The following is a 67,227-nucleotide window of genomic DNA, read 5'->3' as shown; positions in this document are numbered from 1 at the left end:
GAACGGAGGTAGAGACCCTCCGGGGGTGGAATCGTGATCAGACAGAGGACTCTCCATCCTCTGCTTCCCCTTTTCGGGAAATACAGGGCGACTAGCCCAAGTGGGCCGTCCGATCGTCGGATTCTGGAACTCCGACGATACTCTTTTCTGCCGCACAGATGCCTGCGGCTGCTGCTGCTGCTACTACATGACCTACACCACTTCGGTGAGGCCCCTGACCTGCTGAACCAGTAGGTCGAACTGCTCCATGCCGACTGTCGTTGTCGGAGGAGGAGGAGCCTGAGAAACTGGAGACGAGGTCGGAGCTTGCGGATCTCGCTGAGATCTGGCCACGAAAATCATAGATCGCTTGGTGGATGCCTTTCGGGGAGGCATCAGGTGGGGATCTAGTCGGAGAAGAAGAAGAAGATGTCGAAGAAAATGATCGGAGACAGTCCCGTTGAGTACTCCTTTAAGAACAAGGGTCCTGCGAAGACACAGGCCCTTCTTCTAGCGCCAATTCTGTTGGTGCAGAATTCCACCGATGCCGGAGAAGCTGGAGTCGAGGGGATCGCGGCCGCCGTCGGGACCTGCAAGGGAAGTCTAAACCAGAGTTAGGGGTGCTCCGACAAGACCCTCCGACGCTCAAGTCAGTACTCTGCTTCAACAGAAATGGAGCACTCGAATGAGATTTTTTAGCAGAGTTTCGAGATGGAGTTTAGAGCTTAGAAAAGAATGTATCTGGGGAGTCTCTTTTATAGACTGGAGAGCGTAACCGATTGACAGCGATGTCCGTAACTGCCTGGTAGTGGGCCGTTCAGGATCACGTGGAGTTTGTTATGGAGAGTAGTAGTGTCCATTATCGCGACTTGGCAGAGAGTGGTGGGGCCACGTGGAGTCTGTTACAGAGAGTGGAGTGGTGTCCGTTGTCGCGACTTGTCGGAGAGTTCGGGCCGGACAGCTGAAGCTCGGTTGGAACGTCTGGAGGAGCGGAATAGCTCTCTGTCTCAGCAATCTAAGAGAAGGTCGGATGTCTCCAAGGTTGCAGACGGATTAACTGTGGTTGGGTGCTGGTGGTGCTGCAGACAGAAGTCATCTGCTGTAGAAGCCCAGATAGAAATTTTCTGTTGGAAAAATTCGGCTGGAGTCCGATTGCTAAAGAAGTCCGTCTGAAATTTGTCAGATATAGAAGCTCGTCTGAAAACTGCCCGCTGGAGAGGTCTGGTTGCATGAGGAATCTGGCAGAAGGTCGATCGATAGCCGAATTCGAAAGGCACTGTGGAAGTTCGTCCACTGGAGGATTCCGTTGGACACTTGTGGAAGGTCGACCGCTAGAGGGGTTTGGTTGGCACTGTTGAAGGTTGATGGCAGGGGAGGTATGGAAGATACCAGAGACAGTCGGTCACTGCAGAAATCCGGCTGCTAGAGCCCGTCTGTTGCAGAAGTTCGTCTGGAATTCACTCGCTGTAGAAGCTCGGATGGAGACCGATTGCCATGGGAGCCCGGATGGAGACCGCTTATTGTAGAAGCTCGGATGAAGTCTGCTTGCAATAGGAGTTCGGAGTAGAAATCCGACTGCTGGAGCCCATCCGTTGTAGAAGTTCGTCCGGAATCCAACCGCTGCAGAAGTTCGGACGGAGTCCGATTCTTGTAGGAGCTCGGATGAAATTCGAAAAGCGGTCGACCGTCGTAGAAACTTGGATGGAGTCCGGTTATTGTAGAAGTCCTGCTGGTGGAGAAGCTCGGACATTGACGAAGTCCGAAAGAGATTCGAAGAGTAGTCGATCACTATAGAAAATCGGCTGACAGTAAAACCAAGGGAACATTTGAAGCAGTCCGATAGATGAATGAAGGAGCTCATTATTGGAGAAGTCCGGATGGCACGATAGGAGTTCGTCCGTTGGAGGAATCTGGAGAACACTGTGGAAGGCCGACTGCTGGAGGAGTCCGGATGGTACTGCGGAAGCTCGGACGGTCGGAGAAGTTCAAAAAGATGCCGCACAAGGTCGGAAGCTGGAAGAGCCCTGGGAGAGTTGGCCTCTTACGAACTTCGGCTGGAGTTATTTTATACCCAACAGGTACATTACTAGACAGTGATAATCTAGATTACCTGCAATCTGAATAGATTGTCAGTAATATTGGTTACTATATTTGATATACAGATAATATTGCAAAAAATTACTAAGAATCTTGATTGATATGCTTGATATGACAATCAAATTACTAATAATGTAACATCAAATTTCTAAAATACTCTTAAATCAAATTATTAGTTTAGTATTATTAAATTATTTATTTAATTTTTTAATGATAAAAATTATTATATAAAAATTTATTATTTTTTAATATTTATTATCATTATTTTTATAAATATTATTATTTTTAAACTATTTTTTTTATTTTTTTTCCTTCTCCTTCCCCTGCACACAACGCCCCAACCTCCCCCCCGCCCATTGTACCTCTGGCACCGCACCCTAACCCCTCGACTCTCATGCTGCCCTGGCCACCGCACCCTGGCCCCATAGCTGCCCGTCACACTGCCACCCCTCTCCGACCCTCTGGCTGCCTACGCTGCCCTAGCCACCGCACCTCGACCCCTCGATCGCCCGTCGTGTTGCCACCTCTCCCTAGCCTTTCGACCGCCAGCGCTGTCCTGGCCACCGCCCCCTGCCTCCTGGCCGCCCATCGTGTTGCTTTCGATGAGGGCCACGAAGGCAGCATAGGAGGCGACAGGAGCCGTCGGAGGAGGAGTTGGGGGGGTTGAGGGGGAGGCATGAGTTGGGGGGAGGCATGGGTGGTGCCACATAGGGAGGGGGAAGGGAAGGAGGGCAATTTCATCAAAAAAATTTATTATAAGATTACCTCGTAGAAGGTAATCTAAATAGCCACTCCTCTCCTTGATAATTTAAATTACCTCATAGAAGGTAATCTGGATTACCTGGTAATCTAGATTATCAACCCAAAAAACATACCAAACATGGTAATCTAGTAGGGCTCTTTTAAATTACTAGTAATCTGAATAGATTGTCAGCTACCAAATGCAACCTAAGAATGTTGGCTTTCTTGCCACCAAATAATGGGCCAATAGAGTCATCTTCCACTACCGTGTGCTCGAGCCATAGGGGTGACTCTTGCTTGAGCCAATGGAGTAATTCTTTGTCCATCACATTCGATGGAGAAAAAATACACCGCTTTATCAAATTAGACTATCTAACATAATTAATAAAAAGATAGACATTTAATATAATTTAATTTTTTTTTAAAAATTTGTTTAAAATATTTTTTCATATTGAATGCTACAACATCTCGGATAATATTTATGGCGTTCTATTACATTTTTATAAGATGCAACATAATATCTTATAGAATGTCATATTATTATTATAATTTTATATTATTTTTTATAATATTTTGTTAAAATAATTATTATAATATTTATTAAATATATTTTATTAAAAGATAGGATACATCCGACTCATTGATTAGATAGGGTTATTAAAATAAATTTATTTTCCAGCCGGTTACCGAATCGGTCAATCCATAATCATTTTTTTCCCTTTTTTTTTTTTTTGTTTTTCTGGAAAAGCTCTTCCGTCGCCTTTCCTTTTCATCAGTGCGTCCAATCGTGCGCCGCCACCGTCCAGTTGCCCGCTGTATCCCCATGCCGGCGGCCTCTCCTCCCCTTGCTCGCGCTGGCGGCCTCGCCATCGCCTCACCCGCTACCTCCAGGTGGCCCTGTTCGCTTGCCCACTGCATCCTTGTCGCCAGCAGGCTCCCTCCCCTCGCCCGCGCCGACAGAAGGTGTGTGCACAATCGAGGACGGATGGTCCAAAAAATGGAGTAAGTCCTGTCCGAGTTGAGGCTCATTGTGCACGTGAGAACTGATAGGTTTAGGGGATTTTTGTAGATCCTTTTAACCTTCAAGAGATGTGGGTTGGATTCAGTTTGCATCGCTTGGAAATTTCTCTCTCGCTCTCGCTCATGGTGTGTGAGGATGACAACAGCAAGTTCAACTTGAGACTAAAATAATGGATATTGGACTCCTACTATGACCTCCTACGCCCGAGCCCACCATCTTTTCTCTCTAACTCTCTGAAAATCTCTTCTTCTCTCTCTCACTCTCACTCTTTGGCATGGTTCCTTTTTCCATGACCCAAACCCCACTCCCGTGTTAGCAGTAACAGGTAAAAGAGTCGGGCCCCTTGCCCCTTTTTCCGTCCATCTCTTTCTGGCGTCTATCTATTATTCCACACCCCCTTCTTCCTTCGCTGCGATGGTTCATGTCAGCGCCACAACCTCAGCTTTTTTGAAAGCAAGAAAGGAAGACTGAAGAGAGAAGACGGGACGGCAGGAGAGTGCTAATTTGCCCTTGGAGGTTGAAACAATTACCTGCACCAGCCACGATCGTGACGGGCTATAGAAAACAGCCGGTGCCCCATCTGTAACAGTTCTTTCTTAACCGATCAAATTTTTTTATAAAGAAAATGGCGATACTGTCCTTTGAAGCACCGGCGCATTTCCTTCCCGATAATTATATATAAAATATAATAATATATAATATAATTATTATAATATTTTATTTTTTTTATAACATATCAATAATTATTTATAGAATGTAATAAAATATGAGATACAATATAATATCATAATATTATTATAATATTATATATTTTTTATAATTTTTTGATAATTATTTATAGCATGTAATGTAATAACATATTATTATTATTATTATGATATCATGTTATTTTTTATGATATTTTTATAATTATTTATATATATAACAGGATGTCATAAGATGTAACAAAATATCGTATCATTATAATATTATATTATTTTTTATAATATTTTGATATTATTTATAAAATACAATGAAATATTATATTATTATTATGATATTTTATTATTATTTAGGATAGATTAAATATAAATAAAATAAAATAAAAAAATATTTTGATAAAAAATTAATAAAAAATTTAAATTATATTAAATATATATTCTTTATTAATTATACCATATGGCTCATTCCAGTGAAATGATATATTTTTTCTCCATCAAACGTGATGGGATTTCTCAATACCTATTTTTAGGGGCCTTTTCCTTTTGTCTTTTTTGCTACCCCCAACACATCGATCATGGCCATGTAGCTATCCTCCATTACATCCATATCCTCAAACAATGAATCTCTATCATCTTTCTCCACCGACTACATTGGAAAACCCTAATTCCACCATGATTACATTCTTTTCGGCTCCCACCGACCTCTTGCCACCTATCCTTCTCCATTGTAGCCTGATGAAACCATCAGTGACTCCGCTAGTTTGTCCACTGGATATGAACCCTATTTAGCTTTTGAATCGAACTTCTGGTTCTAGTCCATTTTGCTAAGCATAGCTTGGTTCCTCCCTTGTTTCACCTCTCCAACATTCATTGGAACTCTAGAAATCACCATCCGAGCCCCAAAAGCTTCTTCTCCGCCTTCTACACCAGCTCTGTTTCCTTATCGGTGATGCAACTTCATTCCACTTTGATGTGCCCGACACTACCAGAGAGGAAATAGAGGATCGAAATATTCTTGTATTTAAAGGGTTTCCATCTCCTATGACCCTTCACCATAATATCGATACTTAGCCGAAGTGGCTTGGTGAGGTTAACCTGAAGACAAGCCTTAGCACAGTCTTCCTTCATTGCTTCCCCTTTGCTATCAGCTGTCATAATCTGAAGGAGCATGTTGCATACATGAAGCTCGATCGGAAGATCTGGAAAACAAACTCATACAGAGCACTATGAATAGAATCACCCCCAACCCTAAAATTGGGATGCTGATGTTCTAATGCTAAAACGTGTATTGGGATGATTCAAGGGTTAGTGGCATAATGCAATCTTAATCCTCTTTATCTAATCGAAAAAGTAAGTGCCTGACAGAGAAAGGGATTGTTCTAAGCTCTCAAGGGCACAAACATCTCAACTTTAGCTCTTTTGAAAGGAATTCAAGGGGAGGAACCTTACCTAATTGTTTGCTGATGATAAAATTTACCCAATATCGCCGGTTCCATCAATCTGAGCATCGGAGGAAACAATTAACCGGTGAACTTCTCCTAAAGTTGAAAAATCTCTATCCATGGCTCAGGCATTGGACTCCACTTCTAAATATTCCAAATTATTTATCTTTCATCTCGGAAGAATCAAGAGAGACATTTCTTTCTATGATGTTGTGCAGGGCATGCTACAATTCCAATTTATAAATTAATTTAAATATTAAAGTTTTTGTCTATTTTATTTATTTACTGGCTTTGAGAGGAAAGAACAGAAAATCCATCCAAGGCAAATTATATAGGTCCAAATATCAGGCGTGACTGTTGGCACATTGCCTGCTTCACTAATAACATAATTAACCACCATATTAGGCATTAATTTTAATATTTAGTGATTAAAACACCACACGATATAAGTTAGCACCAGAAATATTAAAATTGGTATTATATCAACTGATACCTTGGAATACTCAACAATGCTACATTTCTTACTTCTCTATCCTTCATCTACATTGTTGGGTTCTTCATGGTTCATATTGCTTTATTCTTCATGTCTCACATAACATGACTGGATTTTTATTGCCATGTTCTTCATCTACATTGCTGGGATAATCTATATCAAAATGCCATACTCCGGCTGTGTAGTATTTGGTTCTTCAGGATCCACTGCTTTATTTGATTCCGGTTGCAATGCCAGGACCGTACATTCCTATTTATTCTGCCACTTCTTCTCTACAACTCTGGGTTACTGCTCTTCTAAGTTTAATGGTTTGCTGCTCTTTACCAAGTGCTTGTAGTTATCATGTGTCTTCTTACGTTGTTGTATCAACAATGTCTTAAAACAGTTGTTGCTGTGACTATAATATCATCTCAGCTGCCCCTGACTTAAAACAGTTGCTGTTTTGGTACTTCGGCTTCCTTTTTCATCGTGGACTTGTACGCAGCCTTCTACTTTTTTATTCTTTAACTACTTCTTTATATATTTATGTTCCATTGTTTCAGGCTCGTACTTTTTTTTTTCCCTTTACTTTGGCCTTATACGCCTTTTTGTGAGTTGCAGACTTTGTATAATTGTTTCAGTGTAGCTTAATGTGGCTTTCTTTATCTTAAAAAAAAAAAAAAAAAAAAAGCTGATCCCTTGGAATATAACGGTTTATTTTAGCCAACACGATACGACCGATACACCTCTCAACGCTTCCACTGGCCGATCCCGATACACGGTTACACAACTAGTCGTCCGTCTAAAAACCAAGTTTGGATAGGGAGTCGGGGCCCTGCAAAGCAAACCGGAGGTCTTGTTTGCGTCCCGGGCTCCCGGTTTTGGCCTTGGAAGTCGATGGAGGACTGCGAGCAAAGCTCTCCTCGAGCGAGAGAGGAGGAGGAAGAAAAAGCGAAAAGTGGCGGCGGAAGAGGAGGAGAAGAAGATGAGAAAATTCTTCAATTTCTGGACTCGCTGGACGGCTACCTCACGCTAATGGATTCTTTGTCCTCCAACCTTCGCCAGGTAATAAGGCCATCTCCATGCTGATTACGAGTCAGCGATCCTTTTTTTTTTTTTTTTGTTGATGTGTTTGGATTATCGGATTTTTTCTTCTTTGCTTATTTCGACTCATTAATTGGACTTTGTGTTGGGTTCAGGAAATCGAATTGGTTTGCATTGGATACGACCTTCCTCTTTTAAAAATGGTTTTAAAAAAAAATGATTTTGAGGGAAAGAAGAGGGAGAACCCTTGAGGCGATAAATCGCTGGGAATTGTAAATTGGTAGAAATAGATCGATTTCGAAATGTGATTTGGAACCATTCAACAGGCAAACTAAGAATTCCAAATACTTTTTTTTGAAAAATTAAATTACATGTGCTATCTCTTCTCAATTCTCATCATTCTCTTGCTGAAATTGTCTTAAAAATTTATGTCTTGGATGGATCAACCTATGCCAGTGATTTACATAAACTTGGATGTAGAAATTTATTGGAATTTTTTCTTAAACAATATGTATTAGAAATTTGCAATATCAATGTTCTCACAATACTCCAAACGAAACGAATTCCTAACCTAAACCAAAAGAATGGGCAGAAAAGCTGACTGTGGGGCAGATTTTGTTTTCTCATTTAATTTGAGACTGTTAATCCTTTCTCTTGATTTCACAGGGTGCCAGTACACTATCTCTACCCAATTCAAAAGCTAGTTTGATAACGCCCTGTTTGGATGGTTGAGCACACTATCTCTGGATAAACAATACGCTGGGCTTGGGGTGAGAAGGAAGTGCGGATGGAACAAACCAGATTGTGGTTGTTGGAGTAAATCGACTGACCTCCATAAATCGATCGATTTTCAGCACACACCGACCGACGTCCGACTCTGACCCACCAAACGAACAGACGATCTTGAAAGCGATTACCGACTATATGTCGGCTGAGCAGACCGATGCTACTCTCGACCGACCAACCGAACATGCCTCATCGAATCAAGATCGACAGACGGTCGATATTCGGACTCTACAGACAATAAACTACTTCGACCGTCGGTATTTCAGAGTTACTAACCGACAACCGACTCCCGACAAATAGTCGACCGACTCATTCAAATATATTATAACTATCACGAACAGTTACTCCACTGATATCGCGATGTAATCTATGAGGATTAATAACCCACTACGAGATTACCGCCTCGTGATTTTATGCCGCTAAATGCGGAACCATATCCAGCAATTATGACGATCTACTCTATAAAAAAGGGGTAAGGCAACAAATTTCAGTAAGTTAATCTTGATACGCTGAGCTCTGTCTCCGTTCTCATTCGACTATTGCCCAGTCTCTTTCCCTGACTTAAGCATCGGAGGGTCTCCGTCGGAGACAACTCCGATCAGTGCGGACTTCATTTTGCAGGTGTTCGTTTCCGGCGAACAGGCGATGAGGGGATAGCAGCAATAGATTGGCGCACCAGGAAGGGGAAAAATAGTGGCAAAAAGGAAACCCGCAATGATGAGAACCAGAGCTCAACGATCAACGGCGACCGGCTCGGCGAGACACTCTTCCTGCCGGGAAGAGGCCCCTCCCCTGCCTCTGGTAGCAGAACTCAGTTCTCCACGCCTCGTGTTACCACAGATGCTCAGATTGCTGCGATCGTGCAACAAATGAATGTCCTCACGGAGGCAATCAAAAGCCTCCAACAACAATAAACCCAACCACCACAACCGCCGGCGGAGCAACCGGCGGCATATTCAGCGCCTTCCAAGCATAACCGCCATCATTCGCGACGATCTCCGTCTCCTCCACCAGAGCGGCGATCTCGGCTCTCTCAACTGGATAAGCAGTGGCACTCGCGGCATTCTCGACGCTCCACCCACCATTCACGGCACCTCTCTCCTTCCCAGTTAGATTGAATAAGGGGAAGCGACCGCGAACACCGTCTACCTCTAATTCATCGGGAGGATCAACTCCTCGGAGTTTCCCACCACCGGCGGCTTGAAGACTACAAACGTAAATTCGAAAAAATCGATCGTCGACTCGCCCAGCTCCAGACAGACAGTCAGAAATCGTCAAACGATTTCGATTTCCATACCGTCCAGTCTCTCTCCCGACTTATTTTGAACGAACCGATCCCGACTCGGTTCAAGATGCTGCATGTAGAGCCCTATGACGGTTCCACCAACCCAATCGATCATCTCGAGAGCTACAAGGCTCTCATGACAATCTAGGGAGCAACTGACGCCCTCCTGTGCATCGACTTCCCGGCCACACTTTGGAACGCTGCTCGGGCCTGGTACTCTGGGCTTCAGTCGGAAAATATCCACTTCTTTGAGTAGTTGGAACATTCATTTGTGGTCCATTTCAGCACCAGTCGGAGGCCACTACGAACCTCGGATAGTCTCTTTTCGATCAAACAAGGAGAGATCGAAACACTCCGAGATTTCGTGGTCTGATTCAATGCGGCCATGTTTGAGGTCAGGGACCTCAACGAAGACATGGCCATATCGGCCATGAAAAAAGGTCTGAGGGGGTCTCGATTCACGAACTCACTAGATAAAATCCTCCCTCGAACGTATGCTGAACTCTTAAAACGCGCGTACAAATACATGCGTGTGGACGAAGGAGCTTCTGACCGGCGTCAAGCAGAAAACAAAGGTCAGAAGAAAAAGCAAAAGAAGAGTGGGGCTCCGGCCAAAACAAGTAGGCCCCCATCCAACAAGCAAGCCTTACCCCGACGACGGAATCCGAGGCCGACACATAACAGGTATAATTTCTATACTCCTCTCTCTCTGCTCCCCGTGCACAGATCCTCATGGAGATCGAAGGGGCAGAATATCTACGACACCCTCCGTCGATGAAAGCGAGGAACCATGACCGAAAAAAGTATTGTCGGTTCCACTGAGACCACGGCCACGACACCGAACAATGCATCTAGCTCAAGGATGAAATAGAAGTCCTGATACGACGTGGCTACTTTGAAAAATATAGGAGGGAGCCGCCGACTCAACCCCCTTTCGATCGACGACCCCAAATGACTGAGGAAGCTATGAATAACCAACCGACTGTGGGAGTAATCAACATAATCACCCGACGGTTGGATCGGGGGGCAACTCCCGACGAGGAGTCGACGAAGCGCCCAAGACTCCATGATGTAATAACCTTCTCGAAAAAAGATGCTTGAGGAATTCAAATTCTCCACGATGACGCTGTTGTTGTTTCAGCAACAATAACGAATTATGATGTAAAAAAGATACTTATTGATAATGGAAGCTCAACTGACGTTCTGTTTTACTTGATCTTCTCCCGAATGAAATTGCCGATTGACCGACTCAGAAAAATCTCGACACCATTAGTCGGCTTCACTGGAGATGCGGTCACAGTGGAAGGAGAAATCATTCTCCTCCTAACCGCTGGGATTGAACTATAACAAAGCACCATCTTCGTAAGCTTTACGGTCGTTCGAGTACCCTCGGCTTACAACGCCATACTCAAAAGAATCGGACTAAATGCCTTGAGAGCGATGTCTCGACATACCACTTATTGGTTCGATTCCCGACCAAAAATGACGTCGGAGAAATGCACGGAGATCAACAACTTGTCCGACGTTGTTTCACGATCTCCGTCCAGAACAATAAATCTGAGGACTCCCTGCCGATCGATAAATTAGACCAAAGGGAGAACCAAAAAAGGGGTGAGCCAGCCGAACAATTGACTTCCATCCCGATAACAGAAAATCTCGAGCAAACGATCCAAATCGGATCACAATTATCCGACTCGGAGTGACAACAACTAATCAAATTACTTAAAGTCAACGCCGACATCTTTGCTTGGTCGACCATGGACATGTCCAGCATTTCTTCGAAAATAATGACCCATCGGCTCAACATCAGTCCAAACGTCAAGCCGGTGAGACAGAAAAAGTGGTCCTTTGTCCTGAAAAGACAGAAAGCCATCGACGAGGAAGTCGACAACTACTCGCAGCAGGATTCATCAGAGAAGCCACATCTAGACTGGCTTGCCAACGTAGTCATGGTGAAAAAGATCAATGGAAAATGGAAGATCTGCGTCGACTACACTGACCTGAATCGAGCCTGTTCGAAAGACAGCTTTCCACTGTTAAAGATCGACCAGCTGGTAGACGCAACATCGGATCATCGACTACTGAGCTTTATGGATACCTTTGCTGGATATAATCAAATCTGCATGGCACCAGAGGACGAGGAACACATGGCTTTCATGATCGACAAAGGCTTATACTGCTACAAAGTAATACCTTTCGGTCTGAAAAGTACTGGAGCCACTTATCAATGACTCGTCAACAAAATCTTCAAAGCACAGATCGGACGAAACATGGAAGTGTACGTGGATGACATGCTAGTGAAAAGTATCCAGATTTCGAACCATATTCGAGATTTGAAAGAAGCTTTCAACACGCTCCGACGACACCAAATGAGGTTAAATCTGACCAAATGTGTGTTTGGAGTGACCTCGGAGAAATTTCTTGGATTTCTTGTTTCGTAATGAGGGATCGAAGCCAATTTCGAGAAAATAAAAGCTATCATCGACATGAAGCATCCAAATATGAAGGAGGTACAACAACTGAATGGTAGAATCGCCGCACTCAGCCGATTTATCTCTAGGTCGGTTAAAAGGTGTCTATCATTTTTCAAGACTTTGAGGCAAACGAAGGACTTCTCCTAGTCAGATGAATGCCGACAAGCCTTTGAAGACCTGAAGTACCTGACTTCTCCATCTTTACTCATAAAACTAAAGATTGAAGAAATACTATATCTCTACTTGGCGACATCGACCGAGGCGGTTAGTTCGATACTTGTTCGAAAAGATGAAAACCGAATTCACCGATCCGTCTACTACACCAGCAAAGTGCTCCACAACACCGAAGTCCGATATTCAAGAGCAGAGAAAATGATCTACATCCTGATCATATCGGCGCAATAGCTTCGCCTTTACTTCTAGGCACACTCCATTGCGGTCCTTACTGATCAACCATTAAAAGCGATCTTGCACCATCCTGATACATCGGAACGAATGGCGAAGTGGGCGGTGAAGCTAAGCGAATTTGACATGCAATACCGACCACGGCCGTCCATGAAGGCACAAGTTTTAGCCGACTTCATCGCAGAATGCACAATAGCTGATAACAAGTCGGAAGATGCAACCATGAAGGAGGCTGCAACCCCCGAGCCCGACCTGAGGTCGACCTGGGTGCTGCATATCGATGGGGCATCGAATGCTCAAGGCAGCGGAGCTGGCCTTATTCTCACCAACTCAGAAGGGGTAGTCACGAAGTACGTCCTTCGGTTCGACTTCAAAGTTTCAAATAACTAAGCCGAATACGAAGCTCTCTTAGCCGGTTTGAAAATGACTAAGGAGCTCGAGATTGACAGTCTGAAAGTCTTCACCGACTCTCAACTGATCGTGGCACAAGTCAAAGATGAATTCGAAGCTCGGGACCCGATCATGAAATATATCTTCAAAAGCTAAAAGATCTCGTGACGAATTTAAGATACTTCGAGATCTTCCACATACCCAGGATCGAGAATGCTCGAGCCGACGCAATTTTCAGATTGGCAACAACAGCTTACAGTTCGCTGGGCCGAACATTCGTGGAGTGTCTTGAACAACCGAGCATCAATAAAAATGAAAAAGTGTTGCAGCTAACAGTCGAACCTAGTTGGATGGATCCGATCATTCGGTATCTGTCCGACGGAGCCCTCCCTGAGGACCTTACAGAAGCAAAACGAATCCGATGGGCAGCTTCCCAGTATGTGATGATGGATAGTCGTCTCTACAAAAGATCATTCTCTTTACTCTTACGGAAATGCCTAGGACCAATCGATGTCGATTATGTACTTAGAGAAGTACATGAAGGAATTTATGGAAGCCACTTAGGGGTAAGTCCCTAGCCTACAAGATTTTGCGACAAAGTTACTATTGACCCACCATGAAAAAGGATGCGGCTGACTTGGTCCGGAGGTGCGAACCATGCCAGAAGTATGCCAACGTACAGCATCAACCCGCCAGTCGGCTAACGTCCATTGTCGCATCCTGGCCTTTCACTTAGTGGGGAGTCGACATACTCGATCTTTTTCCTCCGACGTCTGGCCAAAAAAAATTCATAGTGATCGCAATCGACTATTTCATCAAGTGGATAGAAGCTGAACCCCTAGCCCAAATCACTGAAAGAAAATGGAAGACTTCATCCAGAAATTCATCATCTACAGATTCGGACTGCTGCATACCATCATCACCGATAACGGACGACAATTCGACAATCAGGACTTTAAAAAATTCTGTACGAAGTTTCATATTACACAAGCTTACATCAGTTGGGCACTCGTAATCAAACGGAGAGGTTGAGGTGACCAACCGAACAATCTTGCACGAGTTAAAGACCTGACTGAATGAGGCTAAGGATCTTTGGGTCGAAGAGCTATATCCAGTTTTATGGGCGTATCGGACAACTCCCCGTATACCGACTGGAGAGTCTCCTTTCAACTTAGCCTACGGGACGGAGGCGATGATCCCACTCGAGATCGGATTACTATCGACAAGAGTTGAGCAATACAATGAACCGGACAACTCTGAGTGTCGGAGAGCCGACTTGGATCTCCTACCAGAACTTCGACGTGAAGCTTAACTTCGCATGGCCACGTACCGGCAAAAGATAGATCGGTACTATAACACCAAAGTCAAGCCAAAAGTTTTCCTACCAGGAGACTTAGTTCTGAGAAAAGCAGAAATTTCAAAATCTCTAGATCAAAGAAAGCTATCTCCAAACTGGGAAGGACCTTACAGGATATCAGGGACAAACAGACCGGGTGCCTATTGGCTCGAAACTTTGAAAGGTTCGGCTATTCTCCGAACATGGAACGCCAACAATCTAAAGTTGTACTATCAGTGATCCTTGTACGCACTTGAAAATATAGTTCTGTTCTAGAATCATAAACCAGACTTTTAATGAAATGTCGGTCCTCTTTGTGGAGGTCAGATCATCGATGTCACGGCTTGGGGTCTAATTTTTCAAAGAAGTCAGAAATCTTCAGCCTGTCCATCGACTGCATCCCGATTCTCCTACAGAACCGACCTATCTACTTCAACGGGAGGCTAGCGCCGGCCACGCAGATTTTCTCCACAAAAGCCACACCGCCCCCATAGTCAGCTTTTCGTTCAAATGGCTGGCTAATTTACCGACTTGGTATCAACTAAGAAAGGCTAAATACCAAAATGATTAAGGTCGGATTGAAATTATACCGACATGGCCACGGTCAGTCGAGAGATATTTGGCTTGCCACCGTTTATCAGATAATACGATGTATGAACCCGATCAAGGTCCGGGTAATAGATATACGACTTACTATCGTTATCCTAACTAAATACGTTGAAAACTACACGACTAACAGACCTTACAATCTACGGAATGGTCGGATCTACGATCTACGTTCGGAGATTACTCCACGGATGGATATCACAGACATTTCAGCAAACAAAAATTCTATATCTTGAAAGAAAATATTTTCATTCATTATCAAAAAAAAAGTACAAAATTGGATCGAAATTCGATTACAACTTTCTTTACAAAAAAAAAGATACACCGACTAATCTTCGTTGCCGCCTTTCGTCGAAGAATCGGTGGATCCACTTTGAATCAGTTTCTCCAACAAACTTTACCTTCCAGCTCGAAAACGGTACGAATCGGATCATACTGCGAAGATGGTTGGCCGATCATATTGTCCGACCTACCACGCCAACAGCCTGATCCACTTCTATATGAAAAATGCGATCAACGACCGCACCCTCCTTGCTGAAGCCGACCGGCAACCGGAGCTAGAGGTGGACTTTAGATTTTTGTCCACCGATGAAAATGACTTTGATCATGCAGCTGACACGGGGATGTGGGATACACAGAAATGGATCGTCGATCCCACCATCGGCATCAGGAGTAAAAAGCTGATATCAGTCTGAAGCACGATGCCACTTCCAAAACCGACCAACGGTCGGACCTCACAACGGAAAAGCCTCCGAGTCCGACAGGGAGTCGTCGGTCGGAATCCACGACCGACCACCCCCTGTAATAACCTCACTCATCGAAAATACTCAAGGAATCTGGACTGAGGAAAACGACAAGAGGCGATTTTTGCTCAAAAACTACTCTAACAGAGCCCTCTTTTCAGAAAAGATAAAATGAGGGATGAGTACCTGGCTGACAGAGCCCCTTTATATAGGAATGCCCGATGGCTCAAATAAAAGCGGTTAGATTGAAAACATGCTGGATGACGACATGTGGTAACATTTGGACCCATCACCGGACGACGGTTCGATGCACCTGCCCTAGATTGAACCATGTCATCCCTATCCGCATGAACGTCTCCGACCCAATAGCACCCCGACGCGTGGCGAAAATCTACATGTCAGAATTAAATCCCGCGACGTCGATTTGCCTTCCTAATGTAACAACTAGCGCCGACTCACCTTCTCGATACGACGCCTGACACCAAATTCTCCTGCCGATACGACGGCTCGAAAGTAACAAAATGACTGTTCGATCGTACTCTAACGAAGGTGGTGTCCGAGCCGAAATTCAATATGATAGACAACAACTCCTTTCGTCCAAAGTAATTAACCACATGACGACGCACGCGATGATCCACCATTGGACTCGGGAGTGGGGGGCAACTGTTGGAGTAAACCGACCGACCTCCATAAACCGACCAATCTCCGGCACACACCGACCGACGTCCAACTCTAACCCACCAAATGAATAGACGATCCTGGAAGCGATTACCGACTATATGTCGGCTGAGCAGACTGACGCTACTCTCGACCGACCAACCAAACATCCCTCACCGAATCAAGATCGATAGACGGCGATGTTCGAACTCTACAGATAATAAGCTACTTTGGCCGTCGGTATTTCAGAGTTACTAACCGACAACCGACAATCGACTCCCGACGAACAGTCGGCCGACTCATTCAAATATATCATAACCGTCACGAACGGTTACTCCACTGATATCGCGGCGTAATCCATGAAAATTAATAACCCACTACGAGATTACCGCCCCGTGATTTCATGCCGCTAAATGCGGGATCATATCCGGCAGTTACGACGATCTACTCTATAAAAAGGGGGTAAGGCAATAAATTTTGGTAAGCTAATCTTGATACGCTGAGCTCTATCTCCATTCTTATTCGATTGTTGTTCAGTCCCCTTCTCTAACTTAAGCATCGGAGGGTCCCCGTCGGAAACAACTTCGGTCAGTGCGGATTTCATTTTGCAGGTGCCCATTTCTAGCGAACAGGCAATGAGGGGATTAGCAGTAACAGTGGTTATTGGGGAATTCATTGGAGGACACAATCTTGAAAAGATCAGGATTTCCTAGGTCACCTTTTAGATGGAACGTTATCTTAATCTTTCAGGTATTGCATGCTCCAAAGGGGTTTAGATGTCAGCACTTCTTTCTCCCTTGTGTGTATTCCTGTCTCATCCTGATGTTGCTTAATCTGGCGGATAATGTCTGCAACCATCCAAACAGGCCCTAAAAAATTTGATTCTTCTCTGTAATACATACATTAACAGAAAGCCATCATTCCAAATTTATAGTTCTATCCACAAAATCAGTTAATCAATTGCTTATTTGTTGAACTGTGCTTTTTGGGAAGATCTAGCATGTTGTTAGGTTTCCTTCAGTGATTGTAGTTTTGGGTTTATCCCCTTAACACCTTCAAGATTAATTCTTACAAAGATTTTGGTGGAGTTGTTGACCCATTCTTTTTTGGACCTTACTAAGTCACAATCATAAGGGTGCAAGTACAATGCATACTCTCAAACAATGGAGTAGCATGACGGGGATCGTTGAAAGAGAACATTGAGGAGGAGGTTATTGAAGCATATAGAATTGACAACTTGAGAAAATCCTCTTTAGCCTGGAGAAGTTGATATGGCCAGGTTATATAACCCAGAGTCATGAAGTCAGCAATTTGCTCTAAAAGAAGTATATAATCAATTTTCAGTTAAATGTTTAGAATCTATTATGAAACAAAATTTGCAGTATGTAGATAATTTTTTCTGCCATTTTAGATTTTTTTTTCCTATTTACGCCTGTTCATACTGTATCTAATCGAGATTCCCTGACCATTTATATTTCTGTGATAGCCAATAGCCAGCATATCCCTTATGTTCTACAGGTTAAGGGAGTTGTAAGAGTCATTAGGATTATGACTTGAGGTGGTTCGGTAATCTTTGTGTATGAGACTCTGCAGAGATCATCCATATAGATTGATAATGTAAATCCAGGTCGTGGTTTCCTCCCCACCGCCAAGCCACCGTCAAGAAACCACTCTCCCCCAACCCCAAACTGTTGCATTGTTTCTGCAAGTTCATATCTTTGACAGTATCTGTTTGTTTGTTAGATCCAAGTCATTAGAATATTTATTTGGAGAAATGGGAGAGGATTTTCTCATGCACATACTTGGACCCTCACAGGATCTTAACAGAGTGAACTAACATAGAAGCAGATCTTGTTAAGAGTCTTACAGAAGCAAACTCTGTAGTGTTTAAAGAAGGCACTAAATTGATGGTGGCCTCGAGCTTGGAATCATGCTCCGGAAGGACAAGAAATTTGGAATTTTTAAAGAAGATATTTGTATGAATTGTATTGACCATAACTGATAATCAACAAATTACTGATCAACCATGTCAATCATTCTTCACTGATCACTATCTATTGTAAGTTTGTAACTAATGGCTATATCCTCTTTTTGATCGGCACTTCTGAAATATTTTCTCACCAATTTTATCAGTGTTTTCTTATGTCTCTTTGTCTTTTTAATTGACATTTAAATGCAAATTTCAGATATTTCTCACACATGTCATAACCAACATATTCAATTCTCTACCTTCTCATCTTCATTCTTGGTGCTTGCTTTGGTTTATTCATTTTTGACCCTGTCCTTCGTTTCCCAACAATATGAAACTGGCAAATAGACTGACAGGCAATAGATTGATAATTAGGTGCATCATTGAGGTGGTGGGAACCACTAGATGCTGTATTGGAATTATACTTTTCATATTTAGACTTTGGAGTACTTCATGAAAATTGACTGACAAAATATCAAACCGGTCAGGTTTATAAATGATATGAATAATTAATGATAGGCTTAAAGCAAGGTTGGCACAAATTTGGTCATGCCATTACATTTTGGCCCGTACTGTAACCTATTGCTCCAATAATCTGCAATCTGAGCTGAGATGATAAAAATTAGCTGATTCTACAGAGCACAGCTGAATTGAGCCTGTTTCTTAATTAACACAGTACATAGCATGATACAGAATATGTTAAACTAATAGTTTTATCCTTTGATCATATTCTGTATGAGAATCATTTGTTTCTGGAACTTGACTAGGGAGCATATTTAGCTTTATTTTTAGTAACATTTTTAGTATAAGAATATGCATCTTACTAAACCCAGGTTGGTTTGTTAGTTTACTGTGTAGAATCCAAATGTCAAATGTATAATTTTCTCATCTGGTGGGTATGAGTCCATAGCCTCAGCTCTTTTGCTAACAATCGAAGGTTGAATCAAATATGGGAGTTTATTTTACATCCCACATTGCCTTTGAGATCTATTTCATGCAATTGTGTACATTTGCTACTCTTCCAGACTAAAATGTATGACCTTTTTTTCATTGGCTGCAACTGGGGCCAATTGCTTATGTGGAAACAAGATTAATGGTAGGAAAATTTTTATAGAGAGAATGACAGTGAGCACCCGATGCACTTGAGTTGTGCTTGATCTGTTTGATCCTTCTTAATAGGATTAGGGTGTTTGCTTGCAAAGTTTGAAGGTCCTCTAGTTTGTGTGAAAGATCTGTCTAGATTAGCATCCTAGATTTAGGTTTGGTGCTAAAAGAGAGTCTTATTCTATTATGTAATAGACCAGTTTCCACTGAAGTTTGTGTTTTTTTGCTAGAGACACTTTTTGTTTTAAAGCCAATACTGTGTTCCTCATGGTGTGATACAATTTTGAACTCATGCCGTGTTTGATAAACTGCTTATTTCCATTCATGCCTGATATGCGCTCATCATTATCTTTCTCTTTGTTATTTGCTTTATAGTAGTATTATTTTGCTGAATTTGATTCTAAGGGGGGAAAAACTCAGAATTACGGGGTAAGTTATTGTTCAAATTATTTATAGATTTTTAAGTTTATGTTAGGAAAATCAGAAATGAAACTTTATATGCTGATCTCTTTAATGAAATAAAAGTTTATTTAGATATTTGCATTATGTGGTTTCTATAAGTAAAGATCTAGTGCTTAATAGGTTCTATGCTTGCTATTCTGTCAGTTGTGGAATGATAGGCCTGTGACATAGATGATTAAGCTGTTGATAGGAACAAATGACAAAAAGGTGTTTATAAACTCATCAGCTAAGTCATAGGTTTTCTTCCTTGGGAAATGTTGGAAATTTATACGAGTGCATTTCAATAATCTGTTTCATAGAGTTTGTCAGACCTCAATGAGTCAACTTACCTGTTATATGTCTTGAAACAAAAAATCCACTTCGTAAGTTGCCATATCGATAAAATTATCTGCATGCCTCACCTATATCTACGTGTAAAACAGCCATATTACCATTAATTGTGTACAGGATGTGTTAGCTGCAAAACTAGACATTCAGGATAGGGTGGTTGAAAGTGTCCGTGCAGGCCTTTTCGCTGTTCTCAGTTTCTCAACCTCTAACAATTGAGACATCACCTCTCCTTTCTTTTTATGATACAAGGAGAATATAAAATATGGAATTTAATTTGCATGGTTTTTCTGGTTTGTGAACCCTATTTCAGGCATTGAACAAACTTGTGTTCCAAGTAAGGCTTTATTAGTGAAATTGGTGCCATCTCCAAGCATTTACTCTGTTTTGTTGTTTATGAATTTGTTGATATGTATGGCCAACAGAAATAGGGAGTCATATAAATGCAATCCAATGGCCTAAAACATATCACATGGATCAAAATGCCATAGCATTTTGGAAAGCAATAAATGGATGCAAAACTAATCCTGTTGCTCAGATAGTTGATTCCAGAATTTTAGGACAGACGTATGTCATGCTTTTATTAAAGATTTGTGTCTGATACTCTGATTTGGATCAGAGAAGTATAATCACCCTCTGAAACTAATTTTTGGAGTTGCGCTCAGTTCCTCAGCCATTGATCTTCACAAACCATTGCACCATCACCTGCTCTTTCCCCAGAAAAAGTTTCCCCTCAGTTGCCTTAGAGAAAATGCTCATCATGTCTTAAATTTGTCTACACCCCAATAGAAATGTTACAGAGATTGAATTACAGTATCTTTTCATGTACAATGTTTGCATTATCAATAAATATCCTCCGGAATAGAGAAGAAACCTAATTAGATGTAGGCAATTTATATATGTCTGTCACATGATATCTTATCCTAATATTTTTATCTTCATACTGGTGCCTTTAGTATTTTCAAGAACACAGTTAACCTAGGTCAACTTTTTTCTCCGTTCTCTTTTTTTCTTTTTCTTGGACAGAAGGTAACGTAGGTCCACATTGCTTCCAGGATGTATTAAATATCAAATGTCTAGTCAATATTCAATGTCAAAGTAATTCCTGTACTATTAGCAGTCTAGCACTCGAAGTAATTCCTGTATAGCTGTTGCATGTACCTTCTTTTCACCATTAAAAAAGTTGAAATTCTCTTCTTGGCAGGGATGGCTAGAGCTGGCCAGTGCTCGTCATTCTATGGGTTCCTCACGCATCTCAAGTGCACTATTAAGCCATAAAGTACAGTCTGCCGCTACCACAATGCAAGTAACTGAATCAAATGACAAATCAGTAACAGGTATCTTTTGAACATATGTTGATGAAATATAATAGTTGTGATATGAGCTATTTTAGATCACCCTGATACACCATATATTAGGTTGGCATCAACTTGATTTGTGTTATACCGAACCAAACTCTTCGGCTGTCATTTTATATCACTTTTCTTAAAAATGCTTTGTTAATTAGCGATAATCCTTTCTTATCTTAAGAAATGAAGCAGGCTATTGTTTACATGCTTTGACTCTATGTTTAAAAAGATCCTTTTTATGCTTCAGAGTCCCAAGCACATTTTACCATATCAAAATGGGCATATATGAGAGAGGGTAAATGTTTTGGGGAGGTAGAAGCTGGTGGATTTCAAAATAAATCTAGTGGTTCACAGCTAAGGCATCGAGTCCCTGACAATTTCGCTGGTAAGACAATGTATTATTCTTTTTTATCGTTATCCTTTCACCAATGCATTATATGTCAAGCTAATATTTCTTTCATGATTTCAGAGCAGTGTAAAGAATCCTATTCAGCAGTTGATGGATCTCCTATTGCTACTGATAGCAATGTAAGTTTTTTTGTTCTTCCTTGCTATAGACGTCTAACTCATGTAAGAAGAAATCTAAATAGAAATTCCACAGAAGCTGGAATAATTTGAAGCAAATTGTAGAACTGAAATTACTCATGGATGTTTTAAATCTAGTGTTGATCCCAGTAATACAATTCCTTATCACCGACAATTAATGTAGCACTTTTCTTGAAAATGTTTTAATTGTTTATCAATGTGAGACAATTTCTAGAACTGTGAAAGATTATTTCTTTTCCATTATATTCCTGTAATTTATCATGCTACGGTACCATAGATTCAGCGGGAGAGGTCTAAATCATTATCGGTCTTTGGGACCTTGGTTCCTCCAAAGCTGCGGGCCGCCCAAGTTTCATTTGAGACAGGTTAACATTTTTCTCTTTCATATCTTATATGAGATCCAGTTTAGATTTTAGTTGTTTTGTGCATTTACCCATTTAAGATCACTTGGAATCTTTTCTTTTCCTGCAGCTCTTGATAGCATTGTTGAACTAGCAAATATGCGGTCCAAGGTGCTATCTTCCTTCTCTCAGTTACAACAAGAAATGAAAAACTCAAGTTAATGTTTGCTTGTTTCCAGGGCTTGGTCTTGTATCCATTTTCTGCTGTAACCACTATTAATTGTGTTGTCATCTCTACTATTGCATGAACAGACACTCTAAGTTGAAATGCACAGGCTTAATATACAGACATGTTTTCATTTTTTTTTTTTTTTTTAAGTGCTTGGTTTGTTGCTATTCTGTTTGCAAGCTTCAAGGATGGGCATTTCTTGTTAATTAAGATCTAAACTTGATGTCATAATTTTTTTCCCAGTAAAATCACTTTTGGGGGGTATCTGTTTAAGAAATCTTTCAAAGATTGAACAGCACAAGCTGCTCAGAAATTGAGCCCGGCGTCAAACCATTCTCCAGAGGTGTTTGCTCCTTTTTCTCCCAAATATGTTGCATTCCCTACGGCTACTTCCTTTGAGCAGGGATCCTTGAAACCATCTGCCATCTATCAGTGTATACCCTCCCAAGAAGAGGTTTGGTACGTTGTGTTATATAACTTTGTTGTCGATGATTCTAGTGTTTTTTGGGCATCTGTGAGCACATGGTTTTCACATTTGTGGTAGAGCATTTACAGGTATATCCACATTGGTATAATGCAGTAACACCAGTTTCAACCTCCCCTGGTGGCATGTGTTTTAGTTTACGAAGTCCATGCCAAGGGTTGGAAAATTATTGTACCCCTTCAGCCATCAAAGTATGTTATGCAGTAGTATAATCCAAGAAAAGTATAAATCTGGGATATGACATGCTATGAAAACAACAGAACCACAGTATTTTATTTCACGAAACAAAAATCTACACAAACCGTGATACTTTGATAATAAAATCTTGAGGTGGCATGTATATGTAGAATGTTACATATTATACACGTAAAAAGCATTAGTTCTGTGCGGTTAGATTGGTTCACATGACATTTTTGACTTGAACCAAACCAATCCAATCATATTGTGAATAAAAACTGTTATGGATAGAACTTTAGTACCCTGTCTGAAGATATAGACGAACTTTGGTCGTAGCCGATCTATGCATCGGTCATCGATTCTCACATCAGCCACTGACCTTATACGGGTTTCCAACTTCTCACTAGAATTTTCGTCTATAAGCCATTGATCTGCACTTGAGCTGCCAATCCCAGCAATGGTTGCCGACCCCAGTATTGGTTGCTGAACCCGTCTTCAAGCACATCAGGTTGACGATATATATATCATCAATCAAAATGACACCCAGACATCGGACACTGATCCAAGAAAGGTCCCGACCCCAAAGTCATCTTTGACCAAAGAACCTACCACCGATTCTCATCTCCGATAGCGCATGTGATGAGACGTCGAGCCATGTTCCCTTTGATCCTGTTGATCGCCATATTTGGAAAGGTCGATGGAGAACCCTCATGCAGTCTCATTAGATCACCCCCATGCAGTCATACTACTCAACATCGAATCACACTACTCAACGTCAAATCACACGACTCTTGAGAACGATTAGCTACGCACCGAACAAGTTTCCATCAAATCATGCCACTCTTGAGAATGGCTAGCTGCGCACCAGATAAGATAACATCAATCGACAGAAGTTAGGCCGGATATCTTAGAATAGTGCGCTTAAAGAAGTCGGGATGGCCTCCTATAATTTTTTTTCCTTTATGATTCTGATATCAATATATAAATAGAGATAATCAGGAGACCTTCAAGATGCAAAAAAAACTCTCATGCGTGTTTCTTCCCATCTATTTTAGATTTCTAACTTAAGCATCGGAGAATCTCCACTGGAGCCAATATTGGTCAATGATTTGTTTTGTTGGTCCAGTCATCATCGTCTCAGTCGAACGCCACCGCACTGCACCAACTCCAGCCTGAGCTAGGAATCTACTGCTGCAAATTGATACTAGAGGAAGGATCGAGGCTCGATTTCTGGGAAGGAGTGCACGATCCATCACCATGCCATCGTGAAAAACATCCTCAAGGCATTCAAGCATCACGGCATGCCGATCGGCTGAAAATCTGATCGAGAATCATGCTCCAGCTCAATAGCCAGAGGCACCTTCACAGCCCCCTTCACTGGCTGTGGGGGTGAATCAAGATCACAAACTTTGGAAGAATTTTTTTTTTACTCTCTGGAGAAGAAGTATCTAAAGAACTTCATAGAGATGCTAGATCAAGTTAAGAAGTATGTTCGGACTGACGAAGCCTTCGACAAGCATGGCATCTCAGTTGATCCTACGATTGAGAAGAAAAAGAGAGATCTCAAGCTCTCTCTGATCTAAGAGGACCCCCAAAGGAATCAGCAGCAATCAAGAACTCCACCTCAACGCCGAAGATCTAGAACTCCTTGGGGCCAATGACCTAGAAGCTCCCAAAGACAACATCACCCATCACCGAGGCGCTAGTCCTCTCAGAGGAGATTTACCAACTATACTCCCTTAAATACCTCCAAAATCCAGATACTCATAGAGATCAGGGAACAACTGCCCATATCAGAAAAAATGAAGTCCCAATCAAAAAACCGCACGCGAAAAAAGTATTGCCTCTACCATAACGACTATGGCCATGATACCAAGGACTGCATCCAGCTCAAAAATGAGATTGAGGAACTTATCCGGTGGGGCCGACTAGACCATTTCATCCGTGAGATGAACCTAGGACCTTTCTCTTCTTCAAACCCAGCTTCTCATCGTCTTGATCTTCTCAGGCCTCATTTATGTGCCAAACCAATACAAGTTAGAAAGAAGGAAAAAGAGAGAAAAAAGAAGAAAAAGTGAAGATTGATCAATCCGATCCTTATCTTGGGGATCAACTGGGTTGAGGCCGATGTTAAAGAGAATCTACTTTGACAATATCTCCAACAGTTCTAAAATTTTGTGCTCGCACAGCATATTGAAGTGCTGTTAGTCTGTATCCCCTAACTTAGGAGCTCAAAGATCATGCTCCCTAGGCTAGCCCCAGCTGGTGAAGCCCCAATCTCCTATATCTAAATAGGAGATATAAAGGAAGCACCCCTTCCAATTATGAATGGATGAAGGGGCACCTTGGGTCAAAGCACGAACCTCCTTTTGAAAGGAAAGGTACCATCAGTCATCAAAATAAGAATATTTTTGAAAGTGTAGAAAGGTTGAAATAGGTTGATAGATGGCTCGACCTCTGCTAGAAAATAGGCCGTCAAAAAGTCAATAAGGAAATGCCATCAGTTCGGGGCTATCAAACCCAAAGCCATACCAAAGATAAGAAAAAGCTCAACAACAAAAGGAGAGAAGGGGAGTCTAAGATCAGCTCGAAATGACTCCTTATACAAAGTAAGCCAACCAGGAGGGGGATTGCACATCCTATCAGTTGGATCCGAAAGCTCTAAATCAAATGCGAGGCAGAATATATCGCGATATCCGATACTGCGAAAGAAGTTGTGTGGTTATGAAAATTTATCAACGAGCTCGGAGTGGTACCCTTTCTTGATGGCCCCATCTTGTTGTATTGTGACAGCACTGAGCCATTGCTCAAGCAAAAGAATCGAAGTCACATCAACGGACCAAGCACATTCTGCGTCGCTATCACCTAATCCGAAAAATCATGGATTAATGTGACATCGATCTTTAGAAGATCAATGGAAAGGAGAACCTAGCCACCCATTAACTAAAGCCCTTATGATAAAGGAGTTTGAAGATCATAAAATGAAGATGGTATACGATACTGTACCAATTGGCTTTAGTACAAGTGGGAGTTGTTGAAAAATATATCCTAAAATCAATCGTCAGCCTATTGACGGTTGTATTATTTGATGTAATTGTATATGAATTAATTAATAAAAATTTATTTGATAATTTTCATCATAAGCTTGTATATCTTCTATATCGAATGTCTGTGTTATGATAAAGTCCTTAGGACTATTTTAAATCGATAAAAGAGGATTTATCGTTTAGTCCTTAAATGAGTTCACGACCAAATGATATATTATTACTAGGATGATAGACATATCAAGTGTAGGTCGTTGTGTGCCATATATCATTGATCGTCCTCTTAACCAAAGAGCGTAGAGATGCTGGTATGGCATACAGGTAAAATGTAGGAGTACATTTCACGGAACGTGACCAACTCCAGAGCACTCTGCTGTCAAGAGTCATTTTGAAGGGATATGGATATAAGTGTCCCTCCGACCTGAGATCAGCATGATGACTTGTAAGCAACTCACTGTGCTTTGGTAACGGACTATCTAAATTTCTAATTCAGAATTAGAAGATTTCTGGACATAGTCAAGTACTTGTGAAGTCGGTGCGTGAGTCAAAATAGAATTGACCACTCCAAGAGATTGGAAAGAATGCTTTATGTTTCAATTTAGTAAGACCTTAGCTAGAATAATTCTTATGAGGAGTCACAGGATTTATTAGGTTGAGATACATAATGGATGTAGTATTAAGAGTTGATAGTTTAAACTCTAAGTCATCCTAACATCAAGGGTCAAAGAGATGAATTATATGGTAACTATATCCAAATAAATTCTTGAGTGTTGCTTTGCATATATTCGGCCTATCCGGGCATCAGACACCATTGCTAGATGGTTACTCCGATTGGTACAGGAATCAATTCCTGTACTACCGGCTTAGGTTCAATCCTATGAGGTCACACATATTAGAAGTTTCTCTTCGATTACATGGCTAATCTGAAGAGTCCCAGTGGATGAAGACCCTAGTGAAAAGTCCCATTGGACAGAGACTCTGCTGAAGAATCCCACTGAATGGAAACTCTAGAGAAAAATTTTACTAGACTTGGACTCTATCATTAATAGAAGATTAATTAATGATTAGATCACTAATTAGCTCAATTTGATTGAGTATTAAAGTCTAGATCAATTTTTATTGAATTGGATTCAATCAGGTCAAGTCTGATTAGGTTATGAGATGACCTAATCGGTAAGAGAGAAATGATCCTGATTTGATCGGATCTATAACTCAATTAATTTATTGATTTGATCAAATTTAATTAAGATTATAGGAGCCTAATTAGATTAGATTCATCATATTTTATTTGGATCTAATTGGATTGAGTTTGAAAGAAATCCAATGGGTTAAACCCTAGAGTCCCAAATGAGTGGGACTCTCTCCCTTGCGCCATCCAAATTGTCTCACACCTTTTCTTATCACATAAAATAAGTTTGTGCATGAGAAAACTAGAAAATTATTCTTTTTTTGTCATTCATTAAGGATAGGAATTGGTTGGTTTTGATTTGAATTCAAAATGATTTAAATTTCAACTTAAAACCTTATCCATATCCTTCCACACGTTGGCTGTTTTTGAAGGAGCTCATTTTGTGCAAAAAAAGAAAGTCTTTCTGATGATTTTTCATGTCTAATTTTCTCTGATAAGTTTTCTTTAAGTCAGATAAGGGTGAGAAAAAGTTGGAGTCAAATTGAAATTCAAAATGGTTTGAATTGCAACAAACTCCAACCCTTATCCTATTTTATCAGGTTTGTGCGACAACCATAAAAAAGGTACAATTTTGTGTACCAAACTAAGAGAGCTTTTCACTATGAGATATCAAAGAGAAAGAGGGTAAAAAATATTTCTTTGGGGTATGAGGTTTGGGTGGATTTTCTTCTTCCTTGGCGTGAACAAAAGAGGAGATCGATCTCCTCTCAGGTGAGCGACCTAGAACTGTTCTAAGATTTTGGATGAGAGAAAAACTAAAGAGAAGAGAGTCTTCATCAGATTTTTCTCCACCATCCAGCATCCCCTCTAATCTATCTTTGACATAAAAAAGTTCGAGGCGATCGAAAGAAAAGATAAAATCAAATCTACCATCAGAAGCTAACTGCATGAGCTAGTACTTCTGCGGAGGGCTGATCGGTCTGAGGACTTCGTGTGGACCATCCGTAGAGGTCGGACGCTTGTGCGACTACAAGCGACTAGAGAAGACTTCCAAATCTATGTTCTCAATTGTGGAGATTGACTATCCATGCTCAAGTATTGGGTTTGAAACCCTAGAAGTGGTGGATTAGATCTATCACTAATTATTGTTCTTGTTCAAATGCTTGTAATATTAGATTCATATTTTTATGCATATAAATTCATATTATAAATCTATTTGTAAGAGTTTTAAGATCAGATCTTATGCATGTATTTGTAAATTAAATAGTTTAATCTAATATTCTTCTGCTGAATATTTTGAAATGCATGCATGAAACTCCTACGCGATCCAACAGTTCTCACTCCTATGCTCGACACTAGCATCCCCAAGATCACCATCTGAGAGAGAATCAGAAGGCTCTCTCACCACTATCTCTTTCTCCGTCTATCCATCTTGAGGCTAATGGACAATGTTAAACCCAAAGAAAGAAGGCGAAGGGAAGAAATGCAGGGATGAAGAAGAAAAATGAACCGATATAGAGAAAAGCAAAGATAGATGGGAGAAAGGCTGAGGAAGGATCCTAAGAAACCAACCTGCACATCCAAGAGTAGACATGCTAATGAAACTTTAGGTTCCCTCAAAGGAGCACTGCTATCTCGAGAAAGAAGAAGATTCAAGGAAAATAGTAAGGAAAAGAAAAAGGGGAAGAGAACACCCCTATTTATAAGGGCTATGAATGGCCCTTGATCCCATATCGATTTGACTAAAGTCACTAGATGACTGCCGCATGGTGAAATCGAATCACCTAAAATGATTTCTCCTGAAGGCGCATCTATGACCATATCTCTAAAGACGCACGTGACGCATCAAATCTAGCTAGATCTTTAATAACCACTGACTAGTAACCTTTCGCCTAGCATCCCTTCACAAATCCTACGGACTCCCCGATGCGATAGGTTAAAGACCACAGGTGTGCCATTCTGCCCAAAGAAACAGGTGTTCGACACATATCTTCGATAGACATAAAGTAGATTATACTCCCTGCATCTGATCCCAGCTTAAACTAGGGAGCAGGGGGCATATATTATGGGTAGAACTTTAGTGCCTCGTTCGAAAACACAAACGAACTTTGGTCATGGCTGATCTATGCATTGGCCATCAACCCTACATCAGCCACCGACCTTATATGGGCTTTCAACTTCTCACCAACATCTTTGTCCATAAGCCACTGATCTGCGCTTGAGCTGCCGAACCCAATAACAACTACCGACCGGAGCATTGGTGGCCAAACCCATCTTCAAGTACATCAGATTACCAATGTACACATCAGTGGACATCGATCCAAGAAGGTTCCTGACCCTAAAGTCATCTCCGACCAAGGAACTTACCATCGATCCTCATCTCCAACAGTGCACATGACGGGATGTCGAGCCATGTTTTCTTCGACCCCTACTAATCATCATATTTGGAAAGGTCGATGGGGAACCCCCATGCGGTCCCATCAGATCACACTACTTGACGTCAAATCACGCCACTCCTAAGAATAGCTGGCTGCATGCCGGATAAGATCCTATCAAATTACACCCCTCCTGAGAATAGCTGGCTGTGCATCAGATAAGGTAACGTCAACTGTCGGAAATCAAGCCGGACATCTTGGAATGGCCGCCCAGAGAAGTCGGGATAGCCTCGTGCAATTTCTCTCCCTTTACGGTTCTAACATCGATCTATAAATAAAGAAAATCATGGGATCCTCAAGGTCTAAAAAAACTCTCATGCACACTCCTCATCTGTTTCAAATATCTGACTTGAGCGTCGGAGAATTTTTGTTGGAGCCAATTCTGATCAGAAATTTATTTTGCAGATTTGATCGCCATCGTCTCCATCGGATGACGTTGTACTCCAGCAACTCCGATCTGTATCAAAAACCTGCTGCAAGAAGAACTTAATCAATCTATCTACAATAAAAATTAAACTAACCCAACGAGGCCAAAAAGTTTGGTTCTCAGTTGACCTCCAAGGATTTGCACCCTAATCTAATCTAATACTTAAATATGATGGGAACTCTTGAGGTATCCATCGGCCGTTGGACGTTCCTCATGGGATGCATGTAAAGGGAAAAAAAGATAAAAGAGGAAGAAGTAAAACTAGTTTGTTTTACATTAAATTTTCGGTTGGGGGTTCGAAAAGAAATTAATAAATGGAGAATTAATATATGACCATTGAGAGAGACTGAACAAGGCCTCCGTATCGAGTTGTGATCGTACGTAAAAGGGAAAATACGTGCAACTTGCACCATCTTTTTAATCTCTTGACTTCGTTTCATGGTTTGGGAAGCACATCACCGCTCACTGAAACTCCTACAAACGTGGAAATTCCCTCAAAAAATCAGGCCTGCAGCAACTAGTTCCTCGTCCAATCGCCTCCGTATTGCATGCACCCGGAGCAGTTGGACCGCGCAAATCCCACGGTGGATAATACCACACGCAACCCCTTGTATTTCACCGATTCCCAAAGACGGGCAGATGGCTCGACATCATGGATGGCATCTCAACCACATCATTAAAGGGATTTTTTTAATTATTTTTTTTATTTTTTAATTTTAAAAATACTATCTCTTTTAATTTATTTTCAAAATTACCGTCTATCTCAAAATTATCAGTTCAACCAGTGACTTTGCGGCCACCTAATCGTTGACATGGTCGGAGGTGATTTCTTTGCTTTCTTTTTTTTTTGTTTGGTGGAGGGCGGAGGGGGTTGCAGGGGGTGGGGGTGTGTGGCCGAGGGCGGTGCGAGGGGCACAGGGTGTGCGGCCGGAACAGCACGGGTGGTGCGGGTGGCCAGGGCCAGCGGATGCGCAGTCATGGGAGGGCAGAGGGGGTTGCGGGGGGTGGGGGTGCGCGGTCGAGGGCGACATGGGGGGTCGGAGGGCCAAGGGGGCACGCGACTAAGGAAGGGCGAAGGGCAGAGGCGCATTGGCAGAGATGAGTGGGAGGAAAGGAAAGGAGAAACGAAAGAGAAAAAAATATTATTTTTTTAAAAATAATAATTTTAAAATAAATTTTTAAAATATTAAAAAAATTTAATTTAAAAAATTGATCTTTTTAATAATAATAAAATAATATTAATTTTTAAAATAAATTTTTAAATAATAAAAAATATTATTATTTTTTAAAAAATAAATAATTAAAAATTAATTATTTTGCTAATTAAATATTATTATTTGATTAATAATTAATTATTATTATTTGATTAAATATTCTTTTGTAATGAAATATTTAAATAATAATGAATTTAAATAAAAATAATAAGTATTAAACAACATAATAATAATAATAAGTATTAAATAATAATAATAATAATATTTTATTTATTTAGTTATTTATTTACTTATTTATTTATATTTTTAAAATATTTGTAGTGAGTCGACCTTTCAAAGGATGACTTTTTAGAAAAATTATTTTTTATATTTTATTTATTTATTTATATTTTTATTAATAAATAATTTTTTAAAAAATAATTTTAGAAAATCAAAATATGGATCACCATCATGATCTTTAAAAAAGTACTATCGGGATGTTTGGTGGCCTAATTTGGATCACCGTTGTAATCTAAGATCACTGATGATCCAAATCTTGAGGTGATCAAAGATCACTATGTTTGGTTTGCAAGGAGTGGGGGTACACGGCTGGGGGCGGTGCGGGGGCTGGAGGGCAGAGGCGAGTCGGCCAGGGATTTGGGAGGAAGGGAAGGGAGAAAGGAAGAGAAAAAAAGAAAAAGAAAAAAAAGAAAGTTGACTTACTAATCAACTTTATTTTATTTATTTATATTTATTTATATTATATTTTTTTTATTTTTTTTCTCCCTTCATGGCTCCATGTCGAGCACGTATGCCATCCTCCTTTGGCGCATATCAGAAAGTTAACTCAGAATCATGGTTGCCGCTGTACCTTGATGACATCAAATTATTATTAATCAAATTGCTGGTTTGATACTGTTCTATTTTCAGATACAGAAATTAGGACGTGTAAGATTTTTTCAGATAAATATTCGAGAGTCAAATAGTTTCAGATTTTTATGAAATTTAAAATCTCACTTACCAGTTAAGTCAAGAACCTACACAGAAAATTTGAAAATTTTTTGAAGTCTCTGAAAATAGAAATTACAGTTTCTCTGAGTACTATACAAGATACCTGTTTGCAGATTTTGATACAGGAAGTTAGGACGCATAAGGTTCTTCCATGAATTTTTGAGAGTTAAATGGTTTCAGATTCCTATGAAATTTAAAACTCCACTTACCAGTCAAATGAAGAACCTACACAAAAATTTAAGAATTTTTTAAAGTTTTTGAAAACAAGAATAGCAATTTTTCTGAGGATTGCGCAAGGTACCTGTTTACAAATTTTGATGCAGAAAAAAAAAATACACTAGTAACTTGATTACAAGAGCTAAATCATACCTTTTAAGTATAAAAAAATAAAAATATAAAGTACTTGTTGTGAATATAATATTTTTAGAATGGACATGATGTGAATAAAATATTTTCATTCAAAGTATTAGATTTTCAAGTCTTACACTTTTCTTCTTTCCCAAGCTATCAACAAGAAAATAGTTGCCATTGGTCCAGACACTCTAGGAAAAAGTCAGAGATGCCCCGACGATTGTGCTAAGAGAAGAAACTTACAATCTGATCCAATTACCTCGTCTCTTACTAGAAGAATGTCTGCTTTGACTACTTGAAAAGTGTAAGACTCGAAAATTCATTCGGAAGAACCTTACACGTCCTAACTTCCTGAGGTGATCTAAGCACTATGAGGGCGTTTGTGACCCAATTTGGATCACTGTCATGATCTAAGATCATTAGTGATCCAAATCCTGAGGTGATCTACGATCATTATATTTGGTTTGTCATAGTGTAGTGATCTAATCTGTAGTGATTTAATCCAAGATCTCATGGCTTCATGCTGAACACCCACCCCCCTCCGGCGCCATATTTGACCTCTCTTTCCATCTCCAAACCATCCTCATATGGATGCGCCATGGACCCAAGCCTCCAGCAAAACAAGAGGTGGCAATATTGTAGATAGAAAATATTATAAAATATTATTAATAATATTAAAATAATAATAATAAAAGAAAGAAAATATTTTATTATTTTTTAAAAAATAATAAAATAATATTAATTTTTAAAATAAAATTTTAAATAATAAGAAAATAATAATTTTAAAAATTAAGAAACTAATAAGAAAATAATATTACTTTATTATTAATCAAATAAAAAAATAATAATTTATTATTAATCAATTAATAATATTTTATTATTATTAAAAAAAAAATCTTAGGACTGTGCAGGGTACCTGTTTGTAGATTTTGATGCAGAAAGTCCGGACATATAAAATTCTTTCAAATAGATTTTTGAGAGTCAAATAGTTTTAGATTTCTATGAAATTTAAAACCCCACTTACCAGTCAAGTTAAGAACTTATACAGAAAACTTAAGAATTTTTTGAAGTCTCTAAGAACTGTGCAGGGTACCTGTTTGCAGATTTTGATACAGAAAGTCAGGACATATAGGATTATTCCAGATGAATTTTTGGGAGCCAAATGGTTTCAGATTTTTATGAAATTTAAAATCCTACTTATCAGTCAAGTTGAGAACCTATACAAAAAATTTGAAAATTTTTTGAAGTTTTTGAAAATAAAAATCATAGTTTTTCTAAAGTCTACGCAAGGTATCGATTTACAGGTTTTGATGCAGAAAAAAAATACGCTAGTGACTTGATTACAAGAGCTATATCATATTTTTAAAATCTAAAAAATATAAAAATATAAAATACTTGTTGTGAACACAATATTTTCAGAATGGACATGATGTGAATACAACATTTTCATTCAAAGTACCAGATTTCAAGTCTTACATTTTTCTTCTTTCTCAAGCTATCAATAGAAAAAATGATTGCCATTGATTTAGACACTCTAGAAAAAAGTTGAAAATGCCCCGACGGCTCTTCCAAGAGGAGAAACATACAATTTGATCCAATTACCTCATCTCTTACTAGAAGAATGCCTGCTTTGGCTACAACTAAGAGGGGGCACTGAGCTAGTACACAAAATCGCAAACCCTAATGATGTTAGTATTGAATCTTGATGGTGATTTTTAAAATATTTTTAAAGTATTAAATACCCTTTCTTCTTTAATTTGATTTCTAGGTTAGACTTGTCTTCTTAACTTGATTTAATCCTCATTAAAAGTGCCGCTCCAGTGTGGCTCTATCGGAGAAAAAAATGCTATCTAAGAACCCATGTATGACCTATGTGTGGAGAATATGAGGATCCTATATGTGGCCTATCATTCTGACACACCAAGGTGCATTGAACTAAAAATTAATAATTAAATATTATTATTTTATTAATAAATATATTATTATATGATTAATAAAAATATAAATTTTATTTAGTGATAAATATTATTATTTGATTAATAATTAATTATTATTATTTGATTAATAATTAATTAGAGGGGCGGTGATGGTGTTGTGTGGGTCGGTCGCCAGCAGAGGGAGGTCGGCGGGGGAAGGAAAAAAAGAAAATGAGAGGAAAAAAAGAAAAGAAAAAAAAAAGGCTAGACTTGCCTTCTTAACTCGATTTAATCTCTGGTACCGTGCACCCTACCCCCAGTGCTGGCACCCTGCCTGTCTGTAATTTAGAAAAAAAATGATAAAATTTAAAATATATATTTTTTAAAAATAATTTGAAAAAAAATTAGTAGGTGGGCACGGAGGAGCGGCAATCGGGCGGCCACCTCTCCTTCATGCCCCCTCATATTTTTCAAAATTATTTTTTTAAAAATAATATTTTATCATTATTTTAAATATCTAATTATTTTTATTATAAAAAATAATTTATTTTCAAATATTTTTAAATATTTTATTTTAAAAATCTATAATTTATAATAATTTGATAATATTTTATTTTTAAATATTATTTTCTTCCTTTCCTTCCTCTCACCCCCCGACCAACCTCCCTCTGCCGGCGGTCGACCCGCGTGGCACCACCACCGCCCCATATTTATCACTAAATAAAATTAATATTTTTATTAATCATATAATAATATTTTTTATTAATAAAATAATAATATTTAATTTCTCATTATCTAGTCCAATGTGATTTCAAATTATTTTTAAAATTAAAATTTTCTTAGTATTTAAAAATTTATTTTAAAATTAATATTTTCTTTTTTTTTATTTTTAAACATTAATATTTTTTATTATTTAAAATTTTATTTTAATAATTAATATTTAATAATTAAAAAGATCAAAATTATTTTTTAAAATTAAAATTTTCTTAGTATTTTAAAATTTTATTTTCGAATTAGTATTTTTAAATTTTTAAAATTAATTTTTTTTTTATTTTTTTCCCTTCGTTTCTCCCTCCCTTCCTCCCAAGCCCTCGGCCGACCCCCCTCTGCCCCCCTGACCCCCCGCGACCCCGGCCCCCCAGGCTCTTACGTCGCCCGTGCCAGCCCTGATCGCACACCCCCTCCACCCTCTTATAGCCGCACACCCCCTCGGCCCCCCACGTTGCCCATGCCATCCCAGGCCGCGCAACCCCACCCCCCACAACCCCTACCACCCCCATCTCCCCCGCTCGTGCCACCCCCCTGATCGACCCCTGTGCCACTCTCCGCCGGCCCGAAATCCCACCCCCTCCCCCTCCGCCCTCCGTCTATCTCCCACAAAAAAAAGAGAGAAGAGAATCATTGGTTAAGCCGGCGATCCCCCCCCCCCCCCCGCCACCTTAGTGCCAAGGTGGCCATGAAATCACCGATTAAACTGACGATTTCGAGGTGAATAATATTTTTGAAAATAAGTTGGGAGAGGGGATAGTTTTGAAAATACGAAATAAAAAAATATTTTAAAAAATCCTCATTAAAGACCCAAACAAGATAGAATTTTTTTAAATATTATTTTTTTAATATTTATTTTTAAATCTATCCCTCTTTCCACCTTATTTTCGAAAATATGGTATTTGGACTGACTCAGCTCGGACGTAGCCATTTCAAGTGACGTGACCTACCATAGTGAAAAAAATTAAAATTAAAATTTAATTTTATTAAATTTAAAATTGAAGTCGCATATTTAATATGTGATTTCAGTTTTGGATTCAAAATGAAATCGTATCTTCATTTCCCTTTTTTTTCATCTTGCTTTGTACCGACGGGTGTATCTCGATTTTTTTTCCATTCCCAGCTTCGTACCAAAGGACAAACGGGGACGTGGGAGGCTAGGGGGTTGTCGGACGATAGGGATGGTAGGGTGCGGTGTAAGGGGGTGTGGGGTATAGGCATAGGGGTCGAGGGAGGGTGGGGCGATGTTTGTGTTTGTGTGGAGTGGTGAGGGTGCGGGCTTCGTCGGGGACAGGGAGAGGGGGGTGGGGGCACCAAGCGATTGGGACGTGGGGTGGGGCGCGAGGGGGCAGGGGTGCAGGCACAAGGGCCAAAGGGGGTGCAGCGCAGACAAGCGGCCATGGCAGCGGGGAGATCTGGGTGTGGGGCCCAGAGGGGAGGGCATGGAGGAGCAGCGGCATGGCAGTGGTGCTGCGGATGATGCGCCAGAGGAGGGTGGGTGCGGGTCGACTGTGGGTAGAAAAAGGTGGAGGATTGGGGGGAGAGAGAAATAAAAAAAAATATTTGATTAATAATAAAATATTATTATTTGATTAGTAATAAAATATTATTATTTAATTAATAATAAAATATTATTATTTTATTAATTAAAAATATTATTATTTTATTAATAATAAAATATCATTATTTGATTAATAATAAAATATTTTTATTTGATTAATAATAAAATTTTATTATTTGATTAATAATAGAAATTATTATTTAATTAATAAAAATATTATTATTTTATTAATAATAAAAATAATATAACACTGCATCGGAGAAGCATGAATCAACTGTTGGTGGGTGGAGCTGCAGATGATGTCAGAGGGGCTACTTCGAGTTGGCAAACATAAGAGTGAAGATAGGTTGCCAAAGTAAGAACTGACGATCGAAGATTGGGTCAGTGGCCAATCAAGAGTCAGAGTTGAATAAGAGATCAGCGGTCGAGCCCTCACTAGGCCCCAACGATAACTAACATTACTTTTCTTTCTTCCACCATGATGTTCGGAGCTTAAGCTCGACGGCGATGTATCGCAAGTATCGCAAGCCTGCACTCTCATATTTCCACATATCAAATAATAATATTTTTTATTAATCAAATAATATTTTATTATTAATCAAATAATAATATTTTTATTAATAAATAATAATATTTTATTACTAATCAAATAATAATATTTTAAGTTGAAAGTATAGTTGAAGATTTATCTTTAGTTCTCTAATAAAGCAATAATATTTTTTATTAATAAAATAATAATATTTTATTATTAATCAAATAATAATATTTTTTATTAATAAAATAATAATATTTTATTACTAATCAAATAATAATATTTTATTATTAATAAAATAATAATATTTTTTTATTAATAAAATAATAATATTTTATTACTAATCAAATAATAATATTTTTATTAATAAAATAATAATATTTTATTACTAATCATATAATAATATTTTTATTAATAAAATAATAATAATTTATTATTAAAATAATAATAATATTTTTATTATTAAATCAAATATTTTTTTCTTTCGTTCCTCCTTTCCCTCCGACACTTTCGCACCCCCTCCGATGATCCTTCGCCTTCCTCTACCCCTCCGGTCACCACCTGTGGCACCATGACTCGATCGCTGCTCCTTCGCGCCCACCCCTCCGGTGCGCCACCTGTGGCATCACAACTCGATCGTTGCTCCTTCGTGCCCACCCCTCGGAGCCCCATGCTTGGACCTCTCCACCGCCATGGCCGTCTGTCCGCACTGCACCCACTTGATCCCTATGCCCACACCCCATGCCGCACCCCACGCCCCCTACCGCCCGACACCCCCACCCCCCCTCTAACCCAACGAAGCTCATGCCCCATGCCCCCTGCCGCTCCACGCAAATACAAACACAACCCCACCCTCCCCCGGCCCCTTCACGTGCACCCTATTCCCCTCCACCCGAACCCCCAATGCCAGGCCCCACCACCACCGCCATCCGGCGAGGCCCGCACCCACACTCCTCACTTGTCCCTTGGTATAAAGCGGGAACGGAAAAAAAAAAAAAAAAAACAAGATGCGCCCCTCGATATGAGGTGGGAATGAAAAAAAAAATAGACATAAAATCATATCTTAAAGATGCGATTTCATTTCAAATTTAAATTTAAAATAAAAATACATATTCAATATTAGTTTTAATTTTAAATTTAAAATTAAATTTTAATTTTTTTATTATGGCAGGTCACGTAACTTGATTGAAAATCGTTGTTCAACATGCGATTTCACCGCATCCGAGTCAGATCAGTCAAAGTACCATATTTTTGAAATAAGATAGTAAGAGAGGTGGAATTGAAAATAAATATTTAAAAAATAATATTTAAAAAAAATCCCGACAAGATAAGAATATTTGAATTACGTAGTCATTTGCCTATTTCAATAATTAAAGATAGAGTTAAAAGGTCGAGAGACTGTTTCTATATTTTGAGCAATGGAGTAGCCCACCCACCTTTTGGACTCATTTTTCAAAACTAATATATTTTGTAATTAAATCTATAATTTATATTGAGATGCCAGAAATCAATTATAGATTGGACATAAATTTAGATTCAATCTTGACAATCTTTGTACATCAAAGTAATGTCAAAGAATTTTAAGTTTGTTTCTTAAGATACGTTTTAGCTAAATTGCATATATAATTTTTGGGTGTCTTAGTGAGAGACATCTAGACATACGTATTGCAATTTAAAAGCTCAGCAGTTTTTTTTTGTTTTGGCAAACGAAAAGAAAAGAAAGAGAAAAACAAAATCTATTGCTCAATCTTTGCAGGACAAGGGGCAAATAAGATTAGTGCGGTGCTTATTTACATTATAACGGACAGCTACCATGGTAAACGACATATTTTAACAACCTTTATCTCATTTACAGAATGCAGCAGAGGGAGTCTAAAGTCTTTCTCTGATACTTACCCAGCTGTTGTCATGGAAGTAGTGTTTGATCTGCACTGTGATACAGCGTGGTACAACCATGGAATGCTATGCTCTTGAAGAAAAGAGGGACTACCAATCCCAGAGAGACAGAGAGAGAAAGAGAGAGAAGTGGGACCTGGATCTCTCAGCACTAGGGGCAAGGTTTGGCGTTCGTGATGACCCTGCTCACCCTAATGGTGATTGAATGCGCCACGAGGTTAGACTTATCAGGGTCTGCAACAAGCCCTTCAACATGCAATCTGGCACAAGGGTTTGCTAGAAAAATTTTCCTGTGCACTAATAGTTCACATAGCTCAATATGGCTAGCAAGAAACTAGTGTTTTGATGCAGCCCATGTTTAGGCCACAACATTTCCTGCAGCAGAAATAGTTTCTACAGCATGGCAGATTTTCACCAAGATTATAATTTGGCACCCTAAGTAGGTGTCAACTAGTGTGTATCTGAATTATAGCCACCATGGAGCTCGAGAAATTGGCTACTGAAGCACTGACTGAGCTACACGGTTTGCAGAAAGGGCCCAAACAGGAAGCTACACATGCTTACAAGAGGCAATTGAAAAGAGACACTGCAAAACAGTTGTTCAGAATTATAGTGCTAACTTGCTGTCAGATTAAAGAACTCAGAGAACAAGTTGCTCAAATGGTAAAGAACTTGTAATCATTTTACCACTAAATTGCAACATAATACCCAGGCTCGTATGGTACTTCAAAGCAGAAATTACATCTTCAACTCATGAAAAATGGATCAATATACCTAACAGTACAAGCCATAGGCCAGCGATGCTCTGAAAACTGCCTCTAATGAACTGTACATTTTAAGAACCAAGAGAGAGGAGAGAGAGAGAGGAGAGACCCAGGAAAGAGCATTTCCTTTGACAAACTCAAATAAGATAGCCATCCATGCGAGAATGTTTTGAAAAATTCCCATGATCGCTCATGCTCCCTCTCAATCTATAAAAGGCTTGGCTCTTCCTCTTGGTTCTCAAGGGGCCTGATCCATTGTGCCCAACCAAAGCTTCCAACTTGCCAACCAAACTAGATGCCGAATGTGGTCTCTGCATTTCTTCCACCGGACCTGAAGCATACTCCATTGTTATATATGGTGAGGCATACCCATAACCTAAACGTGGTGTAGCCCCATTCCACCAACTGCTCTCATGGTCAAAGTCTCCACAGTCTGTACCCAATGAATCCTCTTTCTGGCTGAAAGAATCATCACAAGTTTCATCCATGTCATTGTACATTAGCTTCAGTGCCTGCACAACCTCCCCCATGAATGGCCTTTGTGGCGCTTCCGTGTGAACACACATGGAGGCTATGGCTGCTACTTTCGCCATATTGTCAAAGTCATATTTTCCATTTAAGGATGGATCAATCAGTTGCCCTAACCCTTCTCTGCTAGTAAGCAGAGGGCGTGCCCAAGTTACTAGGTTCTCTGGTCCCTGAGATTGAGACATGTATACAGGCTTCCTACCTGATAAGAGTTCCAGCAACACGACTCCATAACTGTAGACATCACTCTTGACAAGTAGATGCCCCGTCATTGCATATTCAGGAGCAACATACCTGCAATTCCCCAGTTATATTTCTTTCAAAGATAAAAAGATGCCACCAAAGTTCCGATTTTATCAATGCCATACAAGAAAAGCATGCAATGACATTATTACTCTTCGACGGTTAAAATAATTGGCCTTGGCTGTTTAGCTAAGAAGAGGAGACAGAATCAGCCAGTCCAGAGACGGCATAAATTTTGATATCATGTAACCTAAAAAGGATACAAGATACCACACATCAATATTTCAAAATGATTGTGTGAGCGTGTGTATAGATGGAGATTCTCTAATTAATTGACCAATCTCTCTACCAGCGAATTTTTAGTGTAAGATGGGATGCACCAGCAATGCTACCCTTAGCTTGCCTGCCACTGAACAGATCCCTTTAACGGCGAGTCAAAGGAAAAAAGATAAAGAGATGCATAGCATATGAAAAGCAAAAAAAAAAAAAAAGACAGATTGAGATGAAAATTATAGGAACCATGGTGAAGTACAACCTAAAGAGTTGAGCTTGACAGATAGATGAGGTTCATAGTTTCTGGAAATGAAAATCGTAGGTCAGGTTAAAAAGGAAAAAAGACATTCAGATAATTAGGACCAGCAAAACCTACATAGCTAAGGGAGGTGGATTTGGAGTAATCTCTACTAGTTCATGTCAGATAAAATGGTGGAGCTTCAAAGCAGGAATAGGTTAAGGATTTAAAAAAATGCTCAAAGCATCAAACTGAAAGTCATTCTTGCCTATAAACAGACATGTAGAAATAGATTAAGCAGGAAGAGAGTGCAATGAGATATAAATACAAGTTCAAAAGTTTTGATCACGTAAGCCTACCAGGTATCCTGATTGTAAGTGTGACATGGACCCTGGCGGTTTTAAGGTAAATATTTGTGGTAAAGGTTGTATAATGTTGGCAACAGAAAGCAGGTGACATATTAAATTATTGACTGAACATAGTATGTTCTTTTGATAATTTAATCCCAATCAGGCCACAAAAAAAAGTCTCATGAATCAGTAAACATAAAATTGTCAGCTCAGACTTTAAGTGAACTCAAAACCATGAGAAAATAACTAAGAAAATAGACACTCTCAAATGGTAGCGGCTATACCTACATAATCCTGATGGATCTTGCATTCAGCATTTCATGTAGTTTACTCAAATGCAGAAGGGAACTAGCAACAGGTGCAGCTAGCAACAAGTTAAGCAATAGAATACAAAAGAAAGTTAAATGCTTGCTGCAGGATTCATCATTCAATAGACAGCATTGCAGTCATGATAGGAATAACCCACAGAATAACAACTATATCACAAGATCTTACAGGTAATTCTTTTGACAAAGCAAACTATGGTAATAGAAGAGGAATAAGAATATTACCCAAATGTTCCCATGACCTGAGTAGAAATGTGATGGATTCCTTCAGATGCTACCCTTGCCAGACCAAAATCTGAAACCTTGGGGGTGAAATCATCTTCCAGTAGAACATTACTGGCTTTAAAATCACGATGTATGACACGAGGATTTGAGTCCTCATGTAGGTATGCCAGTCCTCTTGCTGCACCAAGTGCAATTTTCATCCGAGCATCCCAGTCAAGAGGCCCCTTCATTTTATCAGCACCTGAAACACTAGAACACTGGTAACTGAATGAAGCCATAAAAGACCGAAAAATAGTACACTTTTAAGAACAGCACGCTGAGGAAAAATTCAAGCCATAGCTGTGGTTATTCATTTAGTAGAAATCCTAGAGACCCGAGAAGAACTGAAGATATTGAATCCTCAGATCAATACCACAATTATCAGCCATGATTTATCAAGAAGGTGCTCTGCATTAGGCAAACAAAAAGAATACTACAGAAGCTGTTGGATACTGGGAGAATGCCATGATTGTGCAACAGTCTATGTATAAAATCAGCAATTTTATAACCATACCATGCAGATGAGACTCCACACTTCCATTTCGAACCAGCTCGTAAACCAGGCATCGCTTGTGCCCTTCAATGCATATACCAATCAGTTTGACAAGGTTACGGTGATGCAGCTGGCTGAGCATCTCAACTTCTGCAATGAACTCACGATCTCCATTTTGATCCTCCCTTGTAAGCATTTTAACAGCAACCTCACTTCCATCCTCCATGATACCATGGTAAACACGTCCAAATCCACCCTCACCAAGAACCTTTTTTGAGCAGAACTTATCTGTGGCCTTTTCAAGCTCAGCCATAGAAAATGTTTTCACTGAAGGTGGGCAAGTAGCAAGGGTGGAAATAAAGGATACTGACGTTGAGCTGGCCACGCTACTTGAGCTGATGGACCTGACACCTAACATATAGCCTGAAAATCATAACATATACATCACAGGAAACACAATTCATATACATAAATATATTTTAAATAAGGTTCATAGTCCATTACAATTTTAACATCTGCTTTAGCTCTTATTTAATTGTTTGTTAACACTAGTAGTATTTACACATGCATATGCATGTTTGCTAGACAGAGTAGTAAAATATTAAACAATAGATGCATGCAAACCATTAAAACAAAATTGATACCTTCAGATTTTATAGAAGACTAGCTTTGGATTATCTCATTGCTTGATGCCAGGAAAAGGGAATGGCTGTAAAATTTTAATTTGACATGCAAATAAACCATCTATAATATCAAAGATGATGCAAACATCTTTTGCATCTGTCCTTGCAAATAGCATAACAATAATCAAGAATGACTGCTTTTTCTCATAGGAAGATTTTTTTTTTTAAAAAGAAGAATTCATAGCAATTGTTATCATATAAATAAACCAAGAATAAAGTAAATCATTATTGGAAAAATTTCTACTGCAAAACTACATTAGACCTCAGTAAGCTATGACAGGAATGAATAGCCCACCCAAACCTAACTAGTGGGTTAACCTATCCAAAAGGTTTTTCCTTTTTTTTTTTTTTTGTCAAACAGAGTCAGTGATAATGATTCATTTTGTTAGCCTGGTCACTGCACTGATCATGTTTCTATTTTGTTAGGAAAGAAGAGATTTGATTCCACATGCATTTTAAATAGTTTATACATATAATTATGTTCATTTCCTTAATGTATTACTGAAGAATCAGAGCTTTGTGAAACTTTTCAAATGTGTGAATACCAAACCAACTTATATTGAACCACTATGACGACAAACATCATACACCTGGTTCCTTTGTGCACTCAACGTATAGCTGTTCAAGTGCAATTTTGAAAGTTTACCAGACCAAATTGGTGATTACTATAAATATACAAAAAAGGACTGGTAAGAAATTTTTATAAAACCAACCCTAAGCCACCTACCACCACAGCCTTTGGTGGTAGACCATTTAATTGTTGCTACAAACACTTTTGGCCTAATCAGCCCAAATATCATACTCATTGTATTCCAGGATCACAGCAAGGGGATTGGGATATTGGGAGCCTGCAGGTTGTGCAGGAAAATTTCTATAAAGGTTTGTGGGAGTAAATATTTATTTGACACACTTGGGAGAGCCCCTCTTGAATTTGATCCTGCATGAATAATAAGTAGAATTGGTTTGAGAATACAGAAACTTCTTTTACTTCAACTTATCTAAATAATATAAGAACAGATGGAAGCAAGAATTCAATGAAAACTAAATTGAAATTTCAAGGGATATGATGATCTTAACTAAATCCAAGGATCAAGATGGCATAATGACAGAAATTTCAAGTCTAAGAATAGCCTAAGTTATCGGTTGGCTCAGTTATTTAAATTTACATGCATCACAAACAAAGCCTAGCAGGAAATGTATAGCGGTATACTCATGGTTTTAAATTACTTTATAACTTTAAGTATTTCAGTTGAAAGTCTAAAATAAGGATTTTTTAGAGTTAGAAGGAAATCAAACCATGGGCTTTGAATATTCAAGTTAGACACAACTTAAAATAAAATAAGCCAATATCATATGGCCATATGCAAGGCCCAGCCTATGGAAAACAAAAGAATGGAGTATCCATGAACCTATTCAAAGGTTTGAGCTCAAGAAGGATTAGGCAAAGCTGACTCTAGTTTGAAGGTCACATCTCTAATTAATTCAACAGAACTCCAAAATACAATACAATAAGCTCAATATCACTTAAATTCAATACCAGGTTTTCTTGTAGTTACGGGAGGAATTGCAGGTCCAACATCAGCAGGAGGTCTTACTAGTTTCTTCCATTTCCAGATAATGCAGAATAACCCAAAGCATATAAAGACAAGTATGAACGAGGATAACGAAATTAGAGCAATGGTTTTTGTGTTCATCTTCTGCATCTTGCCAGAGTGCACATCTGCCGTGAAAGGATATTGTTGGCTTCCAGATCCACTCGGGCCCAAGAATCCCTCCGACATGGGTGGTGGAGAAGAAGGAAGTCCTATGATGATGTTTTGCACACAGTCAAACAAATAGATACATGAAATGGATGAATATGAGAAAAAGAGACATGATATTACCAGGATAATGAACATATATCACATCATAATCACCAAAAATAGATGCATTTATCTGCACTTTCTTCTGCCAAAATCTGTCATAAGTCAGTAATGCAGTCATCCTATCAAACTTCTCTCCTAGTGGCACCAAGTCAATAGTAACTGTTGTCATTTCTGGGTCCCGAATACTGGCACCAGCACCCATTATTCGCACTTGACTTTGTTTCAGAAAGGTACCTGCTGCAACCTCAACTTCAAGATCCTGAATCCTCGAAAATAATTGAAATGGTGCTACCCCAAGGTCAATCTCGACTTGAATAGGGTATACACATCCACAAGGTGAACCAATTGGGGTTGATGTGAGTGGCTCGGAACAGGAGATTTCATCACAACCTACCAAAAATTTCAAAACATAAATAACTGCAAATTGGTTGTAACAATATTACATAAGCACACGCTCATTCCTGATATGGTAGGTGAGAAACTGCTGACATGCATGAAAAACCAGGTAAATGCCCCAATGATTTCAAACCTTGGTTTTGTGGTGGTGCAACTGAGGTTGGCGGAACAGCATGAGGTTTCTTCCGGTGATGTTTCAGCACAGGATGGCGTGCAGGAGAGCCTAAAAACAGATGACATCATGATATTCCAAGACATATATCAACAACAGCTGAAAATACAGAAACTTCAATTACCGTGATATTCAGGAGAATAGGCTGGCGGAGTTATTGGACCCAAAGGCATCATCTTCCTGATCATGGTGAGCCCAGTGGGCTCAATGCCTGAGTTCTTGGCATTGGCCTTGCTGCACATAATATCCTGGTAGCCTTAGAAAATGACCATAAATAATAGAAAATTATGCATGGATTCATGCTCATGTATAAGCACTCAGACAAAAAGAACTTAGGTATTGGATAAACACTCAGACAAAAAAACACTTAGGTATTGGCATTACTACTACTGGTTGTAAAGAAGATAAGGCAAGACCTTCCTCATGTAACCTTCTTCATATCAAAGTCATCACGACTAATGAAACATGGGACAAGACCTGATTTGCTCCTAATCAGGCATAATTAAACAAGCAAAACACAGAATCTCCATGAAGATAAAACATTAAATTAACTTAATCCAAAAGCAATACAAATGCAATCAGGTTACTTTCATCATTTGAGCTTCTTTTTAATGGTTACCAATATACTTCCTTTCATCTTTCTCTTCCAGACCTGGAACACCATGGATGATGATATTTGCCTGAGCAAGGAAGATGCTAAGAGGCCCTAGGAAGGAGGGCCTCAAATTGGTGCTTGGGATTAAGAAAACTGAAGGGAAGGATACACTGCATGACCATAACATATATAGATGTTGCAAAAACGATCTGAAAAAGCATGTACTAGTCGTGAATGTATCTCATGAGGCAAACAATTGGGAATAACAAGTATTCACTAAGCTTGTAAAGGGTTTGATGACTAAAATTAATTTTTAAATCCACCTAATAAAATTATACAGGGTGCTGATGGCATACATTGATTAGTAGCCAGAAAGGAACAACAAAGATGCTGCATGATGTCTGCTTTCATCTCAAGGGCAAAGGGAAAAGTGGATGAGAAGCAACTGCTACATGACAAATATTGGATAAGTTTTAGAAATCTTGAATGGTTCAGCTTAACCATTATATGAGTATAAGACATGCCTGTGTAGAGGCACAAACACTGGGAATTTTCTTATGAGAGAGAAATCTCTTGGGTAGTGTCACTTTCTCTTTTCTGATTACAAGGTATCACCACAATATTATGGCTCAAAACATTGCAACAAAAATCTAATGCTGCAATGCAGCTTAAAGATTTACGACATTTTTTTTTTTTGAAAATGATTAATTTATCTCATAGTTCTTTGGATGATAAATTGTCATATTGTCCATACCTTGTTGCATCCTTTGTAGGTAATGCTAGGAGTCTGCAATATTTGACTTCTATATACGTCCCTAGAACGTGAGGAACAACATGGCTAAAAAGGTGGCCTAATTCATCAAGAGTGTGCAAATATACAATGCCTCTGTTTCATTTGTGAGTAGCAATAAGAAAAAGAGAAAAATGTAAAATCCTGCCCTTCATTGCTGGTTTCAGTTAAGCCTGATCACTTCCTGGGAGAAGGAGATCCACCTGCGCTATATTTATCCAGGTCCATATTTTTGAGGATGCATTATCCTTAGAATCGAAACTAGGATCTCTGTTTGCTACAGCATTTTCAGAACCGACCCGAACTGCCCGGTTCGAGGCATTCCAAACCGAACCGACGACTAACCGGTCCAGTTCAGCCATGGATTTTGGCACCCAGACCAAAAAAAAAGGGAACCGCCTGATTCGGACCCCGAACCAAGCGGTAGGTGGCCTGAACCAGTCGGTTCGGCCCTGTTTCGGACCGAACCACCCAGTTTGGTGCGTTTAATAAGAGAGGGAGGAAGAGAGGAAGCCTTCTCTGTATTCTTCATTTCTTTGACTAGATCCCTCTCTCTCCCACTTCAAGAACGGCAAGAAAATGAAGGAACAAGGTGGATTAGGGGTAAGTTTTCTTTCCTAGCTCCCTTTCTTCTCTTCCCCTCTTCTTCTTTTTTAAAAAATCCATGAAAAATGAAAAAACAAGAGAAAACTATGTCAAAATTTTATTTTTTTGTATGATTTTAATATATGTTGTAGATCTGTGGATGATCTACACAATGATACTAAAATCATTAATTTTCGTTAAATATATAATTTTTAAAATTAAAAATATATTTTTGAAATTAAAAATTATTAAAATATAAATTTTGAAAAAAAATTATAAAATTAGATTAATAATGAGGGACTTACAAGCTACTTTCAAAATAAATTTGATGTCGATTTATCAACATTGTGATGTATCTTGTGCATAGTGTTCTACGCCTAAATTTTAAAAAAAAATATTTTATGCACGTTCACAGACTAAGAAATTTATATATAACATCAATGGTAGGATTCTACATGGATTTAAGATCAAATTATTTTTTTCATAATTTTTTTATTTTTTTTAATATAATTTTTTAAAAAAAATAAAAAATAATTAAATAATTCAAAAATATAAGAAAATTAGGTAAATGAAATCTATCATTTTACGTAATAATTAAAGTAATGTGCTTGTCAATTTTTAAAAATGGATCCATCACGAAAAAAGAATCCAAAACATGACATTGGTTGAAAGCATGGGGAGATACTCTCAGGTCAGCATTATTAGAGATGTAAATAGTATAACATAAAATTCAAAAGAAGGGTCATATGGTTGAAGCAATATTTGACTGATGGCTATCCGAATGTAGCTGTACCGTAAGTGTCCACAGAAGGTCCGTCAGTTAATGAAAAAGTACTTCACTGATTTTAAAGCAGCGAAGAAAAAGAATTTGAAGAAGAAGATAGAGGTGGACCGTCGAGCAGCAGAGCCACCTTCTTATCACTCTAAAAAGTCAGAGAAAGGATTTGCTCCAGATGATGAGCAGGCACAGATCGATGCAGCCATTCGGACGAGTTTAGATGATCAGTGACAACTAGAAGAGCTGGCCAGGCATAGAGCTCAATTTGGACCGTCAGTTTATGAGGATGGTTCCATGTTAGGAGCACTACAGTAGAGTTTGAATCATAGTTTAGGAGGATATTCTCAGTTAGAGAGCCTACCAGTAGAGGCACCAGCCGTCTTGCATCCATGTTAGGAGCATTTGGTAGCAAAAAAAAAATCCTTTAGGAAGATTCCAACATGAGCCACTATTCATGATTTGGATCCACATACCTTTTCTAGTATAGATTCTAAGCAACAGAGGATCGATAGTATGTTGAGGAAAGATAAGAAGAGGGATATGTGGAAAGCTATTAGCTCTTGGTTTCACTTCAATCACATCCCAATGAATGCAGCAGACAATCCATATTATTGCTCTGTCATTTCATCTATACAAACTGCCGATTCAAGTGTTGATCCTCCAGAATCAAGAGATATCCATGATGAGCTTTTTGACAACAATAAGGAGGATTTAGAGAAGTGGATTGCCTTATTTCAGAGCAAGTGACCTGTATATGGATTGACTGTGATGTGTGATAGTTAGACTGATCCTATTAAACGAAGCATCATCAACTTTTTGACATATTGTGATGGAAGAATATTTTTTCACAAGTCTATTGATGCTTTAGTTGAGGTGCACAATACTAGCTACATCCTTAGATTAATGGAAAAGGTGATTGATTAAGTAGGAGAACGGAATGTCGTGTAGGTTATCACAGATAATGGACCACAATATAAGACTGCAGGAGAGTTGTTAATGGAGCAGCGACCATATATTTTTTGGACCCTGTGTATTGCACATTATATTGATCTAATGTTGATAGATATTAAAAAAATTCGTAGGGTGCAGAAGATAGTAAAGTCAGCATAGTACATCACCAGATTCATATATAACTATACATGGGTCCTGTCATTGATGCGGCAGTCTGTTGGAGGCGATATATTAAGATCAAGTGTCACACGGTTTGCTACCAATTATATAGCACTTAGTAACCTGATTGATAAGTACAGCTATGTCAGATGTTTGCCAGTAATGAATGGCAGGAGAGTAGATATGCTAGGGCAGACACTGACGAGAGTACTGTGGAGAGCCTAGTGACGAGACAGTCATTCTGATAGCAGACTGAGAGGATAGTGATGGCTATCAAGCCTCTGTATGAAGTGCTTCGGGCTGTGAATGGAGAGCGATACCCTTGATGGATTTTCTATATCATATGATGAAGAGGACAAAGGAACAACTCAAGGTGGCAGATCCAAGAAATGCAGATGAGTACATCAGGATCATCGACTGTCGATAGGATTATCAGATGGGTAAGGAGTTGCACTTAGTAAGTAAGCAGCAAATCAAGAATTTTTTAAAAAAATATATAAATAAACTTAATCAATTATGACAATTTATGTACGGCTTACTATCTGAATCCGAAGTTCTAATACTCCATATCTGGGATTAGCATGGATGACGAGCTTTTATCCATCCTACGAAATATCATAAACAAGATGGAGCCCAATGCAGACATCGGGCTATGTGTCTTGAAAAAGTAAGTTATGTTCAGTGATGTTTATTAACTTAGCAATATCTTCAACAAGACATTATAACAAATAATTTTACAGACAAAAATATTTAGGAAGGGCACAGAATCATTTGGAAGTAATGTAGCGGTCAAAAGCAAAATCAAAGATGAATTCAGATATATATCAATAAGTTTATTTTTATATTTAATCTTATTTTTGATTTTGTTGATTTTCAATGATTTTATAGCTGAACGGTGGGTGCATTTTGATGGATCTGTACGACATCTGAGGAATCTTGCCATCAAGATCCTCTCTCAAATGGTTTCATCGAGTGGATGTGAGCGCAACTGATCGACCTTTGCCCTTATCCATAGCAAGCAGAGGAACCGTCTAAAACAGAAACACCTCAACGATCTTATGTATGTGCACTACAATCTGAGGTTAAAGCTCAAATTCCTTCAGGAGGAAGTTCGGTTGAAGTGCTTGGATCTAACTTGTAGTGATTTTGTTGATGAAAATGAAGCTGAGGATCCGATGACCGGATAAATTATGAGTCAGCAGCAGGATCCAGAGCTTGATGAGCCAGGATCGCCTCCATGACCAACCAGTTTTGTTGCTAGTGAGGCTGGGGTGGACGCCTCTTAGTGAGCAAGAAGCAACATTCCATCTAGACTTTCAGCTGATACACCACAGAATCCACCCTCGCAACCTAGGCAAGCAGAGCATGATAAGAACAAAAGAAAAGGAAAGACAAGTGCGGCCCCAGTAGAGTCCAAGCATTCAGTTCACTCAAATTCAGATACCAGATGGAGCAGTGATGATAGTTCTTCAGCTGGTCATGGATCTGATGATCATGGTGGGATTGGAGGACAGGAGATGCAACCAATTGGTGGTCTTCGATTCGCTGATGAGTCTCAGTTCACGCATGCCACGCAAAATAGAGACCACGGTGTACGCATTGGTAGAGTCCGCTATGATACGATTTCATACAGACGACGAGCTCCACGAAGTCGTTCAGGACATGATGCAGCTACAGATGACCTCACACATTGAGTAGGATCTATAAATGTATCAGATTCATCTTCGTATTCTAGATCCTCCTATCTGCAGCCACAGCCACCCTATGATCCTTACGGATATGGATATGGATATAGATATGAATATGGATATGGTGCATCGGAGACATCTTCGAGTAGCAACTATCCTATGCAGTCTGGAGCATCTTACGGATCAAAATTTGCTGTCAGTATATTTGGATGGGCCCCTTCATAGTCATGCTATCAGTTCGAGGATACCGCTCAGAGCCAGGACCTCAGTGACACTTCGAGGGTGAGTTATGGTCCAGCATGCCTACCTTATGGAATGAATGCAGAGGATTATAGAACTATGTGGCTAGAGAAATAGAGTAATATTCCCCCTGAATATATAAATGATACTGTTATCTATGGACATCAACGGTCGATCAGATTCTGATTATCGATATGTATTTAGTATTTTTAGATTTTTTAATTGATTTAAGCATTTTAGGATCCAATGATATCTTATCTATTGCTTGTTTATTTAAGAATTAGAATGCTAAATAACATTATGTCACACTTAGATTCGTATCACATGCGATTAATGTTGTATCTGAGACTTTCGAGTAATACAAATATTAATTAATATCACTAAATAACAATTTGAATACTCCTTTCTCAAAAAAAAAATCATTGAATACTCCTTTCAAAAAAAAATAAAAAAAATTGGCGTGCCAGTTTGACCAGCATGCCTGGCCGTACCGTGTGTCGGTATGGTACAGAACTGGTACCATACCATACCGATCGACACAACGGCTGGTACCTGTTCCGAAAACATTGGTTTGCTAAGCCGGGGGGGGGGGTGACCACTAGGGCAAGCCCCAGTTCATGACCCACCCTCTTCCAGCTTGAAGGTCAATCTTACACCTTCCTTGATGCCCCACACTTTCAATATTCATGTTGATGATTTTTAGAATCCATGGATCACTACACCTTGTAAATCTTATTGAACATACATGATCTGCCCCATGGAAGAAGATGATGAGCTAAGGACAAAGGACACATCAGAATAAACATATTTCTAATAGCATGAGACTTGTGCATATTTGTGAATTGTTAAGAATTCCAGGCTTGAAACAACCATAAGGGACAAATATTAGGAGAGAAGCAACTGCAATCCTTGTTTTAGTACTGCATAAGCATATATGCAGATTAACTAATGGATATTTTATCAAACATGGAACGAAAGACAATCTGTAAGTTTGGTCAAGGTTCAGAGAATGTTGTATGCTCTTTTTAATCAATAAATTGCCGTAACAGTCTTGACAGTATACTCTGTATCTTGGTTGTGATAGTTTTACTGTAGCAATATTCCTCTTCGCTTTATATTGCCAGGTTCTCCTACTTGATGAACATAAACAATGAAACTCCATTTCCACTTCGCATTCAAGACCGATTCATGACAAACTTCAAATATATTGGTGGAAGAAAGAGGGTAAATAAAAAAAAATGTTGTTAGTATACGTATGCTGCACCCATCATAATATTTCAGTCCTTCGCAAGCTGAGTCCTTCAGATCTAATAAATTTACAAAGCTTTTGATACTGCACATATACCACTCCAGGAAGCTATAGGTGAATATGATGGCTTGAAATCCACCAATGTACAGAGGGTTGAAAACAACAACAAAACAAACAAACAAGTGCATGCACGTGAATGTATTGCATAACACTACTTGGCATCATGAATTTCTTTGTTCTATTGTATTATACCTTTTTGAATCAGTGCATGCAACCACCAAACAAGCCAAAAAAATATGCAATTTTACAGCAACCTTCTTTAACTAGACATTACCCACATCTATGTTATTTTTATCTTACATCACTTGCTGAATATCATGACAACAGAATAGTGCTTTCATTTGATACCGTGTTTGGTATGCAACTTCGTTCAAAACAGTACAGAACTATACTGCAACAAACTACGTACAAGTTAATTTAGAATAATGGGTACTATATAAAGAGTAAGCACGATCTAGTTACCCTCCCAGCTACAACCATTTATTTAGTAGCACATAAAATAATTCACAAACTTGTCTCCACCCAGTTTTTCACTCTGAGCATCAAAGATTCCATGATGAACTAGAAACCCCAGAAAGAACATGAAAGTTATGCCCCTAAGCATTACTGTCGGAGCCAGACACACTCCAATGGTCATCAGAAACACTTCCAAAACGCAATTTTTAAGCGCCTACCGCAATTAACACGAAATGAGACAATTTAAGCACGCATTAGATCACATTACGCCCTTTCGTTCTTGTTCTCCTGGGCAAAAACCAAAATGCGAACTAGATAGCTAACGCCGTGCGCAATTAACCATCCAAGACCGAAAAATTCATCCAAAAAACCATTTTAAAAACACAAATATGGCGCAAACTTAAAGGAGGGAAAAGGGGGCCGGAGAAGATAGTACCAGAAGTGGAAGTAGCCAAGCGGAGGAGAGCGAACAGGACCATCAGAAGAAAAGACATCTCCTCTCCGCCCCTCGGAAACGACCATCACCAGAAGCGGGTCCCAAGCTCGTCGAAGGGGCGGCCGGGAAGCCGATCCCCCTCAGCTCGCTGCCGCAATGCCCGCATGCCGCCACCGCCCCCGGAGAAGGGAAAGGAGCGCACCGGCGGGCCCCAGTCACGAAACCCTAGCTCGAGCTGGGATCTCCACCCAGATCCACGGTGTGTGCGTGAGAGAGAGAGAATGAGAGAGCGAGCTAACAACGACTACCAACAAGCTTGCGGCGATGGGAAGGAAGGGAAAACCGAAAGCTTTTAAAGTTCCAATAGCAACCGTAAATCCAAGCAATAGAATAAAGAACATTTCAAAAAAAAAAAAAATCTCCGCTCGAGCGCTCTCTCTCTCTCTCTCTCTCTTCCCGTCTTTTTGGGACTTTTGTCTTTTTCATTTTTTTACTTATTTTTATTTCTTTTCTGTTTTTTTTGGCTTATAATTTGACGCTTAAGAGGTGGAGTTAATGCTTAAGCGGTGGAGTAATTAATACTTAAGAGGTGTTACCCGTTTTCGAGCGCCACTTCATGCGTTCTTTTCCTCTGGCTTTGACACGTCTGCTACGTTATTTCCCCAATGGAGTTGCGATGTATTAGTTTATTGATAAGTCTGGCGGAAGAGAAGGAGGTTGTTTTTGTGTCGATGGGTGAATGGTTCAACAGCTTTTAATAAATATATTTCTTTGTCACAATATCTTTTTTATTTTTGATTTAGATTTATTGATAGTTGTCGGGTAACTATCTACGTCAGCACCGTCATGGATCAATATCCATCCACTGTGCAAGGATTGTTGAAAAACAAAACTAATTTTGTAGTATCAACTTCGGATTTATTTTATGGATGATTTTGACAGACATTTTTTCTGAAATTGGAGATATTTTATTTTTTGTTTTTTGAGATATATTTATTTTAGATTGATCTGATAAATTTGATTAAAAAAATAATTCAAGCGCCGTGGAAGAGCTGAAGTACTCAAATAACTCAATTTATTAGAGGCTTTTACCCAAAAAAAGATATATATATTATTAGAGGCTGAACTGGGTGAGCTGGTGGGTCCTTTTAGTGGGTCTGAAGGGCAGTTGGGGACGGTTGCGCGTGTAGGATTAGATGGATGTGTTCCGATTACACAGTTGGAAAAGAGATCGGAACGGTAATCTCGAGGTGGTGGAGATCCACAGGACGCTGTCATACACGAGGCCGTATTTACGGAGAAATTATTGCATGGACCAGGTCCAAGTAGATCACGGTAACTCTCGAAGCACATGCACGGTAAGTAATGAACAATCGGGAGTTGGTGACATGCGAGGGTTAATGTGGCGTATTATCCACCGTGGGATTTGTGGTGGTCCACTGGACCTGGTTCAACTAATGACTGGACGAATTTGTGTAAGCTGTCTGAAGGGTACTTGAGGCGAAGAATAGTAAGAGCGAGAGAGAGAGAGAGAGAGAGAGAGAGGATAGAAGTGGGACAGTCGCTTCCTTTGGTTTCTTTAGCGTCGGGGTGTTTAACTGCGTGAGCTTAAAGACAGGGAAAAGACGGGACGTGGCGCCCACTAGCGACGTCCCTTCGAGGTCTCCATCGCGCTAGTTCTCGTGGCGCAGCCATGGAGGGCCCCGCCACCCCGGATCCAGGCCTGCCGATCAACCAACTTTTTCTTTCCTATTTACTCACCCTGATCCTAGTTCTTGAGGACAGCCAGCTCAAATTTTACTTAAAATTTGACTTGAATTAAACTTGCTCAAGAAATGATCAAATGAACCACAGCTCTCCCAAGTTTAGCTAGAAATACTAATATATAAATAATTTATATATTATTATTTTATTTAAATAAAGATTATAATTGTAATTACATATTATAAAACTAATATATTCATTTATTTTTTTTTTTTTAGATGAAAAGGAACCAGAGCCTATATATTGAAATATAATAAGGAAAGTACAAAATCTGGCACTCACGAGATCAGTTCAACATTGCAAGGGACAAACAAGGGCTTTAATACATACTCCAAATATAGAACAGAAAATGGGATACATATAACTTTAAGAGGGATTGTCCCAGCTACAGAAACTGTATCAAGGAAACTGGACAGCATTTCAGATACTCAGATGCCCATGTAGATAGGTAATATTTCAAAATGGAGAAATTTTTTGTACATCATGAACGGTAGAGAAAATTTGACGTAAAATATATCATTTTATTTAATATATATTTAATATTTATAATTTTATTTTTTATTTAAAATTTTGAATGATGAGAATATTCTTATTCTTTGAAAAAATTATCATATCCTATATCCATATTATGATATAATAAGGAAAGTACAAAATCTGGCACTCACGAGATCAGTTCAACATTGCAAGGGACAAACAAGGGCTTTAATACATACTCCAAATATAGAACAGAAAATGGGATACATATAACTTTAAGAGGGATTGTCCCAGCTACAGAAACTGTATCAAGGAAACTGGACAGCATTTCAGATACTCAGATGCCCATGTAGATAGGTAATATTTCAAAATGGAGAAATTTTTTGTACATCATGAACGGTAGAGAAAATTTGACGTAAAATATATCATTTTATTTAATATATATTTAATATTTATAATTTTATTTTTTATTTAAAATTTTGAATGATGAGAATATTCTTATTCTTTGAAAAAATTATCATATCCTATATCCATATTATGATATCCTGCATTCAGAAAGTCATAATTTGTTCACAGGATATCATAATATAACGTAAAATGTCATAATATACACAGGATATCATAATTTTTTCTAAAAAATATGGATATTTTTGTCATTCAAAATTTTCAAACGAAAAAGTAAAATTGCAGTAATTAAATGTGCATTGGAAAGTGATTGGACAAAAATATTCGTTCCATATTATGATATCATGAACTATATTATGATATCATGAACCATATTATGACATCCTATATATAGGAAGTCATAATTTAATGCAAGATGTCATAATATGCACAGGATGTCATAATTTTCTGGATCATATTATGACATCCTGCGTATAAAAAGTCATAATATGTCACAGAATGTCATAATTTTTTTCAAAAAATCAAAATATTTTCACCATATAAAACTTTTAAATGAAAAAATAAAATTGCCAGCATTACATATACGTTGGAAAGTGGTAGTTACGTGGATCAATCACATAAAGCAATGTGCTCCATGAATTTTTTATACCGTTATGGTGCATAAAGAATTTCTCTTTCAAAAGGAAATGAGACCCTAAGATCATATAAAAGCAAGAAAGAGCCATAGGGGTTGAAGGTTTTACTAACATTCCACCGTATAATGGTTAGACTAGAGAATAAGAAACCCCAACTCCATTGTAGTTGACTTATAAGAAGCCCTAACGTAGATTCAGAGTTTAAGCATGTAGTAGTATAGCACCAGCATGCAAAAATATATGTTGTGGTTAATGTATGGCCTAAGTGAAGAGGATTGCTGCAAGTCAAAGTAAAACTGTAGTCCTATCACATAGAGATAAAAATCTAAAAAAATAAAAAGTAGATTATCTAAAATAAAATAATTTCTAATTATGATGTAAAAATATAATCAAAATTATTATTCCAAATTCTATAAATGAAAATTTTAAATAACTCTAAATTCACATTAATTAGTAATTTACCTCTACTCCTCTTTGTTTCATAATAAATTACTATACCTTAGATGGCAGAGTAATTTATTCCTAGATTAAGTAGGATAGATGAATTTGGAAGGAAAAAAGTTGTTAACTATTCAAAAATACTTATTTTAACATTCTGAGAAGTGATTAATCCAAGTGCTCCTACGAGTGTTTGGGTGAACAGTAATAAATAACTAGATTAAATGAGTTTTACTTTCTCTTACTCGACTTGTAAACATAACATTAAACAAGTCATTCTATAGCTCAAGCTTGGCTTGAAATCGAATGACCTAGGTCGGGCTTGGTTTGATTATTAACTAAGCATAGCTAGAGCCAGGCTAGGCTTGGCTCTTGTTTGGCCTCCTTCCACCTCCTATCAAGGGTTGGGTACTCGGATTAATCAAAAATCCATCAAACAAAAATCATTTAGGTATATTATCACCAGAATATATAATCAACGTTAAGACCTTATCTAAAAACACAAGTAGTTAGATAGATAGATCCCAGAGTACATAAGCATTACAAGAATCCTTAACTTATCAGCAAGAAGGATTGGTGGACTCTGATACCATGTCACGATTCTATCCAAAAAATCCGATATTTAGATAGAGATGGACCCAAATATATATAAGCATCACAAGTATCCTTAACCTATCCAATATAGGATTGTTATTCCTTGATGGTCAATGTATTTGATAATGACATAAATTAAATATCTTGCGAATGAGTACTTGGCGTAACAATCCCCAAGTTCCGGAGCATCATATTCCTTGTCCACTGTGGTTAACTAGCTAATTTGGTACCTAATAATGTTTCACTGCATAAATTTGTTAGAACATTTTTTTTTACAAAATATGAATTTCTTTAATTCTTGGTCGTTTGTTGATATGGGAATTATTCAAACAGCATTTTGCATGAGGGCAGGGTAGAAAAACTATATTTCCCCCTTCAAGGAGTATGCGTGTATTGTCACAAAAACATGTAAAGCATAAACTATTGTATATGTTTCTATTAGTGAACAATGTTTCAGGGCTCTCACTGCTTGCACACAAAAGGTTTATTAGATTCAGTAATACTGGTTTGGTAATTTAATAATCAACCATCCTCATGTATCATATCAAGTCCTCAAAAACTGCATCAATTATCTCATCTCATGTTGCAGAACCTATCATGTAAATGAAATAGGAGCTCTGGAGTATTACTCTTCCATAAGACTTGTGTGATATCAGTTCATGGACGTTCATGTGTTGAAAGTAACAGAGACCCAACCAAAATTTCACTTGAATTTGGATTTTCTAATTATTAAATTCTGTCCAAATTTTAGAAAACATATGGCCTGGATTTAAAGCAAGATGCTCTTGGGTCTTTTAGATCTCAAACAAGAAGCACCAACAGAAGCAGGGAGGAGAATAGAGAATGTAGTTAAAGACTTAAAGATGAGAAATTATTATTTAGAATAGTTCGACTATGTATACTTTGGATCATCCAATAACAAACTGGCATATCATCTATTATTGAAAAAAAAAATGCACCAATATGCAAGCTCAATTGAAAATTTTAAATAAAAAAAAATTCATTGTTAACTATGATTAGCCAACTGATAATTTTTACTGTTTCGAATGGGAAAAAATTCATTTTTTGGATAGTGTATGATTAAATGGTCTAAAATACATGTGGTATAACCGTTCTGACTCATAATTTTTCCTTAAAGACAGCGTAGAAAGAGTTCCCCGACCAAAACTGGCTACTACCAGCCTTGTTCAAAGCTTCACCCAAGCTCACTCCAACAATCCAACATATGCTCCTGCCAATGTCTTCAGCACAGCTCGGACCTCAAGTGGCCCCGGAAGCTGAACTCATGCTAAACTCTAATCAATGTCTGGCCAGGCAATACCAATTAGGCGAGCCGGCTTCAAAAACAAAATCTATGCAAAAGTTTTGAATATCGGATGGAATCAAGCTTTAGACAGTAAGCAGTGGAAGAGATGACTATGAAGGAAATGGATCGTCCAATTTGTACATTAGGCTAGATGGTTTTGATAGAGAAAAAAAATCCTACTTCAACCTCTCAAATTTGTTTTGAAATGGAAGATCGACCACATTTTAGAGTAGCTGAAGTGTTGTTTGTGCAGATAATGTTGATTTTAGATTTGTTCAAAAGGTCTTAGCATCTGCTGTCAGCCTGTCATCAACTGCTCCTTTGGATTCTCTGGATTTCTTTTGACCATGTCCTCCTCCTTGCTCTGATCTACTGGGAAACCACCAATTAAAGGTGTCACCTTTTTAGGGTACAATCTAGTGTACATTCTTACTGTTTCTATCCTCTTAATAAAATCTGGGTGGCGTCATTGCTTCCCATTACATCAAAAAAAAAAGAAAGAAAGAAAGAAAGAAAAAAGAAAGAAAAAGAAAGATAAACTACAATCTACTGACGTTTAGTGATTGTCTCAGTTGGGACAAGTCAGGTCCCACCATGGTACGAATTTGATCAGGTTTCTCAAACCTTCTTCTAGATGAGAGCAGGATGGGATCCATCATCTTGTTAGGTGATGAGCAATTTTACTCCATGAGACAAGCAAGAGTTGATGTTACCCATCTTATACATCCTTCGCCTCCCACATTGACATAGTTGTGGATGGTTGGAAACATAAACTGATAATCTTAATTAGCAAGCCTTATCCCATCTATGTGGTTCGACTTTTTGGGTCATTGTATGAAATTATGTCAAATTAATTTTTGAAAGCTTTTTGTAGCTTGATCCCATATGACATTTTCTGCAAATCAATGTCTATAAATGCCCATTGTGACTAAAGAAGGTTACTTTGATAAAGACTTCACAAGTGCTGACACTTCTGCACATTTGGATGCGAACTACTTAACACAACACTCACTGACACTTCAATAAATGAATTATCCTTACACACAAGGATTTTAAGTACCATGCCTATCAGTCTGCTCTGGCCATACCATATTGTGTTGATGATGAACCAGTACTAGGACTATGGATCCCTTAGATGTGGTAAGACACTGGCAGACAGAGAAAAAGTTAAGGTTTGATATTGGAAAGAACAATTTTTGAGGCACAAATAATAAGGCACAGCCAAATTGAAACACAATACTGCAGAAGCAAACTCATGAACTTAGTGGAGATAGGATTTCTTTCTCCAATACTTTGTAATCAAGTATCTAGCAATTAATCAGAAAAAAAGACAGCATAAGGGACTTTTACTGAGAAAAAAATTGAAAGCAAGGATCTCCTCTTCTTACTTTCATGAAAGCTTTAAAAAGGCTTGAATAAGTCTATTTTTTTTATAGTAAGTATACCTCCTAATAGAAGTTATCTTCCTTTTCTAAGCAAGAAGAAGACAAATTTTCTATATATCAAGGTTTCCAAAAGCTGGTGCATGTGCCATGTGAAACATGTCGAGCTCTTTTCTAAAATAATTCAAAAAAAAAACTTAAATACCAAAATATATCAAAACCAAACTTATTTACCAAACTAATACAAAAGGGAAAAATGCCATTTTGAATGGCGTTTTTTCCCCTTCCATGTCACCCCCCTTTTCCACGGTGTCATCGTCCCAAAAAAAAAAAAAAAAAAAAAGAAGAAACGCCATTTGGAATGGCGTCTTTAAAAACGCCATTGAAAATGGCGTTTTCAAATTTTCCCCCAAAAAAAAAGGAAAAAAATCATGAAATAATGACAAATTTGGTTTTTTAAAATTTGAAAATAATGAATAAATTAAAATTGTAATTTTGATTGAAATTTAAAATATAAAGATTTGAATTTTTAATTTATTAAAAAAATTATTTTAGATTTTTTATTTAAAATATTTTTTAAAAGATGTCAAAAAAAATCTTAAGAAATAAAAAAAATTATCATAGGAAAAAAAAAGAGAAAGAAATTTGAAAGAAATAAAAATTTAAAATTTAATTGAAAAACATAATTCGAAATACTTGTCCTAAAAATTTTTAAAAAAATTATAAATTTTAAAATTTTTTTTAAAAAAAAATTATAATGTAAAAATTAAAAAAATAAAATTTTAAAGATTAATTGAAATTAAAATATTATTTCAAATTACTTTCTCAAATTAAAAATAATTAATTTAAAAAAGATTCAAAAAAATTTAAAAAATAGACTAAAAAATTTTTATAAAAATATAAAGAATTGAAAAAAAATAGAAATTATAATTGTAATTGAATAACAAACTTTATAATTTTTAATTTTAAGAAATAAGAATTATAAATGTAAATGAAATTAAAAATTATATTTTAAATAACTAAATTAATTTAAATATAAATTTTTAAAAAATATTATAAATAAAAGAAAAAAAATACGTAATAGAATATCAAAAAGATAAAAATGAAAAAAAACTAAAATTTAAATTTAAATTTATAAAAATTATAAATTAGATTAGAAAAAATATATCATAAAAGAATAAAATTAAATTAAATTAATTACAATTTCTTTTTTAGGGTATTTTATAAATGTGACTTAAAAAAATTAAATTTGAATTAAATTTTGATTAAAAAAAATACATTAATAAGTTAAAAAATGATGAAAAGTTAAAAAGTTAAAATTTTTAAAAAGTCATAAAAAATAAGAATTTTAAATTTAAATTTTTTAAAAAATAAAATTTTAAAGATTAAGTGAAATAAAAATATTTTTTAAAATTAATTTCTCAAATTAAAATTAATTTAATTAAATAAAATTTTAAATAAAATATAAAAATTGCCTAAAAAAATTTCATAAAAAGATAAAGAATTGAAAAAAAATAGAAATTCTAATTGTAATTGAAGAACAAAGTTTATAATTTTTAATTTTAAGAAATAAGAATTATAATTATAATTGAAATTAAAAATAATATTTTAAATAACTAAATTAATTTAAATATTAATATTTAAAAAATATTTTAAATAAAGAAAAAAATATATAATAGAATGTCAAAAAAATAAAAGTGAAAGAAATTAAAAATTAAAATTAAAATTATAAAAATTATAAAAAAAAATATTTCATAAAAGAATAAAATGTAATTAAATTAATTACAATTTATTTTTTCGGGTATTTTATAAATGTGACTTAAAAAATTTTAATTTGAATTAAATTTTGATCAAAAAATAAATACATTAAAAAGTTAAAAAATAAAGAAAAAAAATCATAATTTTATCAGATATGATTCTGAAGTCTCAAAAGCAAGAACAAAAGATGTATAATCTATTAGAGGCAATTTCAATATTTTTGGAAGCGTATTTTCTAAGAAAAATAGATTTATATTTTTTAGTCGACCCCATGAATCGACTCATGGCTAAAAGAGTTTAACGGCACGCAAAATTTTTGGCTGCCACACTCTGTGAGTCGACCCCTTGACTTTCTTTCTGGTAATTTTTATTTTTTAAATTTTTTAAAAAGAGGAAGAGAGAGGAAGAGGGAGAGAGAGGAGGCAGCTCACCGCCGTGCTGTAGGAGAGACGTCGGAGAAGGGAGAAGAGGGAGAAAGGAGAAGAGGGAGAAGGAGAGAAGAAGGGAGGAAAGGAGAAAACGCCGTTCCCTTCGGCGTTTTTTATTCTTTTTCTTTTTTTAAAATTTTTTTAAATTTTTTTCATAATTTGTTTAATTATTTTTTTTTATTTATTAAATTTTTTAATGAGGATAGTAATTTGAATGATAATTTTTAATTTAAATTAAAGTTAATTTTTTGTTTTAAATTATAATTTCTATTTTATTATCATTTTTTCTCTTTTATTTACTATTTTTATGATATATTTTTTTAATTTAATTTATAATTTTTATAATTTAAAAATATAATTTTAGTTTTCTTCTATTTTTATGATATATTACGTATTCTTTTCCTTTACTTAAATTTGTAAAGGAAGAAGGAGAAGATCGAGAAGGGAGAAGGGAGAAGGGAGAAGGGAGAAAGAGAAGGGAGAAGGAGGGAAAAAAGGGGTTTGGAGAGGAGAGAGAATGGCATTTTCTCTTTTTATTTATTTATTTTTTAATTTCTTTACTTATCTATTTGTAATCTTTAATAAATAAATTTAATTAAATAATAAAAATAATAATTTAAATGATAATTTTTAATTTAAATTTAAATTAAATTTCTTTAAAATTTATAATTATAATTTCTATTTTATTATTATTTTATTATTTTTTTTATGATACTTTTTTAAATTTATTTTAAAAATTTTATCATTTAAAATTATAATTTCAGTTTTCTTCCATTTTTATCTTTTTAGCATTCTATTACGTATTCCTTTCCTTTACTTAAAAAAATATTTATTTTTTCTAAAGTTCAATTCAAAAAGCAACATTTGATATATTATTATTTACGTTATAATTTTTATAGTCCTTTCAGCATAATATTTTCTCTCCTAATGTTCTGAGACACGTTCGAGTATGTGTATCCATATGCACCGATCATAATATCCAATCATTTAAAATTAAATAATATAAAATGAAATCAACATTTAATATTATTCAATAGAATAAAAATGTCAAACGTACAAAAAAAAAATAGTACAATAAAAATATAAAAATACTAAATACAAATACAACAAAGACTAAGTTCCACAAGGATGTCGCGGCGCCCGTGGTCGCTTGGACCTTCTCAGGAAGGTCCTCGTCGGCTGCTCCTGCTGTGATGGCTCCTCTCCTATATCAGTGGAGGAGATCTGCTGATCATGCTGCTCAGGAATAACTGATGCTGTCGGATCATCTACAGACTGAGAGACCCGTTCAACTCTCTCATCTGGATACACGAATGGACCTGAAAAAAAAGTATCATACTCATGTAGCCAACTGGTACCCGATGATGGCATCTGGGGGATGTAGGAAAAAGAAGATGCTGCCATCTGTGGATGAAAAGACGGTGGCATCTGTGCAGCATCAAATGATGACATATGCGGAATATACGGTGATGGCATATGTGAAGCATATGGTGACGGCGTATAATTCATATCTGACGCCCGAACTGCTCCATACCAAGGCGCACAGGTATGTGGATCAACACCAATCGCCACCAATGTTCCGGAACCTGTTCTCTCCATCTCCCGCAGTATCTGAATCCGCTCGTCCTCATCAGTCGTAGATAAAGCACGACGAGTGTCCAACACAAGATCCGACACAGAATCAGTCTATAAAATAAAAATAGAACAGTTAGTATAAAACAATCAGTATAGTGTACAATATAAAACAAAAATATAACACAAATAACATGAAGTAATTTTCGTAATCTTACCAAAAGACGTACAGTAGAACTCTCGCCCTCGTATCCAGAAACTGCATACTGAGACTGTCCAATGACTCGCACCGTAATGCTAAAAAACCAAGCCATGTAGTCATCAGTATATGAACGGCCTCTCAAAATAGGATCACCATGAACAATGTGATCTCGACGTGCATCCCAAATATCGATGTACTATGCATGTCTGATACGCCAGTCGATACGAGCTCTCCCTCGTCGATCAATACGATGAAGTCCCTGGCTGGTATCAAACTGCTCTGGGATGCCCTGAGTCTGACTAAAATGCCGCAGGACACGATCGGGAAGATGCCACTCTACCACATCAAAATAAATAAGTGGCACCCTAGCAGTCCATATGTCGTGTCCAACTGTATACATCTGCGGCAGTATAGCCAATATCCCATCTGTATATGGCTCCCACAAAAATTGATATAATATAGTTAAAATAAAAAAAAATTAATATAAAATTATAATATATTATGAATACTGTAAATTGATATTTGTAAAAAATTTAAAATTTATCCGTCTAGATGTATCAACTAATGTATCCAACTGGCACCTATAAACCCGTGCCACTCTTGTCGATACGTGATGAACGTTGAATGCAACGTTCCATCTGTTTCACAATGTACTAATATTAAATAAATTTAAAATAATAAAATTTAAATAAAAAAATAATATTTCGATACCTGTATCCTAATGGTCCGTCTAGTCTGAATGGAACATCAGGATCCTGCTGCTCTGATGGCATCTCGAGCAACTGTCGTCGTAATGGACTGATAGTCGGCATACGCTCCCATACCCAAATCTGCAAAATTTAAAAATTAAATAAATGATATATCGAATGTAAAATATAATTAAATATTAAAAATTAAAAATTTTAATTCACGTACCTGTAATAATACAAGATAACCGTCAATCTCGCTCTGATCAGCATAGGAACCCCGACACATAGCTCGGTATAGACAAGCTAGTACTGCACTGCCCCAACTGAGTCGACGAGCGAAGTCTAAATCCTCTAATAATGGCAAAAATATCAACTTCATCTTATTCGATGAAGTATCAGGTAACAGGACACCACCTAATAATCGCAGCACCTGACCCCTAACATACTGCTGCACCATCTCCTCTGGTGCATCATCCGCAATATGAAAATGACGATAACGATCATCCAAACACTCAATCCTGAGTCGTGAATGATCAAAAAAATGTGCGTCGGGCTCAAACCCTAACAATCGCAAGCACAAAGCCTGCCACTCCGGAATGGTAAGTGTGGGATCAACTCCGGTAACTGGATCTCCATCAACTGGTAGTCCAGTAAGGATGCTGACATCCTGTAAACTGATGGTCGCCTCACCAAATGGAAGATGAAATGTGTGTGTCTCTGGACGCCATCTCTCAAGCAAAGCAGTAATAAGACCAACGTCCATCTGTATACGACCGATCCGATATACTCCATAAAATCCCAGATATCGTAAATAATCTAACACTCTATCTGGGATGTCCTCTGTCCTCCAGAAATCTGCATCGGATCGTCGTAGACGAAGATGTCTGGACTCCTGCAATAAAATATAATAATTAGATAACGTACATGATTTTTAAAATAAAAATTTAAAAAGTAAATAAGATTGTAATGCTTACGCCGCCATCTAAAATAGTCTGTGATCGATGGTGCTCATGCAATGTAAGAATGTTGCTGTCTCGGAGACCGGGATATCGTGGATCGTAAGCCATAATACGCTGTCTCAAGCAATATTATCACAGATGTATTAAAAAAAAAAATACAATATATTTTAATTTTTTTTTAAATACAATATTATCACACAATACAACTTAAACACAAAATTCAGTTCATCCCAACATATTAAACACAAAAATTCAAATACAATCCCACAGTAATTCATAAAACAATGACAACAATAAATTGTCGAAGCTTTCAATTTCTTCCACTGCTTGAAGTTGAAGTATGTTGAAATATCCTAGGACAGCGACGACGATCATGACCCTGTTCCCTACAAATACCACAGTGGTTCTTATTTCTTATTTGCCTATCATCCATCTCATTTCGTAGTCTCGTTGACTTTGGTCTACCTTTCTGCTTCGGTCTCAAACGATGATGATCAGGCATACATTTGAACATACGTGTATGCATCAATAATCTTCATGTGGTAGTGGATTGAAATTACCGCTCCAAGCATTCATGTATGCTGTAATTGTATATGCATCATCCACAAA

The 67,227-nt window shown here is 37.9% G+C and overlaps 3 protein-coding genes across 4 annotated transcripts; 1 reads left to right on the top strand and 2 right to left on the bottom strand.

The window, feature by feature from the left end:
- The first annotated feature begins 7,265 nt into the window (after positions 1–7,265).
- LOC105053670 (uncharacterized) lies at positions 7,266–22,639 on the top strand. The gene is made up of 6 exons (XM_010934925.4): positions 7,266–7,518; positions 21,246–21,378; positions 21,638–21,775; positions 21,860–21,918; positions 22,214–22,301; positions 22,408–22,639. Exons 1-6 carry the CDS (start codon positions 7,351–7,353, stop codon positions 22,497–22,499), a joined length of 678 nt encoding a protein of 225 aa, XP_010933227.2. The 5' UTR covers positions 7,266–7,350; the 3' UTR covers positions 22,500–22,639.
- Positions 22,640–40,015: 17,376 nt separating this feature from the next.
- On the bottom strand, positions 40,016–54,403 carry LOC105053669 (receptor-like serine/threonine-protein kinase ALE2). Of its 2 annotated transcripts, none has more exons than XM_019853495.3 (8): positions 54,013–54,403; positions 46,150–46,259; positions 45,987–46,076; positions 45,476–45,847; positions 45,130–45,396; positions 42,931–43,332; positions 42,378–42,618; positions 40,016–41,016 (listed from the first exon to the last, which is right to left on the bottom strand). In XM_019853495.3, exons 1-8 carry the CDS (start codon positions 54,096–54,098, stop codon positions 40,332–40,334), a joined length of 2,253 nt encoding a protein of 750 aa, XP_019709054.2. In that variant the 5' UTR covers positions 54,099–54,403; the 3' UTR covers positions 40,016–40,331. The 2 variants fall into 2 exon arrangements, with proteins under 2 accessions (XP_019709054.2, XP_019709055.2); XM_019853496.3 differs by having other exon boundaries at positions 42,931–43,320.
- An 11,066-nt stretch (positions 54,404–65,469) lies between these two features.
- Positions 65,470–66,524, bottom strand: LOC140852416 (serine/threonine-protein phosphatase 7 long form homolog). The gene is made up of 3 exons (XM_073245344.1): positions 65,886–66,524; positions 65,682–65,800; positions 65,470–65,608 (listed from the first exon to the last, which is right to left on the bottom strand). The coding sequence occupies exons 1-3, from the start codon at positions 66,420–66,422 to the stop codon at positions 65,470–65,472; spliced, it is 795 nt and encodes a 264-aa protein (XP_073101445.1). The 5' UTR covers positions 66,423–66,524.
- Positions 66,525–67,227: the final 703 nt, after the last annotated feature.

Source organism: Elaeis guineensis, chromosome 11 (assembly GCF_000442705.2).
Source record: "Elaeis guineensis isolate ETL-2024a chromosome 11, EG11, whole genome shotgun sequence".
NCBI lineage: Eukaryota > Viridiplantae > Streptophyta > Magnoliopsida > Arecales > Arecaceae > Elaeis > Elaeis guineensis.
This window is presented reverse-complemented; position numbering and strand designations above follow the sequence as displayed.

Coding starts and splice junctions, on each gene's coding strand:
- LOC105053669 (XM_019853495.3), bottom strand. CDS start 54,098: ATGGTCGTTTCCGAGGGGCGGAGAGGAGATGTCTTTTCTTCTGATGGT. Junction 43,333..45,129: donor CGTAACTACAAGAAAACCTG/GTATTGAATTTA, acceptor TATGATTTTCAG/GCTATATGTTAGGTGTCAGG. Junction 41,017..42,377: donor CAGGTCATGGGAACATTTGG/GTAATATTCTTA, acceptor GGGGAATTGCAG/GTATGTTGCTCCTGAATATG.
- LOC140852416 (XM_073245344.1), bottom strand. CDS start 66,422: ATGGACGTTGGTCTTATTACTGCTTTGCTTGAGAGATGGCGTCCAGAG. Junction 65,801..65,885: donor GTTATCTTGTATTATTACAG/GTACGTGAATTA, acceptor TAAATTTTGCAG/ATTTGGGTATGGGAGCGTAT. Junction 65,609..65,681: donor GACGGACCATTAGGATACAG/GTATCGAAATAT, acceptor ATTGTGAAACAG/ATGGAACGTTGCATTCAACG.
- LOC105053670 (XM_010934925.4), top strand. CDS start 7,351: ATGGAGGACTGCGAGCAAAGCTCTCCTCGAGCGAGAGAGGAGGAGGAA. Junction 7,519..21,245: donor TGTCCTCCAACCTTCGCCAG/GTAATAAGGCCA, acceptor TCTTCTTGGCAG/GGATGGCTAGAGCTGGCCAG. Junction 21,379..21,637: donor AAATGACAAATCAGTAACAG/GTATCTTTTGAA, acceptor TTTATGCTTCAG/AGTCCCAAGCACATTTTACC.